The 72,089-nt window shown below is 42.1% G+C and overlaps 1 protein-coding gene and 1 long non-coding RNA gene across 2 annotated transcripts; both read right to left on the reverse strand.

The window, feature by feature from the left end:
• Nucleotides 1–8,568: 8,568 nt before the first annotated feature.
• Nucleotides 8,569–12,199, reverse strand: LOC115367257 (uncharacterized). Its single transcript, XR_003928897.1, has 2 exons — nucleotides 9,997–12,199; nucleotides 8,569–9,864 (listed from the first exon to the last, which is right to left on the reverse strand). It is a non-coding gene; the product is annotated as an uncharacterized LOC115367257 (long non-coding RNA).
• Nucleotides 12,200–12,589: 390 nt separating this feature from the next.
• Nucleotides 12,590–46,110, reverse strand: cacng7a (calcium channel, voltage-dependent, gamma subunit 7a). The gene is made up of 6 exons (XM_030064004.1): nucleotides 46,053–46,110; nucleotides 32,530–32,725; nucleotides 29,683–29,769; nucleotides 25,671–25,811; nucleotides 16,960–17,105; nucleotides 12,590–13,126 (listed from the first exon to the last, which is right to left on the reverse strand). The coding sequence occupies exons 2-6, from the start codon at nucleotides 32,723–32,725 to the stop codon at nucleotides 12,590–12,592; spliced, it is 1,107 nt and encodes a 368-aa protein (XP_029919864.1). The 5' UTR covers nucleotides 46,053–46,110.
• Nucleotides 46,111–72,089: the final 25,979 nt, after the last annotated feature.

Consider the following 72,089-nt stretch of genomic DNA (forward strand, 5'->3'; position numbering starts at 1 on the left):
ATCTGGATGTGATATGTCAGGCGTCAGTGTGTGTGTGTGTGTCAGACATCTCATGGACTAGGTGCAATTATTACTGCAGCTGGGGGTTTGCACGCGGGAGCTCAAAGCATTTTTCTGTCAGGATTTCCACACCTATCTGCCTAATTCCTGTTGAAATCCCCCACAGGAAGGTGGGGTCACCGTGTACCTGTGACTAAACACTGTGGAGGACACACACTGACTGTGAACCATTTCCACTGAGCTACACAACTTTGGCTGAAAACTTGAATCATTTGTTTCATGGCCTAAAGGGGCACTACGTAAGATTTTTTTACTGCCCCGTATAATACAGAATGACCCTAACTGACTGAGTGGACAAAACATTAGGTTGACCTGCTTTTTCCATGAAAGCAGGTCAGCCCAGCAGGTCAAGCCAGGTGAGAGCTGTGAGTCATTATTGAACTCGCTGATTAAACCCACTTCACTGAACAAAGGAGGGGGGGGTGGAGGTGAGAAGACGGGTTAAAGTTGGTATTGAGTCCTCTTGGCAATCAAGGTATGGATTGTGCACAACGGGGAACTGCGCGAAAGTAGGAAGGCGTTGCGAGTGTTTTGTACACTGAGTGTGTGGCTGTGGGGGGCTGATAGGGTTGTTGATCAATCCCAGTGACTCGGTGATTAATTTTCCAGGTGCTCAAGTTTCTGGCTTTAAAAACTCACTTATTTTTATTAAAAAAAACAAACAAAAAAAAAGCTTTCAAACTGGGATTTCAGCTCTTTCCCAAGCCAAAAGAGCAAATGACCCAGCAAGCCGTATGGCTCTTCCAGTATTTAGGCTTCCTGCTTGACATCAGGTGCTGTCGAATAATGTAACAAAGTGATAAATATGACTGGGAAAGTCTGATTAATTTATTTATTTGTCAGATTTTAGAAGTCCCAGATTGCTGAGATGTGATGTTCATGATTCGGAGAGCATGAAATGAATATCTGATGTAATTTATAACCATAAGATCCTATTTGGCATGCCATGTAAACAGCCCAACAAGACCATTTGTTGTGGATGGAAATGAGGGGCATATTTCCCTGTCACAAGACTCTTGTTGGATTACTTGGATTATTTTGTCTCTGACCTCCAATCTGAAGATTTAGTGAAGCTGCAGACTTTCAGCTACAAGGTAAGCTGCTTTTATTGAACTCTCTCTGTCACCTTAACAGAGGCACTCAGAGGATACGTGTATCTGCAGAATGTGTTTCAAAGACGCTTTGGATGTAGTTTTTGTGTTGAGTAGGTGAAGTGGAAGGCAGAGGACGAGCTTATTCAGGACAATACAGAAATATCAAAAACTCAAACCTATATAACAGCAGGCTGGCTGTAAATTGTACCAAAGAAAGAAGATCAACAGTGTTGACTCTCATAGGTAAATTGCTCATTTTACTGCAGCAAAATGCATCTGACATTGCTTATTGTAGCTTTAACTTTTAATTGTCACACATATGTTTTAATAAACAAATTAAAACATCAGTTGTATGGCTAATATACATTTTATCTTTATCCTGCCACCACAGAAAAAGTAGCACTGTGCCGACTGAGTTCAGCTGCAGTTTGGCTGCTTTTGTTTCGGGCTCCATTTTTATCACTATGTCCAACCAAAAGCACCTGAATACACATCAGCTCCACTCCTCGCCTAGTGTTTCCACACCAGCCAAAAACAACAACTGCAGAGGATGGGACAGAGTATGTAACATAATGAACATCACTGAAACAATGAGAGGGGGAAAAAAAAGGGTTTTCTGCACCACAAACTATGCCACAAAACACCAGGCGATAAAACTGTAAAATTATCTCGCGTGACATATCCGATATCGCAGGTCAGATTCAGACAAAACTTGGAAGAACATCTTTGCACTGAGTTCCAACACATTACAAATTGGCTGACAGAGGGTGGTACAGTTAAAATTAGACAGACAGACAGACAGATAGTGAGTGAGCGAGTAAAAGACCAGTTGGATGCAAAAGTACTTCATCATATCATCACTCCCGGTGCGGCCCTGGTCGTCCTCCTGCAGGTTTATCAGCTGGCTGGAGACAGAATGTGACTGTGGTCATTAGTCACTCTGCAGACAGAGCAATGATTAGCACTTCTTTTTTCAGCCTTCACACATCATGTTCTCTCTGTTATGAACCCCTGATTCATTTCGTGAGCATAAATGAAAAAACAGTGTACTCATTGATACACACCAAAAGTGCTTATTGCACTCCAAGTGTGAAAAGAGTAAAGAGTTGCAATACAGGCCAAGTCCACAGCAGTTAGAGTGGATTTAAGGTGTTTTCATGGCTCCTAGCAGCCGTCACGGATCCAGATCAGCTCGAGGAGGACGGACAAATCTGCTGCCGGCACTTTGCTGGAAAATCAACACAACTGGGAAAGTACTGAATGATGTTGATGAAGTAAAACTGAAAATTAGTCATGCTACCAAATACTGATTGGAATCAGTCTAAAAATGTCTTCTTCTTTTTTATTTGTCTTCTACTTTTTCTTTTTTACCTTCTTCTCCTTGTTCTTGTTCTTCATCGCCTTCTTCTTTTCCCTCTTTTTCTACATCTTCTACCTCTTCTCCTTCTTTTACTAAGCCTTCTTTCCCTTCTTCGTTTTCTTCATCTTTTTTACTGCTTTTTCCTCTTCTCAGCCTTCCTCTTCTTCTCCTTCTTCTTGTTCTTGCTCTCTTTCTCCTTCATCATCTTCTTCTCTCCTTCTCCTTCTTGTCCTTGCTCCTTCTTCTCCTTCTTCTTCTTTTTCTTCTTCTTCTTCATAGTATTGATTAAATACTGAAGAGTTACTAATTTATGCATCTTAATTTGTAAACAATGTAGGAAATTGAGCAATCAATTAGATGTTATTTAACCATTATTAACTATTATAGATAATTATCAAATGAAGATTGACTCACCATTTGTAATGACTATTAAATGTTTTAATAAGAAGAAAACATTCCTCAACCCCCTTCCTTTTAGGTATTTATCAATGATAACAACATTTATACATGCTAACACACTATAAAATAATACTTAACACATATAAGGAAAACTTCACATTTTTGAAAGCACTCTTTGGTATCCAAAATTGTGAATTCACTTCAAAACATGTTTAATAAATACTAATAATACCCCTACCACTATATGTTATAGTGTGTCAGAAAGCATAACTGTTCATATGCTGTTATAAATACTTTCTTTATAGAATCACAATATAGCAAAGAGGTTAGTAAAGTGTTTTATATGTAAAAGAATCAGGACTCTGTGTTGAACGTTGCGGTGCTCTTCATCTGTCTCCCTGCAGTGAAGAAGACAGCAGGAGAAGAAGAAAGGGAGTAGTGAAGAACGAGTGCGGAAAGGAGAACAGACAGGTAGAACAAGACCGCCTTTACAGGTTTAATAAGGAACGGTGAGGGAGCCAAACTAAGACGGATAGTCAATATGGATCAGAGGACTGCCAAGGGAAAGGGAGAGCAGGGGTGTGTGCTTAAGAGAGACAGTGTGTATAGGCGCGTGTGTGTGTGTGTGTGTGTGTGCGGTAGGGGATGAAGAGGGGGAAAGCAATAAAGACAGACAGAGGAGAAATCGATGGCCGGGCCAGACAGACAAACATGCTGAAATGAAGTGCAGTCCCCCTTTGTGGTGACAATAAAAGCCAGTCGGCCTGAACTTCCACTGATGTTGGCAGTGCCGTCGCACGGCGGCCAGCCGGCTCCGTCCTGCAGGAAATTAGAGCAGCAGAGGAAGAGGCCGCCTGTCAGGATGTGGGAGAAACCCCACGTATGGCTCTGCTCTTCCTGACGATCTGCTTCACTGCTGCTTTTGTTGGCAGAACAACAGTTTTAAATTGTCCAGCTTGCTCTCGCTGTGACAGAAAAATCTCTCTTTTTCACCAATTTGCTGTGGTTCAAGTCACACCGCACTATCTGGAATATCAGAGAGTCAGAAAACAAAACACAATCACACTTTATTTGAGCTGTGTGACGGTGATATTTGTCTCAGCAGCCACTTTGTCTCGGCAGAGTTTCACAGTGAAGCTGAAAACTTCATATCAACTTTTCCAATGTAACAACTGACTTTTAACTTTCTATCAACTTTGTATCAGCTGTATTACCAGTTGAATTTCAACACTGGGAAATCAAAAATCAAAATCAGCTATTACGAAACAACATAAAAAAAAAAATTAATAGGACTTACCCTCTTTTCCTACACACTTTAGTCTTTGCTCAAAGGCCTTGTCATAATTTTATTTGTATTTTTATTTTATTTTTTTTTTTTTAAAGAAAAGTATAGTAAAATATAGTTGGAAAATTAAAATACATTGTAATCATATATTAATATTATGCTGAATTTCTCCTCTATTATCCTCTGTTCCCTGAACATTTTAAGCACTTTAATTATCCTGTTTTTAAAAATGAGATACTTGGTTATTATTACAGTAGTGGTGGAAATAATTGCACTGAAATGCCAGTTCTCTTTCTGCTGCAGTCTCTCTCTCTCTCTCTCTCTCTCTCTCTCTCCCCCTCACACACACACACACACACACACATACTTCTTCCAGGTACCAGTGGCGCTTGAACAGTGGAGATAAAAGTCCCAATATCAGTCAGTTAATCACAAAATAGGGTATAAGTAATTTATGACTGATTGAAAAAGACTCTTATGGCATTAAACATCACCCACTCATACACAAGATGAGGACCTCCTTAAAATGTCTGCCGGACTTATATTCTAATATCCTCTAATATCCTAATATAGCCTCCCGTTTGATGGAACTGCTTGACCTGACAGGAAGGAAAACACACAACAAAACAACAAAGAGAAGAGGGTGATCGGGTCGGAGATGAAGGTGGAGAGGAGGGCGGTAAAGCCGGCCGACGGGTCTCTCAGAGACGCCGGTGCCAGGGAGACGAGGAATTTGTTCTGCATGACTTGAAGCTTGAGCCGGACGGCCCCAGTAATAAAGATGGAGACAGAGCACCTCTTTAATTAAGGATAACACTGAAGCCAATTTGGTTCATTTTGACCGACCGTTATGCATTTCTGCGAGTCCTTGAGCCATGCGGTTGGGCTAAATTATGCAATGAATCCCGGTAATTAATCATAATTAATTAAAGGGAAATTGATTGAGGTGGATGGTACTTCACAGCCTCCACCATTCATTTTGTTAAACATGCACAAACTGTCACTGTCTGCACCTCCTCTGTCTGGCTGGCTCTGGTTATAGCTCCGTGTTGAACCCCCGTGCACCCCCCACCTCCCCAACAGGAGCCAGCTCTGCCTCACACTGAAGCACTCGCCTCATATAAAGTGTTATATATGTCACACAAATGGATATTTCAGCTGACTTTTAAACAATACTCCAGCGCAGGATCCGTATTGAGTGAGTCTAAACCTCATGCTGGCTGCACTGTAGCCACTTATAATAAGAATTTATGACGTTTGACAGCCACCTTCATCAAAAAGGCCCTACACTCTCAGCATTGCTGGACCCGTGAGAATTAAACCCTGACAGTGTTACTGCCAGTGTGGACCCGCCGAGCTACACGACCAATTACTGCTCCTGTCATGTGGGAACCGAGTGGCTGGCTCAAAGCTCCCACTGGCCTCTGACTGCACTAAACACATGCAGAAACCTCCTGAGGGTGTGATCTGACGGGTCGCTTCCTCCGCCTGTTCAGATGAAGCGTCACAGGGAAACGTTGCAGGAGCGAAGGGAAGTGAGGATTTTATGGACTTTACAGAGGACAAACTTTACGCGTGTGTCCCCGTAACAATTAACAATAATCATATTCTTTTGAGCTACTTCACTGTCTGTTCTACTTCCATTCAGTTTCTATGGTTGCATCATTCTAGTGGCTATGTAAATGCAAAGATGCTATGGGTTTGTCTAATGTGCAAGGAAGTTTTCTTGTTTGGCAGCATTTTAAATATGGCTGAAATATGGCTGTTATAAGGAGCGTCTCATTTAGTCACATTCTGGTATCGTTTCATGATTTGGCAAAATGTTAAGGAAACATCAAGTGGTTCCCTCACTGTGTGGGATGTGTCGTCAGACTGTGTGGCGAGCCAAAAACTTGTCATTTTAGTCAAATGCATTTTTAAAATAATTTTTAAAATGAAATGAACACACCTTTTCATCAAGCGCAACATGAACATCTGACAGTCCACTAATAGCATTGCTGTCCCGTCTCATCTCATCAACAAAACCTACATTAGGTATGATCTATTCAAGTTTTTCTCGTCTCGTCTTAGTCAGGAAAAAAAAAGTCTTTGTCAAACATTTTTCCTCGTCATCAAATTAACACTGACTTGTTCTCAGAATTTTGTCTATGCTGTCTAAATTCATGTAAATATTTCAACCAAATATTAGATAAGGAACATTCCTAATTAGACAGCAAGGTGATAGGAAGCTTCCTTGCACATAACGCTAATTTGATCTCACATAATATTGTTCAAAGTGAAACTGCGGTTGCAGAGGAGATCGAAGAGCCCGTTGTGAAGCAGAGGACGCTGGTCCACGGGTCCGGCCAGGCAGAACGGAGCACCAGCAGGTTTATCATCTCAGCCAGAAGCTCCACCCTGACAGATCCCATCTGAAGTCTTGTTTTTCGTCCTGATGTAACGCGTGGCCCGGCTGAAGATGAGACACCCGGGGCAGCACCCAAAATGCACCACGTCTGAGATGCTAGTTTCAAAGTGTCATGCCTACTGACACCAAATCACTGAAACTACTAGAAAAAGCTGCAGGCACAATAAAAGGATTGTTAAGTATTGTTTTGATTTAGAAATATATTCCATAACTATGTTTACTAATGCACTTGTAATACTTTCATTTGCACTGGATTATATACATTGCATTCATATATATTGATTTTTCAAAATATTTTTTCAATATAACAGGAACAATCCCGACTGTTGTTCATTCATAATATGATGTTAACATTTAGCTGCATACGTCCAGAGGAACAGGTTTCATTTGAAAATGTTTTATGATGATTTTGGAATGATTTTGGTGCCTCTCCTCGAAAACAACCCCATTTAGTGAGCATAGACTTCAGGCTGACTCATAACTTTAATGCCATAATCATTATGCGCTTCATTTTCATGCCTGCAATTGTTCCATCAAAGCAGGTATAAATTTTTCCAATGGCGCATATTCTCTGGAAGCAATTTAATTTGATGAGGCGTTTTGCAACTTATTTTGTACATTTGCTCTTACATGCAGAAGACATTTAATTCCCCTGGTGCTCAAGCTAAACCACCGGTAATGCATTGTAAAATGTTGGAGGTAAACTGTTTTTTCCCAGCTCCTGGTCATGTAACTTACTGCATTAGTCTTTGGTCTGCATACAAGCGGAGGATTTTGAGTAATTAGTGGGTCATTAATTCAAATTCAAACATGGTTTCATGAAGATGGAGACAGAACACCTCTTTAATGAATAACACTGAAGCTAAATTGGCTCATTTCAACCCTCATGCGTTTTTATAAGTCCTTGAGCCATGGGGTTGATGCAAATTATGAAATGAATCCCTCGGTTTAATCATAGTTAATTGAAGGAAAATTAATTCAGGAGGTAAGCAGACCTACCTTCCATCTTCCACGACCCGTTATATCAAACAGGCTGAGAACCCAGCAGGTTAACACTGCAACACTTCTGTCAGATTATCTTCAAATGACGTTTCCAAAACAAAATACACACCCTTTGAAAAATGCAAGTTATTTTCATAAAATGTTCAATATCTCAACATGAAAGAAATTATGGTAGTTTTTCAAAAGAAATTGTAGATAAAAGCTTTCTTGAGGCTGGAGATAAGGAATAAAGAATTTCTTTCTTTCTTTCTTTCTTTCTTTCTTTCTCAACTAAATGGATATACACTATATGGACAATGGTATTGGGCCACACCTCTTCATCACTGAGTTCAGGTGTTTCATTCAGTCCCGTTGCCACAGGTGTATAAACTCCAGCAGCTAGCCATGCAGTCTGCCTTTTACAAACATGTGTGAAAGAACGTCTGGTTCTAAAGAGCTCACTGAGTTCCAGGTGCTGCTGGAACAGTGATGGAACAGGAAGCCACTGCTGCAACAAGTCAGCTGCTGAAGCTTCTTCCCTCCTAGATATTCCACCATCAGCTGGAAGTGGGATTATTGCAAAGTGGAAGTGTTAAGGACAGAGCGGTGTAAAGCGAGTTCTGTGGAGCGACCAATCAGGCTTCTCTATGTGGCGGTAAAGCCTTCCCAGAAGAGTGGAAGCTGTTCCATCTGCAAAGGGGGACCAACTCCATTTTAATGCCTCTGGATTTAGAATGGGAGGTCAGAGAAGCTCCTGCAGGTGTGATGTGAAGGTGGCCCAATACTTCGGTCCATATAGTGTATGTATTCAATTGTATTCATTGCTGTCTTTTCAAAGAATCCCGATCCAAAAAGCCTTCAAGCGAAAATGAGGAAGCACTGCTAGTTTTCCGATTTTGTACAAACTTGCTCCTTAACCATTCCTTGAAGTTCACAAGTGTGTTAAATGAGCAAATATGAACAAAAAACGAAAATGAGCAAATTAGTGGGTCTGGAACCAGACAAGCTTTATTGGGTTTAAATCGTACACACACTCCTGCAAAAAGGTGTTTTTGTTTTCAGGAATGAGGAAAATTCTCTATTTGATGCCCATGTATTTGTGTAACTATATTTGCTTTCTTTTCTTTTTTTTCTTTTTTTTTAACAAGTTTCAAGAGCCCAGGGGTCGTCAGACTCATTCAGGACATAAATGACCATGTAAACTTTCAGAGATTTTCTACCTTTATAATGTAAACATGTCTTGGGTACACTGCATACGGCTGGTACAGCATGGATATTTACACCCCAATCACAGTTAGAGGAAATGTCAGCATTGAGAAAAGAAAGTAAACATTTCAAAATCACTGTTTTGCTGCATCCAAGCGCTCTGCTGCTCTGTTGTGCTGTGATTGAAAAAGACTTTGGGCTCCGATTCCTGTTTATTTTGATCGGAAAACAAACTCAGTAGTAGGCTACACAAGTATATCGCTGTACGCAGCAGTGGACGTCGGTGTGTGTAGGTTTGTCTGCATGGTTGTGTATGTGCACTACGCAGCATGGACGCTGAAGCTAATTGGCAATTAAAGGAAGTCGAAAACATCTCAAAACATCAGCAAAAGCTCTCATACTCAGCTGCTAAATAAGTTCCTGTTTTCATTGTCCACATTGCAAATATTCATAAAAGATGCTAACCAACAATGCAGAGACATCGCAGTTCATTTGCTACATTGGTTTTTCTTCAACAGTGTCATGGGCTGTACTGTAAGCATAACATTGAGTTTCTTTTTTTCACAGGTTTAAAAATGGCTACTAACAACGCCCTAAGCCGGGCATGATTGTTAAAATGCTACTGAAGATTTAAAACAAACAAACAAACAAAAAAAGAATCTCTAAGGAGTAAAGGACTAAATTTCCAGCCCATTCTCATTCTCAGGTTGTGAAACACCACAGCTTGGTCACGCCCCTCTGCGTCTTGTGAAGACATTAAGGGCACCCTTTGGCATCTGATAACGACACAAAGGACACCCATTAGAAGCCAAAGGTGCCCCCTGGTGTCAGTATGAGACACGGGGGATGGAGATGTGGCATAAAGAGCAAGACAGTCCACAAAGGAAGGTGGTTGGTGGGGATGGCAGGCTTGGAGGCCACAGGACCTTTAATGACTGCCGTTTCCAGCAAGACCATAAATATGTGACCGAGACCAAGTTTCAACCCTAACCCCAAGTTTTGTTGCTGAAAAGTGACCTTTCCCTAACCTTAACCACATAGTTTTGTTGCCTAAACCTGACCTTTCCCTAACCTTGACCAAGAATTTTTGTTGCCTAAACCTGACCTTTCCCTAACCTTGACCAAGAATTTTTGTTGCCTAAACCTGACCTTTCCCTAACCTTAACCAAGAATTTTTGTTGCCTAAACCTGACCTTTCCCTAACCTTAACCACATAGTTTTGTTACCTAAACCTGACCTTTCCCTAACCTTAACCACATAGTTTTGTTACCTAAACCTGACATTTCCCTAACCTTAACCACATAGTTTTGTTACCTAAACCTGACATTTCCCTAACCTTAACCACATAGTTTTGTTACCTAAACCTGACATTTCCCTAACCTTAACCAAGAATTTTTGTTGCCTAAACCTGACCTTTCCCTAACCTTAACCACATAGTTTTGTTGCCTAAACCTGACCTTTCCCTAACCTTGACCACATAGTTTTGTTACCTAAACCTGACCTTTCCCTAACCTTAACCACATAGTTTTGTTACCTAAACCTGACCTTTCCCTTACCTGAACCAAGTGGAGTTTTTATGTTTAAACCTATTCTCTCCCTAACCTTAACCAAGTTGTTTTGTTACTTAATTAACCCTAACCTCATGACACTGACACGTGACAAAACCAAAGAATCTTAATGCATCTCATCCTGATGCTGAAGGCTACCTTTGATGTCGGTAACGAAAAGGGCGTGGCCAAGCTGTGGTATTTAACAGCCTGGGAATGAAAATGTGTTGAAAAGTCACAGCACAACACAAGAACATGAATGGGTGTCAAACTAAAAAAAAAAAAAAAAAGAAAAAATAAAGAAAGAAATCATCATGTTAGCATAGATTTTCAGGAAGTGAGGAATACTTGAAGTTTTGCTGACACCCAGTGCCAAAGCCACACGTCTGTCACACTCTTCTGTTCTCGGCTGCTGTGTAGTGTGGCTGGCCTGGCCAATGCCTCAGTGTGGGAAGCTAGCAAGGCTAAAACCTATTTCAAAATACACTGTGCAAAATGTAAATATGGCAACTTACAGTATTCATATCAATGAGGGTTGTTCATTGTCACAAAAGTGTCCTATCTTTTGGTGAGCGAGTACATGTAAGAGTATTTACAATAAGTTAAATAAATAAATAAATATAAATATGGGGTGGGGACAGTGGGGCAGGAGGTAATTAGGAATTGGGTTGCCAACCGTTATGCTACACTGTAGGTTTTTTCTCTGTTTGGCTCCCATGTAAAGTCATGTGCCTCGCAGTGACATTTACGCCCTTTACTTCTTCAGATTCCTTGTGGAAAACCAGGAAGATTCAAATTCCATTTCAAATCTGTCAATTCAGGAAGCTTATTGTTTGTAAATTATTGTAAATAAATGAGAATAAATAATTTAAATGAATCTCCACATTCTCATGAAACACGCCACTGATTTATGTCCCGTCTAGACAAAAATATGATCGTCACATGTTCTCATTCCCAATTAAATATCATTATATATAAGTCAGGCTGTGCTGTATTTTCTGATTTTTGTTTCCTGAATTGAATGGATTCAAAAGGAAGGCGGTCTGAACCTGGCTTCAAGAGGTCTGGTATCTGGTATCTGTATGTCACATTATGTACATGCCAAAAAAAAAAAAAAAAATTAAAGTCTCACTTCCATGGCAACCAGTGTCAGACCTCCATGGCGGCCATTTTTTGAACGTTCGCCACGGTAACAGGAAGCGCCTGTCCTGTCATCGCTATGGTTACATGCTCAGTCGACGGAAACCTTCGCAAGCTCCTACAAAAAAAAAACTCTCCAAGCGCGCGCGCCGTAAAAAGTCTCTTCGATTGCATTCCCCCCGGTTGGTGGACATTCATCCCCGAAGCTTCCCTCTCGAAATACAAACAGCTTAGAAAATTCGATAGCTAAAACATTTAAAACATACGGTAATATTTACACCTCGGCATGAAAGACGTACGTGGTTAAGGTTTCGTCACATCTGCTTTCGGCAAAGAAACTTGGAAGAGGGGGAAGGGGAAGAATTTCTATACAGTTTAAGTATAAATCTCTATGCATATACAGTTTACTTCTGGGTTTGTGTATAATATTTCTTATCTTGTGTTTGCAGGGCATGGCGCAAGGGCAAAGGCTGTACGCAACAACGATGGGCAATTTTTCTGCCAATATTCACCTTAAATAAGTCATATTTTAACACAAAATGGATGTAGAGCCGATTTGGATTTTGGTTTCGGGTGAGGGCGGCGTTGCCCGTCTTTGTTGCTTCAGCTTATTGCCTGTGTGCCACGGCCCGGATGATGAATGTACCTGTCAGCGACATTCCTCTCACCCATACCCCCTTCCTCTCGCCACCCTGCCCGCCTGCTGCTGCTGCTACTCATCAGATCCCTCATTCATCCCCTCCCATGTTCCCTCCCTGCGTGTTAAAAGTTTGTTAAAGTGTCTGTCTTCATCTCAGGCACAGCATCAGTGGTGAGTCATCCTCCACCCACCTGCCTCTCCTCTCCCCTCCCCTCCTTTCCTCTCCTCTCCTCTTCTTGCTGCTTTCCTCGTCTTCTCCTAAACCTCCCTCCTTCTCCCTCCTGTGCTGCTCCTCTCTCTCCTCCCACACGCTTCAGGGGTACAGGATTTTGTGTCTGTGAATGCGAGTGTGTGTGTGTGTGTGTGTGTGACCTCATGGTGTGTTATAGCAGTAACGGAGCCAAACTAATCCCCCTAGCTGTGTTTTCTCCCCTTCCTCCCTCCCCTCCCCTCCCCCTCGTGGATGTAGCCTAGCATGGCGAGGCGCTCATTCGCATGTGTGTGTGGTAGCGTGGCGGGGGCACGGCGGAGGGCGGCGCCGCCATGGGCAGGGACTGGGGCGGGGGCCCGCTTGGGTGAGGGTGGGGCTGGGGGTAGGGCTGGGCGATGTGGGAGTGCGAGGACCTGGATAGGGTGGAGGTGGCGGTGGCGGCGGGGTGGAGAGGGTGTGGGTAGGAGGAGGAGGTGGAGGAGGAGGACGCCGGCTGCAGCTGGTAGCTGGCCGCCGACGAGGGCCCCGAGGACGAGGGCGTCGGCTGGGAGCTGCCCCCCGATTTGGGCGGCGGCTGCGGCGGAGGCGTCTGGTTGAGCTGGATGGAGATGTCGGAGGAGACGTCGGAGGCGCTGCGGCCGCGCTGCGGGGGCGGCCAGGAGTCGGGGTGCAGGAACTGGCCGCTGTAGTCGCTGCACTCGGACAGGCGGGGGCGGTAGAGGGCAGGGTGGGGCCGGTACAGCTCCTCCTCAGCATAACGCTTCATGAAGAGGTAGACAGACATCACTCCTGCACCCTGGGATGGACAGATGGACACACACACACACACACACACACACACTGGTTACTGCAATGTCAGATACACTTATATGGGCTTTTGGATGGTTTGTGCAAATGCATTTACCATGGCCAGCACTTGAATCTGATTGGCTTTAGGGCGTGTTGGACCTCAGTAGTTCCTGTTTAATTCACTGTTTTATTACATTCGGGGTTAGGTTTATAAAACTTACTTCAGCTAATTATGACAACAATAAAAGGCTACAATAGCAACTTGTGTTATGTCAGCAGTTAACCCTGACATAATGTTCACAAAAGCCATTTTTGTCTCGATATGTGCCATATTTGATCAATTTTGTTGCTAGGCCGTTCCTGATGTTATATTGTGGTTATACACACAGTTATAGGCTAAAGCAAATGCTAAATCAAACACTAGCCTGTTGTCTGAATGAACTGAATACATGTGCACAAAAGAAGTTTACATAGACTGTCTCTGGACCCTAAAACAAGTATTACTTTAAATACTTCCACACTGAACTGCATGCTTCTCCCATGTTGATGACGTTGTGTGGCAAAGTGGGAGAAATCGTGCAGAAGTTGCAAATGCAGAGTCTCCACATACTTTCAGCACATCTATCCTTGAATGAATTACCTCTCCCTATTTTTAAATTGTTGGCAAGGGGCCTTGGTATAAGTGTGAGGTGTGAAACTTTCACTTTACTTCACTGCAGGGGGTCCCAGTCCACTGAATAACACGACCTCCACCTTGACTGTTAATTCTGTGTATCAGGACACCTCACCATGCATTATCACTGAAATGTTCTACATTTAGAGCCATTTTTTATGTGACTGGTTCTAAATGTTAGTATGTAAAATTGCACAGCACAAGGTTTCACATGAAATATTTTGTAGTTGTATCGGTGCTTGTACTTGTTGTCTATCACAGCCTTCATATTGTGCATGTTTTCATCCCAGCTCATCTGCACAGAATGCTTGACTGTATAACTGCTCATTATACATTCATTATAAGTATGTATCAGGAGTGCATGATGAACTGCATAATGCATAATTGTTTTGTTTGTGTTTGAAAACCGACATATGGTAAACTGCTCTAACAATATGGCTTATGATGATGATGAACAGATGTTAATGAAATCACTGAGTCGATAAGAAGATGGAGACCTACAGGCAAGCACAGATACATAAAAAAAAAAAAACAGAGGCAGAGATGACATCCCTGTTGAGAGGAATCCATGAAAACACAGCAGCTGTATTACTACGGGGAATAAAGACTGAACTCGAGAGAACCAGCAAAATCCCGTGCGCAAAAAAGCCTTTATGAAACATCAGCATCAGCACCGTCCTCCTCCCTGAGCTGCAAAGCACCGTCATCAGAAAAGAAAAAAAAAAAATTTGGATTTTTTTTTTTTTTTTGCAGAGAGTTGACAAAAAGGCCCGCTGCTCCTCGGCGGAATGAGCCATTATCAAAAATGTATTCATGTTTTCACCCGGGCATCCGCAGAACATTCACAGCTCATTCACTATTCATCCACAACATCAGCGCGACAACCGGCCTGAAACTTGAGAATGCTGATGAACGTGTTTGTGTGTGTGTGTTTGCATGTGCATGTGTGTTTTCCAAGTGTGTGTGTGTGTGTGTGTGTGAAGGAGATAGAGATAGGACATGTGTATGTGTGTGTTTGTAAAGAATCATGTTTTTGTAAGTCCCGTGGAGAGAAGATGAGGACAGGGAGGGAGAGAGAGGAAGATATGAGAAAATACGAGAGAGGAGAAGAGAGGCGAGGAGAGAAGATAAGAGGAGAGGAGATACCAGCGGAGGAGAGGAGAGGAAAAAGACAGGAGTGAATGGAGCGAATAAAGGAACAGGAGAGGAGGGACAGATGAGAAGAAAAGAGAAAAAGGGCAGGAGACAGAAGAAAAAAGAAGAGTAAGAATGGGAGATAAGAGAGAGAACAGAGAAACAGAAAAAGGAGGAGAAAGGACAAAGGATAAAAATGAAGGAAAGGAAAGGAAAGGAATGGAAAGAAAACAAGAAAAAGAAAAGCAAGCAAGGAAAGGAAACAAGGAAAGAAAACAAGAAAAAGAAAAGCAAGCAAGGAAAGGAAACAAGGAAAGGAAAGGAAAGAAAACATCAAAAAGAAAGGACTGGAAAAGAAAGAGAGATAAGGAAAGGAAAGGAAAGGGAAGGAAAGGAAAGGAAGGAAAGGAAAGGAAAGGGAAGGGAAGGAAAGGAAAGGAAGGAAAGGGAAGGAAAGGGAAGGGAAGGGAAGGAAAGGCAGTTAAAGGGAAGGAAAGGAAACAAGGAAAGGAAAGGAAAGGGAAGGAAAGGAAAGGAAAGGAAGAAAAGGGAAGGCAAATAAAGGGAAGGAAAGGAAACAAGGAAAGGAAAGGAAAAGAAAAGAAAGGAAAGGAAAGGAAAGGCAATTAAAGGGAAGGAAAGGAACAAGGAAAGAAAGGAAAGGAAAGGAAAGGAAAGGAAACAAGGAAAAGAAAGGAAAGGAAAGGAAGGGAGAAAGAGAAGATGAGAGAGGAAGATGAAAAACAAAAAGAATGAGGGAAAGAAATGAACAGCAAAGAAATGAAGAAAGGAAATGAGAACGGAAGGAGAGAGCAGCAAAGAGCAGAGACTAAGAGAAGAAAGGAGAGGAGAAGGAGGAGTGTGGAGGAGAGGAGAAGGAGGAGAGGAGAAGGAGGAGTGTGGAGGAGAGGGGATGGGGGAAAGGAGAAGGAGGAGAGGAGAAGGAGCAGTGTGGAGGAGAGGAGAAGGAGGAGAGGAGAAGGAGGAGAGGAGAAGGAGGAGTGTGGAGGAGAGGGGATGGGGGAAAGGAGAATGAGGAGAGGAGAAGGAGCAGTGTGGAGGAGAGGAGAAGGAGGAGAGGAGAAGGAGGAGAGGGAGGAGAGGAGGAGGAGGAGAGGAGAAGGAGCAGTGTGGAGGAGAGAAGGAGGAGAGGAGTGTGGAGGAGAGGGAGGAGAAGGAGGAGAGGAGTGTGGAGGAGAGGAGAGGAGAAGGAGGAGAGCAGTGTGGAGGAGAGGAGATGGAGGAGAGGAGTGTGGAGGAGAGGGAGGAGAGGAGGAGAGGAGAGGAGCGGGGGAGCAGCTCGGCCCCAGCAGGAGCTCTGTGACGCTGCGCTGCGACGGAGCCGTCGCCCTCAAGTATTCAAGCTATTAACATTTATGAATATTGATACAGGCGGCTGATGGGATCCTACGCTAGCACTTTGGAGTGTGTGTGTGTGTGCGTGTGTGTGTGTGCGTGTGTGTGCATGTGCGTGTGTGTGTGTGTGTGCGTGCGTGTGTGTGTGTGTGTGTGTGTGCTTTGCTGAATAATGGTGAGTCGGTGTTTCAGCAGACTACAAGCAATTTGTGTGTGTGAATATGTATGTGTGTGTGTGTGTGTGTGTGCGTTTGTGCTGATGCTTCAGTGTGTTTAGCTAAATGGTAGTTGGTCGACGTCCCAGCAGACTCTGAGCAATCTGTGTGTGTGTGTGTGTGTGTGTGTGTGTGTGTATGTGTGCACGTCTGTACACATTACTGTAATTCTTTTAGTCAGTAATGTAGCATCAGTAAATGTTAAACATCAGTAGCTATTAATGTCAGAGCGGACTCGGTGTGTTTATGTGTTTACATGCAAACACCTTCAGTGTGTGTGTGTGTGTGTGTGTGTGTGTGTGTGTGTGTGCTCTCCTGTGTTAATAATGTACTTGCACACAAATTCATGCCCATGTTCATGCATTTGTAAACATCTCTGTGTACACGCAGCGCATCCACACATGTTTATACTTGCTTGTCTGTGCTAATGTGTGTGTGTGTGTGTGTGTGTGTGCGTCTCACCTCTTTGAGCAGGAAGGAGGAGGCGGCGAAGGCGAAGGACCAGCCGTAGTGGTAGTGGAAGAACTGCTCGGGCTCTCTGGGTCTGTTCATCACCTCGTCGTTGATGCTGGAGATGTAGAGGACCAGCCCGACCACCAGGCTGAGACCTGAGGACACAAACGTCACGTCACCGGGAGACAGAGGCCAAAACAAAACAAAAATAATAATACAAGCATCATCAAATCATAATAAACACAAGTTCGAAACAGGAGTGGCAAGAAGTATGCACTTTTTTAAAATTCCCACCCCTTCCATACCCATTATAATTTATATATCTTTTTTTTTTATATTTTTATTGCAGGATTGCACAAAAAGTTGATTCATATTCCATTACAACATTACACATGTACAAAACATTTCACGTTTTTTTTTTTTTTTTTAGACACTAGTGCGGTCCCACAAAGTTTACATATTTTGTGGTGAGAAACAACAGGAAAAAAAAAGATGGTAAATCAAAAATAAACAAAAGAAAGCGATAAAAGGAAACTGAAAAAAAAAAGAAAAAGCAAATACAGTAAAATAGGGAAAAAAAATAATAATAACATAGAATAAACAAATACGTGTATGCATACAAAACATATCGGTCTACACATACATACTTAAATGCATACACACATATACACCATTCATTCTCTTCAGAGTTCTGTCATTTCTTCAGGGGATTGATCTTCTTCTTTTTTTTTTTTTTTTGTTTGTTCTCCATATATTCAAACCACCTATGACATCTTTTCAGATATTCTAGTTCTTGATTTCTAATTCTATATGTGATTCTTTCCATTTCTAAAATATTGTTTACTGTTAATTTCCAGTTATTTCCAGTCACTTCCAGTTTATATATCTATTACATCTTTATCCATATCAGTCTATATATACTACATATTTATCCATATCACTGTATATATGCTACATAGATATCCATATCAATAAACATGTTTACCACAGCCATTAAATTATATAATCATTGGTCTATGATCTTCAGGTGTCTGATGTGTAGTTCAAGCTCTGCTGGGAAAAATGACACAACCCTGTCTCTAAAAATTCCATTCTCATCTAAATAAACTGCATTCTCAATTACATTTCAAGGGAAACATACTTTTTGTCGCAAATTACATTTATTTTTAATCAACTTGTCTTGTATATCATGTTGGGTGTCATTTTAGCCTGTTTTATTCCCTTTGGCCACCAAAACTTCTTGGTTAAGGTTTGCTAAAATGAATGCAACTTAACGTAACGTAACACAACATAACTAAGCGTAATATGAGCTAAAAATGCAGACCACTCTGACTTAACAAATTATTGGCAAGGCAAGGCAAGTTTATTTGTATAGCACATTTCAGCAACAAGGCAATTCAAAGTGCTTTACATAGAGCATAAAGACATTAAAACAATATAAAAGTGACACAGGAAAACATACATAAAAACAATTAATAAAAAAGAAGCTAAAAGGAGAATACGATGATAAAGCAGGACATTGAAAGTTACAGTGCGGTGTAAAATATTAACCCTTAATGTGGTTTAATGGAAGGCAGCGGCAAACAGAAAAGTCTTAGCTGTGATTTAAAAGAACAGAAAGATCTACAGTTTTCTGGGAGTTTGTTCCAGATATGTGGAGCATAAAAACTAAACGCTGCTTCTCCATGTTTAGTTTTCACTCTGGGGACTATCCGCCACACCACCTTCCTCCTAATGTGGACTCTTTATAATCCATGACAAAATTACATTTGTCTCGAAACGCACCTGAGAATGCAGTTTAGTTATATGAAAATGTTATTTTTTGAAGACCGTCCTGAGATACATGACTGTAACAGTATTTGCTTGCATATAACCAAAAATAGTAATACTAGAAAATACTGAAATGGTACTTATTCTGACTCAGTAATGCAGGTAGATTACAAATGTCACCCAAGACCCTTGAAGGCGACTGCACACACCAACGTCTGCATATTCTGGAAATGAGTTTTTACCATTTATCATTTTCACCTGAGGAAATCTATTTCAGTCACATGTTTATGGTGATGTGGTGAAAACGTATTCTTGAGAAGCCGAGCATGATCAGAGAGAGCAAACACAGCAGCACAACATCAGTTCAACAACTAAACTCCCACTTATTGTTTTAATATTTAACATCATCTTTGTGTTTTATGGAATCCCTGGACAATTCATCCCCCCACTCTTGTTTTCAGTCCGCATGTGATTTTGCCAAAATATGTGTTTTCTGTGCTTTAATTTTTGTTTTTTCCAGCCCTCATGAATGTGTGACCAAAGTACGAGCCTCAGTCTGTAATTTGACATTGACTAAAAACCAACAAGTTAAACAAGGAGAAACACGGCTGTGATATTTTGCCCTTTGGTACCCTGAAATTCTAATCCTGTCAGAGAGGGGCTTTAGTCTGCTCTGTGTGTGTGTGTGTGTGTGTGTGTGTGTGTGTGTCTGCTTGTGTATGTACATGTTCAGAAACTGGCATAATGATAATGTGTCCTCATTCTAGTGTAAATAGGCTAGAGAAAACCCCGACAACTGGTCGGGCTGTGTCGAGGAGATAAACAAGGACACAGACAGAAAGATAGACACACACACACACACACACACACACTCATGCACACACACATGCACTCATGCACACACAAGAGAATGCAGGTCCGCCTACACGCACGCACACACACTGCACCATGCACTTCTGCTGCTCGCGGTCAAAGACACACAAAGTACACACATACGCATACACACACTACCCTAATCACTGACACACACACACACACTCACACTCACACACAGTGAACCCTCATTAGGAGTGTGTCAGTGCGTTCTCCCCTGTCGACAGACCGGACACTGCAGCTGACCCCTAAAATCCTCCAGCAGTGAAACTCTGCTGGTCTGACACACTAAACAGAACAGGAATAGAAACTCTGCTTCCCCTCAAAAATCACCCCGCAGCTCTCCAATCACTTCACATCATTGATGCCTGCACATGTAACTGCATGTTAAACAGGAAAAAGAGACGGCGTGAAGTTGCGGCTCACAAATCCGACACTCGTGTAAAGTGGCACTCGCTGTTCTAAAACTCTGGATCCTCCAAAAGAAACACAACGGCCCCTGGTCTGTTTTAAAAAGACGTTAGGTAACTCGTGTCTCTTGCTTGCTCTTGTAAAGGTTTTCTTGCAGAATGGATATACATATATATATATATAATGCTTTGGATAAGAACTCTTAATATGCACACACACAGATGTTCACCAGCGTTAAAGACAAATAATTGCTGCCAGAAAAAAAAGGGGGAACCGTCTTTTGGAAACAGATTATCAGGGAAGCCATCTGGTCCTGACGGGCGACACGCGCTGAATATTGTTTGCTGCTGCAGTTAGAATGGTTAACATGGGTTTAATCAAAGCTGGAAAATATTCTTTAAAAAATAAATAAAAAAAAAACTCAGACAACAGCTTCGATGTAGCTGATGGAACAACAATGTTAAAAAAAAAAAAAAAAAGGTTGGCTGAGATGCCAGATGAAGAATGAAGGGAGCCCTCAGACTCTTACAGGCTGCAGTTAAAGTAATAATCTGTGATATTTTCATATACACACATTTCCGTTTTACCACTCTGCTCTCTTTCCTGCTGGACCGGATGTGATGCATTTTACTGGTTTCTGGTTCATTCGGAATAAACCAAAGAAAAACGAACCCTAACCCTAAAAACTGGGTTGTTCGAACGGCGATGGCCACAATGACTCAACAGACAAAGACAAGAGTGCCAACTACAGAAACTCAAACTTCATCAAGAGAAAATCCAAGTCCTGCCCACACCACTTCATTTGATTGACAGGTGATCTCTGGGAAATTCAGTGCAGAATCTCCACAAATGAGAGCGCTTAGTGAACAAAGAAAAAAAAAAAAAGGTGAAACGCATGGAATCACACGTTAACTGCCAATGTTTGTTATCGCCTCTCAGCATTTTGCAGTCTGATGACAGTGGAGACCTTTCAGCGAGATAAGAAAACAGAGGAAAAAGGAGATGAAGAGCCAGAGAAAGTTGGCAGAGAGGAAGAAAACACAGAAGAGAGAGAAGAGAAATAAAAGAAATGAGAGAAAGACCTGTCATGCTCAGTGGTGGCCAGCAGATGGCAGCATTGTGGCTGACTGCCGCTGTCAGCAGCAGCCTCTACATCACACTGCGTGGGCACAGCATGTGTGTGTACACGCACACAAACACACACACACACATGCACATAGACTTATGGAAGAGAGGATAGAGAGCAAGAGAGACAGAGAGAGAGAAAAGGAGATGTTTTATGGAGGAAAGGGAGAAAACAGCTCTTGCACAGCCACCATATTGTCACCTCGGGGTGCGAGTCGACTGATGGGCAGTTTCCATGACACACACACAAAAAAAAGCGCAAGTTGGCCGAGAAAACAAAAACAACTGCACAGCAATTCGGTTTAAAGCACTCCACGTCTGCACGAGGTCATCGTGGCAGAATCCAAGTATAAATCAGTTTATAAACCCGGTGACTCCTCTCTTCACCTCTGAAACTAACAGCATCACGTGAGAGAGAGGCCGCTGAGTTATTTCTTTGTGTTGTTTTACCAGAGACAGGAGGTGTGTTTTTCATCAAAGGAAGCCATGCATTATTTCACGCACAGCAGGGGGGCCCAGAAAATATGGAACGCTCCTGGAGTCACATGGTCGCAAAAAATAAATCCGTGTGCGAACCCCTCAGTTTGCAAACCCATACTGCATCCTCAAATTCAAATCTACACCCTTGGATTAGTAAAGCTTGCCCTCAGATTAGCAATCCACGCGCTCGTGTGACCTTTTTCTGCAGAGAGAACGGACCATGTGATTCAGCTCAAAGTCAAAGTGTGACTCCATTTAAGGATTTATTCAATTCTAATGTTATTCAGTGTTAATTGGTGCTTTGTATAGGCTACCTCAGTGCCTGTATTGTATAGTGTACTATTTTTAATTGTGAGGGTGTGGATTCATAAATTTCATGATACAGTGTATGAATTAAGGATTAAGGATCAAAGATCAAGGATATCTTTATTATCATAGAGGGTCAACACAATCATCAGACAAACAAAAAATTATACAACATAAAAAATACACACTGAGATATTTCAAAAGGTAATTAGTGCACCTAAGAAGGCCAACAGTGGCCGGGACAAAAGAGTCCTGTGCGATCTGCATTTGGATTTATTATTTTTTTTTTTTCTACCATGTGACTCCAAGGGTGTTCCATATTTGCTTCACCCCCTGCTGTGTATCAAATAATGCATGGCTCCCTTTGATGAAAAACACCTCCGCTCTATGGTAAACAACCCAGAGAAATAACTGTAGCGCCGCAGTTAAAACGCCGTTTGTTACAGAGGAGAATCGATTTCCTGGCCCCGGTCTGTCTTTGTGTCGCTGAATATCAGACAGACTTTTAACAACTGGCAATATTTTATTTGTTTTTGTTTTTTGTTTTTTTTTCAGAGAGTTGAAACAACCTTTTAAATAAGTGCATATAAAGTATAACAGTGTCAGAACATCTTTTCAACAGCGTCTGGTCGATTACTTTGCACATCAGTGTACAATAGCTTTATTCTCTTTCCTCTTTTTCTTCTTCTTTATCTTTTTTTTTTTTTGTACTTCACTTTTGCTTCGAATGCAAGCGTAATGTGCTCAAGTCCCTGTTGAATGCTATGGTGTGTGTGTGTGTGTGTGTGTCGGTGCGCACACTGAACCGTGAAATCCCCTGTCATCCACTTTGATAAGCTGCTAAAATTGGCAATTAAAAAAATGTTGAATGCTGTTGCCATTCAGAAATACATGTGTGCAATGCATTAAAATGGCTTCTACCACTTTTTAATTTTCCATTATTTAAATTCATAATTCATGTCAGCTTTAATTCATGTTTAATTCATGTCTGGTTATACTGTATGTGTGCATGTGCATTTGTGTTGATGTGTGTGTCTGTGCATGTACACTGATGAGATTATGTGTGTGTGTATATATATATTTCTGTGCAGGCATGTGTGTGGTTTTGTCTGTGAATGTGAATGTGTGTGTGTGTGTGTGTGTGTGTGTATCTCCGTCTGGGCTCGTGACCGTTATAATGAGACGGTGGCTGTCATGGCTATTAAAATGTCCAGTCAGCAGTCCACCATGCTAAGCTAGCATCTGTGGCAGAAATGTCCACCGTATAAAAACAGAAAATAACCCAAACAGGAAGGTGATGTCATCCCGTCTGCTGAGAGAGACAGAATCGAGAGTAGCCAGATCCAAAAAAAAAAAAAAAAAAAAAAAAAAAAAAAAATACCAAGTCCCCACTTCATCAGCTGGACACTCGACCTCGTACTCGAGGTAACCGAGCGGAAACGCCTGCAGGTGACGTCACCCTTTTGGCTGCGGCGACTCTCCCTGTCAGCAGGACTCTGGTACCGAGGAGACGGAGAGCTGCGTGAAACATTTCACAGCCTCACAGTCTCAGCGATGTGACGGGGGGGCTTTTATTCTGTTAAACGCTGACCTTATTTAAACGGGCAAGTTGACTTCAGGTGTGAACGCACTTACAGTCTGTTGTCTCTGCTCTGCGCTGCGATGGGAAAGCTGACTTTTTCATATTTTTGTAGGTGTTTTACACTGAGGTCGATGCTGCCCAGTGAAAAACAAACCAGGATTTCAAATCAAAAGTCAAGAGGACTCACAAAAGAGCTTCAATCGCAGGAATGTACAGTATACTATATAATAATTTTCAATACTTTTATGATGACATTGAAAATTCCCCTTTTTCTGATGACTCTTTTCTGGCAGTGAATGTGGAATGTGTCGTTCTACATGGCTAATCTGGTAGTCCAAGTGGATTACAACAAACACTAAAAACATAATCTGCCCCAGATCTGACCTGGATCTCATATGGAAAGATCTGAAATGCCATATTCTGCCTCCCTTACTCCCAAACACCCTTACTGGGACAACTGGGACAATATGAAAAAATGTGAGTCTACTTCATCCACTAACATTTTACTGAAAGAATGCCTCAGTTCAAGAATTTTGTCCCATTATCATTTTGAAATTGGCTTGGTACCTCTCTTACATGTGGTGGTCGCCATTTGACTCATGTTTTATGCACAGGCTTTTCCCACATTATATTTCTCAGTGCCAAAAGGGCATAAGTGCTCTCATGCCATTTTGATACCAACTGCTTTGTGTGTTCAGTGTTAAGTCCTTTGGTTTTTGATAAATGACTCTAAATTGGTTAAGAGATCGTTTGCGTCCTATTGGTCGGAAAAAGAGTGCATTCGATGTACCGTTTGACATATATATAATCACCATTTCACCCAAAATGTCACTGGTCCTCTGGTTCTCACTCCTCGGTATGCTTTTGAAGAAAACCAACCTCATTATTGACTTACCGGCTGAAATGCCAAACTACATCAAAGCAGCTTTCCAGACTGTTTGGTTCAAGTCATTTTTTTTTTCCTGAAAGCCCACAGCAAAACATCAAATCACTACTGCCCTGTAGTTTCCTTGGTGGAGAGCAATTACATTGAATTAATTCCCTTTCACTTTTGGCCTGCGGGAAGAACAAGGTAAGGTCTGACAACCTGTCATTTGTGAAGAGCAGAGAATATCTGCTTCTGCACGGAGAGTCTTCCATCCAGTGGGCTTTATTTTCATGATTAACCATGCAGAAACTTCACTTTTAACTTGCTTGCTCCACTGAGTTCTGCACTGCTGCATTTTTAAAATCTTATTTAAGCAGTGAGGCGACTGATAATGTAATTAAGAGTCGGATGATGTAATGACTTGAAAATAGTCATGTCAAAATGAAACAAAATGTCCCTCAAATTCTATTAATGCATGGAAGTAAATTGTTGGATGTAACTGTCTTTGCCATCAACATGTCAGCCTGTTATTTACAGTGAGTTAAGACAATAGTGGCCTATAAGACGAGCTGAGAAGATAAAGTTCACAGTCTGGTTAAATCACTCTGTCGTAAACCTCTGAGTGCCGCTGAACGAAGTCGGTCCAACGGGGAGAGATCTTTGGACGAGACAAGAAAACGCTCCTCAAAAGGATGTGCATATATTACATTAATTGGATACAGAAGGATAGTGCTTGCTTGATTTGCTTGTGCAGTGATGCAACTTGTGTGTGCCTTAACATTGGGCAAGCTGCAATTTGTGCGGATAACAAATGTGTTTGATTTACTTTTGCAATAATGCAACCTATGCGTGGCATTACAGCAGCGAGCAGCGCATTTATTTTCTGCAGACCCTCTCTGCAGACCCACACCTTCTAAAATAGTACTATACCAATGTCTGTCTCCCAGGCTGGTTTGCAATTACTAGAAGACACAGGAGAATAATTGGAAAATATGGAAGCAAACCGTGACACAAGATGCCTAGAGACTTGAGTTGTTGCACAAGAGTATAAAAGTGTTTGTTTTAATTGTAAACTCTGTCTGCAATCCTCTTTCCCCTCAGAGAACAAGAAAGTTTCAACTGAATTTCAGAAAATTTAGTATGAGCAAGACTTACTATGCAGGTGTCTTTCATTTAAACGGCTCACTTCATTTAAAGTGTGCACCTTGGGTAAGTTCACAGTCGATGTACAATTTTCTTTGTCAAACATTCAAGTTGCTTCCAATAAGCTTAGTCACTCAGCATGTGTTTGTACGTGCACATTACCTGACAGTATGAAGAATATTCCAGAAACAAAGGCGAGGATGGTGCGCTGCGGCCGGATGTGTCCGATGTTGCTGATGACGAAGGCGGTGAACACGAAGAGCAGGGAGACCATGGGGAATGGAGTGGCGGTTCGTACCATTTCTGGAAGCGGAGGAGGAAGAGGGTATAAGGAAAAGGTTTATACATACATGCTAAACTACATACAAGACTGCAAACAAGCGTGAAAAAAAAAATGCTTGTAAAAGAAAGATGTTTCTCAGTGACATACTGTAGGAGACCCAAATGCATAGATGAGGAAGAAGGCAGATATACAAAAATAGTAAACCAGTACAGGTGTCTAGCTGCCACCTTTCCTTGTAATGGCGCCAGGCATTCTCCCAGGACAGCTCGACTGGTGAAGACTGAACTCCCTGATAAGCTCTGGATCCAGATTGTCTCTGACAGGATCCTTAAGACTGTACCTCTCCCCGTCCAGCAGGCACTGAAGCCTCCCACAGACCCAACAGAAGTTAAGAAAAACAGCAGAGCAAGCAGACTGACTGACCATCCACCAAGGAGGCAGTCTGGTGGCGGTTTTTGCGATGGCTTGGAGGAAAGCTGATGGTTTTCGTGTGGTAAACCGACAGACACACAACGCTCTGCAGCTTCCCATTCAGCGCGACAGAGCAAGTGATTAAATGAGAGGTTCGCACTGGCAGTCAGTGACCTCTTCAACTTCAAGTCAAGCTGGTCAGCGAGCTAGCAGCAATGGAAGGTCAAGTGGCCAAATCGGAGGCTGTGGAGAGCAACCCTTGGCCCTGCTTAGTTCCACTTTTTGAAATGAGTTGAAAAAAGACAAACAGTTACATTATGTCTGTTCTTGCCCAAAACCACCACAATTTTGAGTTCAAAAACTTATCATCCAGCCTACAATTCAAGGTATATTTTTTTTAACATTTCAAACATGAGATCTAATGATACTGTCATTCAAAATCAAACCAGCATGTTGGACAAAATTCGGTTATATATCACTGCAGGTTGGAAGGCAATGAATATTGTATCTATTAAATAAAAATGCTCCTGAATTGCTCATTTTTGAATGAGTAACTGCTCTTACTCAAGTACAATTATTCTCCACTCTACCGACGCCTGGCTGGATCCTAATGGTTGATCCTGTTGAGGATCATCAAGCATGTCAGTGAAGCTTTTAGGACTCCACATGTGGAGGAAGATCCTAAGCGGGACTGAAGAGAGGCGAAGACCTACACCACCTGTTGGCCTGGATTTGCTGTTGTCTGGACACAGGCTGGGAAAGAAGCAAGGCACCACAGCCATCTCAAGATCCTGGCTGACCCACCATGTGGTGTGACCTTGTGACCGAGCTGGGGTTAGGGTTAGGGTTAGGGTTAGTGCTGAGGTCTGTTCCCTTGATCTAAGTCACACACCCTGCAATCAGTGGCATCCAAAACAGGTGAACAGGTGCAACGAAGGGAGCTTGGGGTGGTGAGTTCATGAGTTTTGTCTTGTTTAAGTGTGCTTCAAACTGTCTCAAGAGGGTGTCTGTAAGGCTTCTGGCTCTTGGACTCTTGGATTAGAGAAGGAGAGGATGAACTTAGCATCCTGGATGTATGTCAGATTCCAGTCCATACCACAAATCAATGTCTAGTCAGTATCAGCCACAAAGAATGGCAGTAAAGGGTCAAGAAAAAAACAACAGACCCAGCACTGGAGCAGGAGTAAAGAGTTTCTTAAAGGTTCAGAAAGCCTTTCTAGCTGCAGGGGACCAGCAGAGATAGGTAGGAGATCCCCTGGTGAGAGCAGTCAGAGGCGCAGCAATGGATCTGACGTTCCTATTCAACCGTCAGGAGAAGTTGAACCCAGGAAACGCTGAACTTGCTTGGCAGAAGTAGGTTGTGTCCACACTCTGATGGCCTTGGGAGATGACATAACCCAGTAAGGATTTGTCTGGAGACATGGAATTCACATTTTTCTAGCTTCACATAGAGTTAGTAGTTGTGAACCCCTTGATGGTCCAAATAGACACGACTGAACTGAACAGCAGGGGTGTTGACGATAGTTTTCCATTCATCTCTCTCCTCATGTGGATACGGTTGTGGGCAATACGGAAATACAGCTTGGTTGACATTAAAGGAAGATAATACAAATTCTTAACCATGATGATGTTAACATCATAAATGTCAGTGCACAGGGATAGGTCACCGTCTTTCCTTCCAACAAAGAAGAAACTAGGGCTGGGCGATGCATTGATATCTTATTGATATCGTGATATGAAATTCAATATCGTCTGGGATCTCGAATATTGTAATATCATGATAAGACATAAGTGATGTCTTTTCCTGGTTTGAAAGGCTGCAATATGGTGAATAAATGCAATTTGCTGAACTTTTTAGGCTGTTATAGCTGTTTTATTTTTTGTCTATACCTACTTGGTAATCATATCCACATTACTAATGATTGTTGTAAAGCTCTTGAGTGTCTTTTGAAAGCAGCAACAGTCATCCCTGTAGCGTCACAATATCAATATGAAGGTATTCAGTCAAAGATATTGTGAAGTTTTGCCCATATCTCCCCGCCTGAGAAGAAACCAGCACCTGCAGGAGAAGTGGAAACATGGATAAAGTCAGAGGTAAGAGCTTCTTCGATGTACTTCTTCATGGCCTCTGGGGCGGACAGAGTGAAGATCCCCTGACGTGGAGGGAAGGTTGTAGACTTTTTAATCATTCATTCTGGAATGTGTTTTGAAAACTCAATTGAAAAGAGTTATTTTCCCATGAAAGTGTCTGCACCAGTTTGAAAATCAACTTGAAACCCTGAGACACTGAAATGGATTCCTCTGAATCATCAATGAAGAAAAGGTTAGAGTTATTTCTACATTCAGCAAATAATTATTCAAATTGTCAAATGCAAACACATGGACGAGCTCAATATATATATATGTATATGTATATATAAATATAGCTGGAGAGTGCCAGTGAGTTCATTATGCTTCTTGTTTATCAATACACAAAGAAAGTCTCTGTGTCAATTTATAGAAACAAAATTGGAAACGCTTTTCTCTGCTGGAAATATTGCAAACGTTTTCTTAGAAACTCTGGAACTGTGTCTCATTGAAAACCAATTGCTTTAGTTTGCTGTTTGAGTTTACCTTCCAGTGCAATCACAGCATCCGTAATTACGTTTCATTACTATTCTTCTGAGCAACAAAGAAAGATAGGAAATAAGAATGAAATGAATCGTTAGCATAACGGCACACTCTCCTGAACGTGTTCAGAAACATCCAGGTGGCTGGGACTCACTCTGCGTTGTATTAAGCACAGAAATGCATGTTTTATTCAGTGAAGTTTCCCGCTGTGACGCTACAACGCTATGGTCCGGCGTCCACCTGCGGAAATTTATCTCGCAGCGAACGGGGCAGATGTCTCCCCTGTAGTGTGTCCCAAACAAGCGTGTGAGTTTTACTTTAAAGAGACAGAGCACACCGCCATGGGGGAGGCACTTGGAAGGCGGTTTTATGGAGTTCACAGTGTCAACATCTTAAATCATTAAAACAGCTGCGGGACAAAATAATTCCCTAGGGAACTTCTGGGGCTTTCGATGATCATCATCTGCTTAAGGAAAAAAACAAACAAACATATTCAGTTGACATAGCATTACTTGATCTCTGATTTCTTTAGTGAAAAAAGGATCTTCAGAAATACTTTGGCGAACTGATATTCTGGTTCCTTGGCTACCTAAACAGGCAAAATTGACAAAATCCAGGTTCACTATGAATTTCTGTAATGAGAGGGTAGACCTAAGACCTTAATTGTAATGTCACTGTGTCATTTTGTCAGAACAGACAGTGATTAAAATGGCATTAAAAAAAGCATAATTGATTTCAGCGCGGAAAACAGTCTTGGAAGCATTTGATTTATGAAGGGAGATGGGCAGTCAACCATTTTATATCTCTATTAGTTAGTGTCTGTGCGTGTGTGTGTGCATGTGTGTGTGTGTGTGTGTGTGGTCAACTCACTGAGTATGTTGGCCGTATTCTCTGTAGTAATCTCTATCTCAGGCTCGGTGAAATACTCTGACGCCACACATCTGCCCTTCTCAGGTCCTGAGAGACAGATTAAGAGAAAGAGAGAGAAACAAACTTATGAAAAATGTGGAGAAATGAGGAGAAAATGAAGGAAGGAAGAGAAAGAGGGGAAGATAAGCGGAGAAACAGAGAGAGAGAGAGAGAGAGAGAGAGAGAGAGATGTCTGGCTGTGTGATCGAGTCGGATTTATTTGGGTCTTCTTTGGGTCAGTGAAATATGGAAATATGCGCATGTGGGAATAAATCTGGAGACAAGACAAACCGAAAAACAGAGGTACAAAAAAAATGCGGCGGAGGGCAGAGGAACAGACGGAGTGACAGGAGAGGTGAGGATAGATTCGGAGAGGACGAATGAGAGGATAAACACTGAGAAAGACGAGGGTGAAGAGAGGGAGAGGGAGAGGAGAGAGGAATGAGATAAAAGTGCGAGAAAAAGTGGAGGAGAGGGAGGGACAGTTGGAGGTCAGGAGGTTTGAGAAAAACAAGGTTTTAGCTGCGCCGAGCGAGCGAGAGAGAGAGAGAGAGAGAGAGAGAGAGAGAGAGAGAGAGGACAGGAGCTGAATACAGAGACGCTGCCAACCTGGAACTGTAGGAGCAGCGAGGGGACGCAAACACACAGCAAACACCTCACAACATGCACATGAAATCATGTCGAGTGATGCACAAACACACACACGCTCTCTCCCTCTCTCTCTCTCTCTCTCTCTCTCCTCTTTGTCTCTTTGTCTGTGTCTCTCGCTCTCTGAAGGAAACAGCCATTGCAAATGCCACCAGCGTCCTCCTCCTTTGACCTTTTGTGCCGGGCGACAGACAACAGGGAAACAGAAACATGGCCGCCTCCCCAGAGCAACACCATCATGACCCGGCAAAGACAGCTACAGTAATAAATATGGATGTTTGCATGTGTGTGTGTGTGTGTGTGTGTGTGTGTGTGTGTGTGTGTGTGTGTTCCTCCAGAGCTAAATCCAGTCCAGACACGTCTCTCATATCTGCGCTATGAAAGTTCACTGTAGTTAAAAATCCTCGCAAACAAATCAGTTCTGCTCTTTGTTGCGTGATATACAATTAACAAAAAGTAAAAAAAAAAAAAAAAAAATCTAACTAACTGTAAACTTTAGCCGCGATTTTAATTTCCTATAATCCTCTTTGTGTGCAAATGAGTTTCAGCAGCAAAGCCTCGCTCTGCGTTGTTTATCTAATTAGCCCGCGTGGCCCTCTGCTTTATAATGATCCACATTACACACAGGCATCTTACATGGAGAGAAATATTTCCAGGATCAAAAGTCAACATATTGATTATTTCATAATAAAAGCACACTGTTATGTAAGTTTTGCTTCTATGTGCATGAGCCATGTTTGCTTGTGGTGCAGCTGCTAATGCTAACTAGCTCGCTGAATGGCTGGAAATAAATAACAGCAGAAGAGATAAAGGAAGCTGATCAAAAGGATTACATCAAAGTTTATTGAGTTTATTGATTATTAATTAGTCAGATTAGTCATTGTCACAAATGCATTAGGCTTAAGTTTTTTTTCCAGTCAGCAGGTGGTGGGTATTTGCTTCAAAGTTGCTGCAGTTTTAGTGTGTGTCTGTGTGCATGTATATGCCTGGATACTTAGTGTATCTTCCTTTTTGTTCTGTCAGTGTGTGTGTGTGTGTGTGTGTGTGTGTGTGTGCTTAGTGTGAGTTAATCTGAAGAGACACACAGGAAGGCACAGCATGGTGAATGCAGGTTCCCCAGTTGTCTCCTAAATGGCTCCTGACACCAGTTCCTAACACACTGCGAGCGAACAAAGGCACTTTGTTATATTATATTGCTCTGGAAAATGTCTTGACTCGATGAAAACTGTTTTTTTTTTTTTTTTTTTTTCATAGATATGTCTCACTATGTAAACCGCCAGTGAAGGAAATTTGCACTCTGAAGCTGTATATAAAACTTCACTCAGTGTTATATCACAGCCTAACATCCTAAACATGAATAAATCATAAGTTCTGACAGCTGTATTGATTTTGAATTTATCTGCAGTGTAAATTCTTTGCGGGCACAACACAGAAGTTTTCACCAGCAGCTTAGAAAGAGGCAAACTTGAAACGAAGAAAAAAAAAAGGTGATTTAATGAATTCCTCATGGTTGTGAACCTACCGGCTGTTTGCATTTTCCTGTCGTTCACTTGCAAAACTGCATGTTAGGAGGTGATAATGTGCTGCAAAATTATTCCCACCCCGGGCTGTTTGAATGAAAGCACACTGGCAGAACGTAAAGCACTATGGGGCATTAGTATGGTGCAATAAGCTGTAACAATAACTGGTGTGTGAGTAGGTCCAGGAAAATGGACACAGGACACACACATACACACACCTTGCAGCCCAAATGAACAGATACCAATATGAAACAGTCCTCCTACAGAGAAATACAATTGTATTTCTATTCTATACTATTATTTTTTAGTTTTATGTATTAATTTTATTGCTGTTGGAATAAATTTTCATATGCTGGCTTAATGTTTCTTCTGCAGCTGAATGCATGGGTGGGTCACGCTGCTTTAACAAGCTGCTAATCTTCCAAGCGTTTCATTAGTCTGGGTCTCACAAGGTTTCATTCATCTGCGTTTCAATATCAGGATTTTATTAGCCTGAAGAACAAACATATTGATTGAACCGAAGAACAAATGCAAACAACACACAAACACAGACAGGAAGCAGAAGAAAAGAAGAAGAGGAGGAAGAAGACAGGTACAACAAATAAGTGTAACTAAAATGAAAAAAAAAGTCGGGGCTGACCTGCGACGAAGCAAACCCTCCAGAGGCCGGAGTGCAGCGCCATCTTGACCTCGGTGGTCTGGTTCTGCTGCAGCACGATGCCCTCCTCCATCAGCAGCCAGTAGTCGGTCGACACGGCGACGCCCACCAGGAGCAAACCGCAGGCCCCGAACACGGAGGAGAGCAGCGTCAGGGCCCTCGTGCTGAACGAACTCATCTGAGGGACGAGGACAGGGGAAAGTGTTGATGTTACTGACCGGTTTTTCTCAGCTGTGTTCGTCAAACATGAGCTTTCACGTGATTCATCCGGCTCCGCTGGTATGATTTCAATGAAACTTGGAGAGATGCCCCATCTTGGCACGGTAAACTTTGCACTGATTGGCCTGATGGGGACCTCGATGAAAATAACGCCTCTGCACATACATTGATGCATATTTAGGATTGAAAAGGGTCTCTGCATGGGTGTCCGCCTGAGTAATCTCTATAAACAGACTAAATGTTGTAGAATCTGTAGGTATGGGACAAGATTTTGGTATGTAGTTTGTTCGACTGGTTGCTGTTTGTAGTCTGAATGATTTATGCAGGTAAACAGGCTGTGAGGAGAGAGAAAGAGGCGGAACGCAGGAACACAAACCCTAAAACACCTCCAAAAATGTGTGTGTACTGTAAATGTTCAAAATGTGTAATAAAGGACACAGAAACAGAAATGCACAACGTTTGCAGTCCGATTGGTTTTATAGAGGGAAACAGTCCATGTGGAGAGGCGGAACACATTGGCCGAAATGTAGTCTGGACTTAAAACACCCGCAGAAATGTCTGTGTATTGCATGGAGAAACGTTCAACTCTCATTTCGCATCTCTTGTAATAAAAGAAATGGAAACAGAAATGCATCGTGTTTGTAGTCTGAGTAGTTGCTGTTTACAGTCCAGTTGGTTTTATAGAGGTAAACAGTCCATGTGGGGAGTGAAAGAGGTGGAACGCATGGCTGAAATGTGATCTAAATCTAAAATACCTAACATGCAAAAAGTATAGGTGTTTATGTATTGTGTGGAGAAACGTTCAATTCGTATAATAACAGAAACGGAAACAGAAATGCACAACGGAAACGGAAGCAGAAGCAACACCAGAAGCCCCCAAAAACCGGCAGCTGACCCCTGAAGCTAAACAGCCGTCAGACGAAGGCCGGTGGCTTTTGGGATTTCTGCTCGAGGATCTCAACTTTATGTGAGGTCGCTGACTCTGATTGGTCGACCAGAGGGAGGATGTCAAACGTCAGCATTGAAGAATACCAGATTTAATGTAAGTGCTGCCACACTGTTTTTACATTTGCACTTTACTTTTTGAAGATAAAAATACACTTTAGTCCAACTGACCTGCTACATAAATCCAGCATACATGTTACACTGACTGGCCTGATGGGGGCGCTATGATTAAAGCTGAACATTTTTAACTCAAATGTGCTACATGTGACACCACGGGTCCATTTTTGACTAGACCTGGAGGGGTGTGACAATGTAGAAATATAAAACAACATTACCCTGGCTGGCCTGGTGGGGGCGCTGTCATTAAAAGTGAATATTTACAGTGTGTATTGTTTGTGTTTGTTTGGGGAGGAGATATAAATTCTGGTTTTATCAATTAATTGAAAAAAAAAATAATTGTATGCAAAATAAGCAAAAGTAGAGAAAAAAATGCAAGGAGAGGGGAAGTGAGTAGACAAGAAGAATAAAGGAAAAATACTGGCTTTATTCATTTAATTATTAACATTTTAGAGAAGAGGAAAAGATAAGAATGGGATGGGAGAGCAGAGAGAAATTGATTTCTTTGATTTATCAATTAGAAACGACGGTGGGGGAGAAGAGAGATGAGAGGAAAATACTAATTTTATTGATATTTGAATTTAAAAATGAATGAAACACAAGAGAGAGGAGATAAGAGGAGAAAACTCTGATGTGGTTGAATGTATGTCACATCAAAGAGGAAGAACAGAGAGGCAAAGAATTATTGATTCACCCATTTGTTAATTCACTGCATTGACACTGGTTACAATAATTTGAAATCATTTAATATCAAAGAGGAAGAGAAAGAAGAGGGGGATGATAGGAGAGAAAAAAATAAGTTATTGATCTTCACTTTTAAAATGTGAACTATCAGAGCAGACAGCAGCGGAGAGGAGAGAGGAGATTCTCTGATTTAATCTTTCTTGACTGTCATTGACTTCCTCTGTTAAATATGTATGTAATATCGGACAGGGGAGGAGATGAAAGGAGACGAGAGGAGCGGAGAGCAGAGGAGATCCACGGAGAGGAGAGCGCGGCGAAACAACCTCGGATGAACCGAACCCTCTGACTCTGACACGCTGTGTGTCGGAGAACACACTCCACGTCTCATCACGCCGCTGGTTCAAGTCCAGAAACACACCGAACACAACTTGACAAAAACACAGTAAAGCTGCTGTCCTGCTGGGGCGGGGCTCTTTATGAAGGCAGCAGTCCAGGGATCATAAGAATCACTGACACCCAGCCAAAATGTGGCAAAACCAGCAGTTCAGCTCAGTTTCATTCAATTCAGTTCAGTTCAATTCAAATAAATTCAACTCAGTTCAACTCAGTCCAGTTGAGTTCAATTAAATTAACCGACCACTCACTTCCAATATTAATTCATTCATTCTTTTGGGTTCTTTCAAATTCATTTAAATTCAGCTCAATTGAATTCATTTCTGTTGAAAAATTTCTAATCAGTTCAGTTCAATTCAGCTCAACTCAGTTCAGTTTAGTTCACTTAGTTCCACTTCCACTGTTAATTAATTAATTAACCCTATAAAGCCTGAACTATGAAAGAATTGGCAGAAAATTAAATTTTTTTGAAATTGAACCCTTTATTTAGTCCTATAACAAAATATATATAAAAAAAGAAAAATCAAAAAATATGTTATTACACGACCTTTCTGGTGTGTGATATATGATATGTACTTGAAGTGCCAATGGTATGGTCCAGGGTGAACAGGGGAAGTGTTCAAAGGTATACAACAGTATTTTGGTCAAGTATTGATTCAACTGAAAATGAAAAAAGGAATTGAAAATGTGTATCATATATGATACAAATGGTTTTATAGGGTTAATTAATTAATTAAATTAGGTTCTGTCAAATTCATCTCAGTTGAATTCATCTCTACTGAATCAGTTCTACTCAGTTCAGTTCAGTTGAATTCAGTTTAGTTCACTTTAGTTCTAATCAGTTTAGTTTTAACTGCATGAGTGGAAGAAATACAGCACTGGCAAAGCATTTCAATACAAATCCATCAGTACAGTGCTTTATACTCTCAGACTGATATAATGAATTAATGAATGAATCCTTCATGCGGATGCGGTGATGTGTCCCGGGGTTTCCACTGCCACTCATTAGGTGGGACGGCTCAGGCTGCTCAGCCACTTAGCAGAATTTCATTAGTATGGATTTCAATGGGGAATCTCAGCATCCTGTGACGGTCTAAACGCTGTTTCAGACAAGAGTGCAACTCTGTGGAAAACATGGAATACTTTTAATGTTTTGGTACTTAAATTTAAATGCTGGCTATTGGCTGCTTTGAAAAAAAAAAAAAAAAGAAATCTGTCTCGATACTGGGCTTCAAAAAACCCACACGAGGCCAACCAAAGACGTTGTAAGATTATTCTTTCATGTCGTGAGCAGGAGTATATCTCTTGGTGAGCTCGGTGATCAGAGGAGAGGAGAGGGAGTGGAGGGAGAGAGAAAAGAGAGAGTAAAAGAGGAGAAAAGAGCAATCCTGATAAGAGGAGCGGAGGGGAGCAGAATGAACTCAACAGACAAGATGAGAAGCAGAGCAGATAAGCGGCAGCAGCGGCGGCAGGAGGAGAAGAAGAAGAGGAAGAGAAGGGAAGAGAAGCCGCTGTCAGGCAGGAGAGGAGGGAGGAGTGACCTCATCGTTCATGCGAGACGCTGCAGAGCACATTCAGCGGTGTCAGAAAAGATTCGCTCACTCAGACGTGAGTCACCCGTTACAAATATTTGATATGGTAAAACACCCTGTGCCGCGGGCGAGCTCAGCCAATCAGAGAGGCCCCCGCGGAGACGACGGCGTGCACGCCAGGTACGCGCCGGCGTGTGAGCAAAAACACACTCACACACTGGAAAACACACACTTGTGCTAGTGCAGGTGCACAGAGATGCTCAGGCACAAGGAGAAGCACACATACAAACACAAAGACACACACACACACACACACACACACACACACACACACACGCACACACACACACACACACACACAGAGAGAAGGGTTTGAGGGGACTTGTGATCCATGAATTCGACTCTCTGAAGGTCATAAAAATAGTTGAGGCTCCTGGTCTGACCCAGACCAAAGACCATGTGAAAGCCTCAAATTCTTCAGCTTGTGGGCAAATCATACATTTTTAAAACTTTTAGGAAGGGTGTGTGTGTGTGTGTGTGTGTGTGTGTGTGTGGTTGCAGTAAGTGCTGCTAGTATCAGTTTTTTTTTTATTATTTTCTCAGGCAACATGCATTTTGAAGAAGGGTGTAAAACTCACTACACATCCCCTCCCAAAAAAACAAAAACAGAAAAAAAACAAAAACACCAAAACTGCGGCTGAACACACAGTAGGCCTGTTGTTTACCTGGGCCTGGTGCAGACAGAAAGTGAAAAACAAACAAACAAACAAACAAAGAGAGAGAGAGGGAGAGAGAGAGAGAACAGAGAGTGGCGTGACTTTCCAGAGAGCGAGACAGACGGCGGTTTGCTCATTTCCCCAAAGTCAAACAAAAAGACTTGAGTGAAGGACGTCAGACACTTTCTGGGACTGGGAAAGTCACCGCTGCTGAATAAAACAAAGGTGGTGTGTGTGTGTGTGTGTGTGCATGGATTGTGTAAATAAGCATCTGTCATAGCGTTGGAAATGTCAGGCTGAACATGAGAGGCTCTGAATTCATCCTCCGCCCAGGACGAAGACAGGAGGAGGAGGAGGCCTGAAACAAACCACGACCCCTCCAGCCCGTCAGACTCACATCACTCGGTGTCATTTCAAACTGACACCAGGGAGGCTCAAGTTACATTTATTTTTAAGAAGCCATTTTCCTAAAAATACATCTTATCTATTAATAATTTTGTCAAGAGGTTTGAGTTACAGAACCAATGTGAAAATGGTGATTTTTCTTGAATGAGTAAATTTGAGTAAAATGACCCCTGTAGTTTCAGAAAATGTCCAAAACACTACAACTTGCACACATCTGTAAAACTTGTAACTGATATTTGATGAAATGCTGATAGCAAAATTCATAGTGTATAATGCCGAGCACACTGTATTTACTTGTCATTGTACTGAACATATAAAATTTCATTCATACTGACGGAGGAAGAACATTTTTTTCCTCCTAACTCGTGGTACTTTACCAGATGTTATAAACATGTGCAGCATATTTTAGTGTGTATTTTCCTTAAGATCATATAAAATGAGGATTCCTTCTCATATCCTCAAGTGTCTCAGGAAGTGACTTTATCATTAATAGTCTTTGTTTTTCAAAATTTTACTCTGTATTTTTAACGGTTTGACTGGAATGACTGTCGAAAAACCTTCTACCAATCATCATTCTATTAAATATGTACTTCCTCAAAAATACCAAATACCAACTTTTTATGATGCCTGTACAATGGTCTGGCTTGGCTATGCAGTAAACAAGTCATTTCTGATTTTAGCTGTCAAACAGGGCAGAAATATTTATGTCCCTCAAAGGCAAAGAGACCTGTATTTTAAAAAAAAAATAAATAAATAAATAAATGAATAAAATGAGAAAATAAATCAAAGTCTAGTAAATGTAAAGGTTAATGTACCTGAACTTCGTCTGATCTATCTCTGTAACTCAGAAACGGAGGCTTGAGGAGAATTTGGGTTTGGAAGACGAGCCTCATTCTCAGGGATCAGCATGTTAATATTTTCCAGTTAAAGGAGCACACACACACACACACACACACACAGGGACGAACATGTACACTTGCACGCACATGCACAGATAAAGAGAGATGCACATTCACATTCACATGGGGCTTCCAAACCCCTACACACACACACAACACACACACACACACACACACACACACACACACACACAATGGAAGCAGGCCTGTATTTGCTAAGATAGCTGACAACAAATAGGATGGGATGAGGTTCTCTTTGTAGTTTAAGCCTTGAGAATAGAACCACAATTCCCAGGTCGCACCAGCAGCTCGCCAACTCCCTGTGTGTGCCGGGAGAGCCCAGAAGCAATGTAATGAATTACAGATGAGTGTTAAGGGAGGGAGTAATGAGAGAGGGGGAGGGAAGGAGGGGTGGAGGGAAGAAAAAGAGGAAAGGAGGGAGGGGAGATGGGCAGGCAGAGTTTTTAAGGATGGTGGAGAGCAAAAGGAATGAGTAAGGGTGCACAGTAGGAGAGAAGGGGAGATGAAGGAGAAGGAAGGAAGGAAGGAAAGAAGTGAGGAGAGAAAAAAGATGGAAGAATGGGACGGAGGAGATAAAGAGGGAGGAAGGGAGTGTGAAACAAAGGGAAGGATGTGGAAGGGAAGGACTTTAAAGTCACAGAATGATGTTTTCAACTGTCCAGCTCATATCCCATGCCAGAATATTCACCTACTTAAAGGTGGATTTGGATTTTGAATTTCTTTTACTTGCTGTTTGCCTCTAATGGCAACATCATGTTGAAACAGCAAAGACTCCAAGTTACACTAAAATCATCATATTTTATCATATTAAGTGCCTTTCTCTCCCTTATTGATCCCCTATTTATTCACGGTCATAAAAGATTCCCACTGAGTTACAGTTTTAAAAGACGGCTCTTTGCGTCGTGTCCTTCCCCAGCAACCTGTTTCAACGGGGAACACATCAAATTAATGCTCTCAAAGTGTCTTTTTGATCTCCAAGTGACTTTTAGGATGAAGGGAGGGAGTGAGGATGGGAGGCTGGAATGGAAGAAGGAGAGGAGAGGGAACCTATATATACGGAGAGAGGGAGGTAGTGAGGAAAGAGTGGAGGGTCATGTAAATGATTGAAGGAAAAAAGGGATATGGAAATATGGAAAGAAAATGAGTATGTGTATATTTCCTAAGGGGGGTGGAGAGAGAGAGAGAGAGAGAGAGAGAGAGAGAGAGAGAGAGAGAGATTATTTTGCCAGAGGAGAGGAGAATCAGGGCGGTGTGGCATTGTGAGGATTTCAGCACCACAGTGGTGGACAGCTCCTCAGTCTGCTGCTGCTCTCTCTCTCTCTCTCTCTCTCTCTCTCTCTCTCTCCCTCTCTCTCGCTCTCTCTCTCCCTCTCTCTCTCTCTCTCTCTCTCTCTCTCTCTCTCTCTCCCTCCCTCTCTCTCTCTCTCTCTCTCCCTCCCTCTCTCTGTCCTACTAGGCACAAATGTCTCCTCCCTTCCTTTAGCTGATGGGTTTTTTGACTTTAACAGTACCGGCAACAGGCTTACGGAGGCCGTGTGAACCTACACTGAATGATTTTAATGCACCCTGACTGAGGTGGTTAAAATCCAATGTACAGACTTGTCTCTTCATTACAGAGTGTCAGGCTCTGCTCTATGCTCTTCATCAAAGTTTAATTTTTCACTGACTTCATTATTAACACAAAGAGCGTGATGGTTTAGTTTGCATTGTGGTGTTTGGGTCAAAATTTCAGTTTCAGATTGATTTGTTTTTTACATCAGGGAAATCAGGGGAAAAGAAAACTCCTGTTTCCAGTCCAATATTCTCTGTATTTTGTCTTATTTGCAAAAATATCTTTTTTCAGTCAGAGATTTGGGATAACAATATGAAATGAATACTCTTTCAAAGGCAAAAGTCCACTAAGTCTATTTAAATCGATCATTAAAAAATACATTATGTAAATTCATTAATTCATCAGCTAAGTGTGTGGTAGTATGGCTCTCATATAGTAGATGTGTGTGTAACACTGCACTTTGGGGGTGTGTTGTGTACTGAATGGTTCTTTTTTAATGATTCAGTTGTACACCCCTAATTAATACTATTTACTTTCATTTTATTGGAAGCCTGGAAGCATCATCAGCTGAGCCCAACTTAATGAATGAGCTCTGAGTTACTAATTAAAACACTACAGCGGGGTTATCAAGGTGCTAGCAACTTGCTTTAATCACATGCTTTGCCACTAATGTAAATATGAATTAATTTCTGGAAATGGGCCACTTAATTAATAAGATGTTTTACCCCACGGTGCACTGGAGTTATTTATCCATTATCAAGATACTGCGCCTTATTATCCAGCTGTTGTGTGTCACTCATCGTAAACTGATTCAGATGAAATAGAAAAAAAGATAATGGAAATATTAAAGACACTGCAGCTGAATCAAACCCACCTGGCTGGTGCACCGAATATTTAAAGCTCAGTTGATGGCGAGTGAGTTTTTACAACTTCCTGCTGTGAAGAAGACACGTTTTAGTTTCGCTTTTTGTGTGTCCAGGGTTTATTTGGGTCGCTCTGGTTTAGCCAGTGATACAAGCATCTCAGAGGCTTTAGCATCTGCCCTGCAGCGCGATAAATACTGTGCGCCCACAAACTTCTTCCAGTCTTCTTGTAGTTTGACACTGAGGAAACTGTATAAGACATTTTTATCAGCACCCTGAGTGCACACAGTTTTAGCACGGGTCCAGCCTGTGGTACTGAAACCTCAGACTTGGTTAATATTACTGAGCTGCAAATTGTGCAAATACAATGTTATTACAGTGTAACAACAACAGTACAGCCGTGAATATGACTGTAATAACTAGATTTCAGTTGTTTTCTGTTGGTCTTTGGGGTGTCAGTGAGTTCCAAGACTGATTTTCTTCTGTGAAAAGGCCTATCTTGAACTTTACCGTTCCATATAAATGCATGTTACATATTACTACAAAACACCCCTAAGGATTGCTTTGAATTTTGCAGATTGTGAGACATACATTGGGGGAAATTACTTTATTACTTACCTTAAAAGTAACTACTTATGTCACAAAATTAGGCAGTATACTAGCACCTTGATTTCACTTAAAAACTTGCTGTAGAAATCTGTAGCAATTTTTTCTGTAGGAAGCTGTAGGATGTCCATTTTTTATTGTGCAGAAATGTGATATATCTGTTAAAATCCTCATTTTGTTTTTGTTTTAAGAGTATAACTTCTTCTTTTGTGTGACCTCTAGAAATCTTTGAAACTTCTGACAAGCAGATCAAAAACCTGGCATTCAAAATCAAAAAGCAGGGAAGAGAGGAAAAAAAAGAAGAAGAAGAATCAGATGAAAGAGATGGAAAGTGATGACGGGTCAATACGGAGCTGGGCGAGGCAACTGCTGAGCATCATGAAACTACGTGTCCCATGGTGCCGAGCGGGGCTCCACAGATGGCGTTCCCAGGTTAGGCGGCGAGCGTTGGGAGGCAATATGTCCCTCTGTCAGCAGCACGAGGCCTCTGCCAACTGGCAGGAGGAGAGATGGATATTTAAAGATGTGGGTGGGGGGTGAGGGGTACGAGAGGAGGAGTGTTTGAAACAGGGAGCGAGGAGAAGAGAGGGAAGGTGGGAGGGTACATGTGTCTAAAGAAGGGAGTGAAAAAAGGAAAGGAAAGAAGGAGAAGGATGCGAGGAAAGTTGGGTCAGAAAAAGACAAAAGTTTCCAGGAAAGAAGGAAGGAAGAAGCTGCAGAAGTGAGTGAAAAAAAGGAAAGAAGAGAGGAGAATGAAGGGAGTAAAATTGGGAAAAAGGACGGGAAAAGACAAAGGATGCAAGAAAGAGAGCAGGAAGGAAAGAGTGAAGACCTGGAGGGACAAAAAGAGAGGAATGAAGGATGGAAGGACCAAGGACAGAAGAAAGAAAGCAAAACATCACACCATCAAATATGAGAGAACCACTTAACTTGGTGGGTGGTTCTTCATTCAACCAGTCAGGTCCACTGAGAAATATTATGAAAATAAGTTCTTTGCAGAACCATTTGGAGATTCTTTGAAGAACTGATGGTTCTTTGAAGCACCTTTGTGGATTCTTTGAAGAAGAACCAGGGTCTCCTACAGCACCACTATGAAGAACTCTTTTCAGTTCCAGTTGGCACCTTTATTTTACCTTAAGACATGAGAACTGCTATTTTCATGTATCTTTTCTCCACCATAACATAATAGAACAAAGTACTCAAAAAAAAAAAAAAAAAAAAAAAAAGATTCTTCAAGAACCATTTTCAGCAGAAGAACCCATGGAAACGAATTCCACATTAAATGAATTTGCTCCACCAAACCTTTTTTTTTGTTCAAGTTGTTTGAAGAACATTGCTGGTTACTAAAAGAACTGACTTTTATGGCTGTCTGAGGCTCATTTTAAACAGTCCCTCAAAGATCTGAAAGGGTCACTGTGGAACCAGAGAAGGTTCTCCTAATGGAGTCACCCTGAGGAACCATTTTCTTCCTTTTCCATTTGGCACCTTTATTTTTCTGTGTGTACAGTAAGAAAACACACCCAAGAGCCATTTCCCTTGAAAAGTGCTTCTTTAAAGGAAACAAAACTTCTTAAGACGGGAAATTTTCCAAGAAAGACGTTTGCGTGGTTTTGTTGCGGAACCACATTCGAATCTCTGCGACCTGCAAGAAGACTCTCATTTTCTCAAAGCGGTACTTAAGACGATGAAAGCTCTGGGAAGAAAACCCTCGTCCCGTCGTCTGTAGAGCTTCTGCTGGACTGATAAAGATAATTAGCTTATGCACCGGGTTAAAAAAAAAAAAAAAAAAAAAAAAAACACACTCATACTGGAGAAAAAAAAGAGGGAGGGCCTGCGAGAGAGAGAGTGTGTGTGTGTTAATGTGCTGGAGTGTAAGAGAAGAGATAGAGAGAGACAGAGGGGGTGAAAAATGGGCGAGATAAACAGAGAATCAAGTGAGAAGAGGAAAAGAGGGAGGGAAGGGGCGTTCACTGGGAAAGACCTTGGCCCAAAAAACTGCGAGGGAAGTCGTTGTGCAACACCCACACACACGCACACACACACACACACACACACACACACGCTGAGGCAGGCGGTGTAAAGTGTGACACATCCCACATGCCTGTACATGTGCTGAGCCGCTGCTTCACCCCGACACACATGATCGGAGAGCACCATTCACAAAAGGCCAAAGCCCGGCGCCTCGCCTCCATTCACACACAGCGTGCAGGCCACGCTCTCCGTCTTCATTCACCTTCAGCGAAGTCACTTCAGCAGCAAAATCTGACTGCAAATCAACTTGAAATCTCATATCCAGCGTGTTTTTTCCAAATATGAGATCTCTAACATTATTTCAGCTTTAAATTTTACGTCTCAACCCAAACACGGAAACTGTGATGCCGTTTTCTCCAAAAATTCACGTTTCAGGAAAGCTACCGGAAAATGGTCGGATGCTGTAGCTTGACCAACATGCATTATTGTGATTTTCATGATTTTGGAAAAAAACTCATCGGCCTGAGGCTTGGACAGAGGAACATGAAATCCCTCAGCTGAACTTGTGCTGCATTCACTTCAACTGGGAATTTCCAACTTGAAAAATTTCCAGCTAAAGGGAAAATGTTTTCAAAGGGAAAACTCTACACACAGCACTGAAGCGATTTGTGAATTTTCCAATTTGTAATTTCAAGTTGGATGATCGTTCGGTTTGTTTTTTCATCAGTAAGAACTCAGTGAGCTGCGAGTTGAACAAAATGTCCAAATCGCCTAAATGTGAGGGTTTCACATGACAGCCGCACTTTGATTCCATATTCAGCGGACGCTTTCATCTAAAGCACCTTTCAGCGAGAGTCTTGATCAGAAAAACCTGGACACAAACTCATATTTGCCCGAATATGTGAAGCCTGAAATTGTCAGCCAGATCCTTTTTTTTTTTTTTCCCTCATGGCTGTGGTGTTTCTGCACTGCACCTCCCAGAGATCACCTGTCAATCAAACAGCGTGGGGGCGGGACTTTGGATTTCCCATTGATGGAGTTTCTCATGGTGGCTATCGCTGCTCATTCTCACCACCCAGTTCTTCGAGTGTTTAGAAGAGACAGTGGAAAAGATGTATGAGCTGGATCAATCTGTGATAACATAGCAGAAATTATTTTTACGTATTCACATGAATTACCAATAATCTTGAATTATTAGGTCTCCTTTAACATCTCTAAACTCTGTAATATCCCATTTGTCCCTTTATTTGTGGGGAGCTGTTGACTGTGTGTTGCATTTTTCAAGGGATTCATGGGATGTGTGTTTTTGGGACAAAACCGGTCTGTGAAACTGCACTCTCAGCACAGTCGCCTCACAGCCTCCAGCTCAGAAGAAGAGAAACATTAAATATCATGGAAACTGGTCAGAGCCCCCGTCTCCCTCTGTTCTGTCCTCGTCCCGCTTCCTCTGCTTTCCATAAAAGCTACAATCTGCACACATACTGTATATACACACACACACAGGGCAATTTGAAGAAACAGTGTGTGTGTATGTGTGTGTGTGTGTGTGTGTATGAGAGAGAGAGAGAGAGAGAGAGAGAGAGATGGACTCAATAAGAAGTGCTGCAGTCTGTTGGAACAATATCACAAGACGGGTTCCCCAAGAAGAAGCCAAGAGTTTTTAGAACACACACACACACACACACACACACACACACACACACACACACACACACACACACACACACACACATTTGCCTCACCCCTGGACCTCTTTTCTCAACCCTTTTCTATACTAAGTGCACAGCCTCACACACTTGTACCCTCTCTCTCTCTCTCTCTCTCTCTCTCTCTCTCTCTCTCACACACACACACACACACACACACACACACACACACACACACACACACACACGAAGCAGATTCTTCACTGTGCTGTATTCCAGTCTGTACAGTGTTACGGCAAAACGGGGGTTTGGTTTGTCGCTCCAACTGAATGCGACACACTAATTACTGTACAGTCCAACACTACCAGGCAATGAAATACACACACAGACACACATACACACACACGCACGCACACACGCACGCACACACACATGCACACAAGGCTGTCAACAACGCACATCGTCTTCTTGCGCCTCAAGAGAGAGGAGCTGGGCACATCGAGCGACCTGAGGCTCCTCTCTCATAAAACATCACACTGTCTTGGTTTTATTTTGGAGGGAGACACACACAGAGAGAGAGAGAGAGAGAGAGAAGGAGGGAGGGATGGAGGGAGGGAAGGGGGGTGTCAAACACTGCTGTACATACAGTTGCATGTCATGTCCATCATTTCAAGTCCTAACGTGCGCAGCGAAATGTCAAAGAGTCCACCAGGCTGCCGCTGACAGACGGACCTCGCCTCGCAGAGTGCCAGCACGGAGCGCAGAGAGCGGAATTATTTCCCCCAGAAAAAAAAAAAAAAAAGAATGTGCGCTGTGAGGTGAAATGATGAGGGGCAGAGCAGACTGGTGGGAAGGCTCGGCAACAGCTCGGCGCAGTAAAATGACACAGAAAAAAAAAAATAATAATAATATGAAGCAGCAGAAGGTTTTACTCACCCTGAGCTGGTCGGTCCGACGGTGCAGCCGCCGAGAGATCCGTGCGCACTGGGAAGGAGGGAAGGAAGCCTGGGCTAAAAAATTGCAGTTTCCCCCCCGTCTCTCTCTCTCTCTCTCTCTCTCTCTCTCTCTCTCTCTCTCTCTCTCTCTTTTTTCCCCGTATCTCCCCTCTTCTGCTTCTTCTTCTTCTGCTTCTTCTTCTCTCTCTTTTCTCTCCCCCCTCCTCCTCCTCCTCCTTTCCTTCACTCTGCTCTTTCAGCACTGCGGAGAATCGCTTGAATGGGGCGAAGACTGGAGACAGGGAGAGTTTGGGTAGGGGGTGGGAATGGTGTGTGTGTGCGTGTGTGTGTGTGTGTGTGTGTGAGAGAGAGAGAGAGAGAGAGAGAGAGAGAGAGAGAGGGAGTATAAGGGGAGGCAGGAGGCGGGGTGGTGGTGGGGTACAGTGATGTAGGCTAGAGGGTGAAACACACACACACACACACACACACACACACACACACACACACAGATACACACACTACAGCGTGGCATGAAAAGTGTGCAGCTGATATTGAGGACACACCATCAGCATGCAGCAACCTGACATCCACACTGAACCAAACACACAGCAACAGTGAGCATCACGCAGCCGATTCATGACAAAACACCCAAACACTGACCTGCAGTGGAGGAAATGTTAGGAGCTCTGAGAAAAAAAGATGAATTTTCAGCCACATAACTGATCAGCTGCAGGAAACTAAGACACTGAATGGTCTCCAAATGGTTTAATAGGGATTTTTCTTTCTCCATGTACCAGCTGACAATGTTAAAAAACTACTGGCTAAGGTAAATGTCCTAAAACATCCCTCTGAGTGAGTCAAGTGTCATGTGTCATGCAGCAAATGTAATGTAACTCTGTCTTATTACACCTTTATGCTGTTCTATACATCATCTATCCATATAGGGAATTAGGCTTTTACCTGCAAGTTGTTTTACAAAGATATAAGAGAGTTAGTGTTCCTGTAAGCTGCACCAACATCGACTAATAGATACCTGAGAAAATGCTGATGTTTCATATGAAAAAACAACATATATAACCTTGACCTAAACTTTAATATACAGTATATGTTCAATAATTTATAAAGGAGCCTACATTGGAAAAATACATAAGAATTCTCCATTTTTCATTTTCCAAAGTGTGTTGATTCCAACAGTGTAGCTGATAATTCAAGCGATAGCGGCCTACGAGAGATACACGAAGAAGAAATTTCAAAAATTTATAATATTGGAGAGAAGAATTGTTCGTCCTCCTGTCGCGATGTGTTCAATGACCTCACAGACCGCCGTCCTCCTGTCGCGATGTGTTCAATGACCTCACTGACCGCCTTCCTCCTGTAGCGATGTGTTCAATGACCTCACAGACCGCCGTCCTCCTGTCGCGATGTGTTCAATGACCTCACAGACCGCCGTCCTCCTGTCGCGATGTGTTCAATGACCTCACTGACCGCCTTCCTCCTGTAGCGATGTGTTCAATGACCTCACAGACCGCCGTCCTCCTGTCGCGATGTGTTCAATGACCTCACTGACCGCCTTCCTCCTGTAGCGATGTGTTCAATGACCTCACAGACCGCCGTCCTCCTGTCGCGATGTGTTCAATGACCACACAGACCGCCCTCCTCCTGTTGTGATGTGTTCAATGACCTCATAGACCGCCGTCCTCCTGTCACGATGTGTTCAATGACCTCACAGACCGCCATCCTCCTGTCGTGATGTGTTCAATGACCTCACAGACCGCCATCCTCCCATCGCGATGTGTTTAATGATCTAACAGACCGCCGCCCTCCTGTCACGATGTGTTCAATGACCTCACAGACCGCCATCCTCCTGTCGTGATGTGTTCAATGACCTCACACACCGCCATCCTCCTGTCGCGATGTGTTTAATGACCTCACAGACCACTGACCGCTGTCTGCAACACCGCCTCCTCCATTATTACGACCTCCTCTACTATCGCCATGCTGTTGTCAGAAACTTTTGACTCTGAGCTGCCCCCTAGTGGATTTACTGCTGAACATCCATGCCGACGTAAAGTACGCATTCGAGTATGTAGGCAGTTACGTCATTTGAAACAGACATATTTATTTTTGTACACATAAAGGCAGCATAAACGAGCATTTAATCGCTTCCCTAACTAAAAAACGACCTAAAGGGTCATTTTTTGTATCTATTTTTTCACTCTGAGTAAAAATAAGAGGAAGTTTGTGCCTTTTCTAATAGGTTTTACATGGCCCATACAGTTTCCAATATATCAATATATCAATTTTTGATGTATAAAGGACATTAATTGGCCGTTTTTACCCAAGTGATGATTTAATATTGGTTAATAATGCAGAATCCTGTAATAACGAAATCATAACTCATGTTATTACATTAGTAGTGGATATTATTATTATTACATCATCAGTTAAAGATGTGCACCTTATGAGAACTGGCAGTTATTGCTCTGTTATTGCATTACTTGGGAATTCATGACGCTATAAGGCTTTATGACATTTTCAACTCATTTGCAGAGACGTTTTTATTATATTTTTATATTTGATTGCATTATCAAATGCTCCACTGCGTCCTGCCTCGCGGAGGACAGCGGAGATTATGAGTGAGGAGAGAAGAAGACAGGAAATTGGAGGAAAGTGAAGGCAAGCCAATCATAAACCCACCACCACCACCGTTAGCAGACTGTAGGATCTATCAAATATTAAAAACCAGCTTCAGTCTGAAGGCCGTCTATTATTCATTTTTCATAATTTTGTTTTAAAATATACTAAGCCCCGGGATTAGTGTTGTTCACTGTGGTCTTCAATATAAAAGCTGAATTGCATTGAAGTGCATGAGTTTGAAGACTGAGTCATCACAATAGCAGCTCCTCTGCTTCAAATGACTGAAGGCTTTCCAGTTCAAATTGCCTTGGGTTCAGTCATTCTTTTACTGAGCCAAGTTCAGCTCCGGCGCATTTTGTAGAGTTAGTCTGGAGTGGTGAGAATGAAATGCCAAATTTGACCGTCCAAAAGGAAATTAATTTTTAACCGTGTTTTCATGAAGCGTCTTTGATCGTAAACAGCGAGAACAGAAACGCACGAGAACAGTTGAATTTAAGATGCAGCCTCCCATGTGGCCGCTCGGCTCACACCAGACCGCTCCAAAACATCTATGACTCGGGTGTATAGAGCTTCTGGCCACCTGCACCCATCACACACACACACACACACACACACACACACACCGAATAGAGAGAAAGAAAAGGATGGGACAGACATATACACATTTGCACCGTACAAAAAGATGTGTATTTGTTTGTGTGTGAGTGTGTGTGAGTGTGTGTGTGTGTGTGTGTGTGTGTGTGTGTGTGTGTGTGTGTGTGTGTGTGTGTGTGAGTGTGTGTGTGTGTGTGTGTGTGTGTGTGTGTGTGTGTGTGTGTATGTTATGCCTCCGTGCCCCCTTTCATGGTTGAGTGGCCTCATCAGCCCCTGGCGGCCCACAGACTGATACAGTAGACTGCGTTGGCCTCTGACTCACTCTGTGTGTGTGTGTGTGTGTGTGTGTGTGTGTGTGTGTGTGTGTGTGTGGATATGCTGTACATGCGTGGGTGGCATGGGAATTCATCCCACCTGCCAACCAAAGCACACGCAAATACACACACACACACATGCACACACATATGCACATGCATGCAAAATTCAAATCATTTATATTTTGTCTCTTTTTTGCCAATTCGAGGCGTCAGAAAAGACAGAAATCAGACAGAAATCAAAAAAAAAAAAATCAATCTTCCTGTTCCTCGATTCAGAAAACACCCAATAATGTCACAAATTATGGAAAATTCTGGATGCATTGTGGTCTGTATGTTGCTTTTGGGTTGTTGTTGACGTCACATGGTGAAAATTTGAATATGAAATATGAAAAGTACACCACCATCCAGCACAATGGACTGAGGAAGGCAAGAAGCATGGGCATAGCTGTTTTTTAGCGGTTTTGCAGTGTTTCATGATGGATCTTTCCACTTCATTTTTGTGTTTTTAATTCTTCTGACGACACCCTGCGGTGCCAGTGCTGGTCTGTTTGCAGCTCCCGCCATGGCAACCGCTTGAATCGCGGCACGTGACGATGTTGGGGCAAATAACACGATAAGAAGATCTGTATCTGCTCAAGTTGTGCATGCACAGGGTCATCCTTTCAAAACCGCTCGAGAGCCTGATGTGATTTGACATTTGCGTTTCGGTCTCCACGGGGCGTCAGTCGTAATCGCAGCCTACACGGTGACGCTTACAAGCCGGTGGCCTACATTCCCGGGCCACATTTCCATAGGGTCTGGCTTCAGCAAAACGATGAGTTGAGCCTCAAAATGGGTCGCTCCCACTTCAGGTGGGTCCTCATCTGCCACATGTTACAGGACCGGCAATCTGTTTCCATAAGACGGCTTCCCTGGGGGAAACGCTAAACTTCTTATTTTGGTCTACAGCTGACAAAGTGTGCATGTTGGAGGGAAACTGTCACAGGGAACTGCATACACTTACAGTTTTGTGGCCTATAAAAGACCCAAAAAGGAAATATGATTTTTTTTCCCCACATGAATAGAACATTTTACATTACTGTAGAAAAATGAACAATCAAGAAACATGCAATGCAGTTCCAAAGATGTTGCATCAATGAGGAAGTTGCTGCTCGCACACAGGCTCATTTAACCTTTTCTCATCAGATGGTAACAAAGCAGCCTGCATTTGTAACCCACATGAGTTTATTTTATGTTTTAGTGGAGATTCGAGGGTTTCCAAAGATACAAAATATGGCAGCTAAATGTGTGTAAAATGATGCAAAAGACAACAAGATATTTTCAATCTGATGTAATGCTGCAGCCATAAAGCGGCAATTTGGGTGTGTATATTTCACTCAATAAAAAAAGTGCAGATACAGAATATGGTTGTGACGTTGTTGTATAATATGGGGAAGAAATGTTTTCTTATTTATAGCAACTCAAGGGGAAATTTAAGGGAATATTAGAGATCCAAGTGTTGTTGATATACTGGACTGGTCCATTTAAAACCTTGCAGGGGTGATGGCATCCCAAAAGTTAGAGAAGCTAGCTGCTGATCCCAAGCTTTCCAGTTCATTTCCCAGACTGGGAGAATCTATGCCAGGGGAAAGTGAAAGCGTTACCCTCCACAAATACTGGAAATGTGAAATTCCACCATGTAAAGCAAGAAAAAGTCTCATGTTTTCTCACCTTTTGTCTGATGTGCTGGCTGTAGTGAAACGTAACTAACCTAAAAACTGTTTCAACTTCAACACCCAGAAATCCTGTAATCCAGCCCAGGCTGTCTGCAGTGCTTTAGTCCAAAAGGAAAACAAAGAGACTAGAGAGGAAAAGGAATCTGTGTTGGCGAGTCCGGCTTTCTCTGTGAGGAATTGCTCCCTGCTGTGTAGGAGAAAGTTTGGATTTCACTCGTATAGGTTTTGATTCATCACTGGTGTGCGTACCCAGCGCTAGAATTTCATTTGGGCAAATAGGACAAATCTACAGGGTCTCAATCAGTGGGGATGGCACGTTCTCCTCTGCTGCAGCCCCAGTTTGTGATTAAGGCTGATAAGACGGGTGTATTTTTACATAAAAGTCTTGGTGTGTAGTGTAGCTCTAAGTTTAGTTTTCAGCTAATTTCTTATACTCGCAATTCTCCAAGACGTCTCAGGCTTCCATGACCATTCTTGGGCCGTTCTGTTGCACTGTGACTCTCTCATTTGCGCTCATCTCTGCTGGCTGTTTCCAATGTTGGTGACCGAGAAAATCAAGCTTAATCTGCTGCTGCAGCTATTATAGGTCACATCCTATAACAGCATCAGTTAAATGTGCTGTAAAAGTGCTGTAAAACACTCAGTGGGGAATACGCTCTTCAAAACAATTTATTTCGCTCTCGTTTCACACACTCAAACATTCAAACTTATTCAAACATGGCTGGATATCAAGTGAAACTCTTCTTCCCGGTGAAAATCCCTCTAATGAGGCCCAGAACAGCAGAGGGTTAAGGAACTCCTGCCATTTATGGAGTAATGTGTGACTCATAATCACAAACATAGTAATAGCGAGGGAGCCCGTGTCCTATTTAACTGGTTATTCCCGAGTCAGGCAAACTGGTCCTGACTCAAACAGCCTCCTGCCGCTGCACAGGCCTGGGAAAAAATAACTACAGTGATGCAGCCGTGGCGGAAGCTCCAGACTTCACTAAAATCTTCCTGCTGCAGCTGCTGCTGCACTGCTGCTTCCCCCATTTCTGCTTTTATTTCAGGTTCCTGCAGTAGAAGGTACAAGAGGCCAAGCGTTTAAAGCTGCAAAAAGAGTAGCTGTGCATGTTAGTAGCCCCAAATGGCAGTGAAGGAGAGCTGTTTGAATGCTAAGAAGGTAAATACACAGAAATCACGTGACATGACATCAAGTATGATGTTCACTGTGGCTGATGACTGGCAGTGAACACCTGCAGCTACTGCTGCTGTTGTTGAATTTTATTTCTTAATTTTATTTTCTCAGCACCTGGTCAGGATATTGAAGATGCATGCATCATCTACTGTAAAGAAAGAAAAAAATCTTCATCCATGCTTCTGTCCTGTGTCAGTCCTGCAGCAGCCACTTAATTCTTACAGTGGAATAAAATCAATGTGCTGTCACAGCTATTGCTACTTAAAGCTGCATTTGGACAAGAATTTTATGTAAAAATATAAAAATAAATGACAAAGTGCAGTTGTAAAACAGAAGAATACTCTATCAACGAGATCATAAATTCACCCTATTTGTCCAAATTACGATTATTATAGTAGCAGTGTGACATTGAAATAGATATCATAACATGAGACCAGATATATAATAATAATCTATCAAATATAGCAAATAAATAAATATATTCATTTGTGTAACATTGTAAAATACCTTAAATGTGACCTCGTCCTGGTCTCAAAGGTTACATTAGAGTCAAAAAAAAAAAAAAAAAAAAAGCAATTTTCTGATTACTAATGATCATGAATGTTTGAAAAATTCACACTGATCACATCATCAATATCAAAAATATTGTGCCATTTGAATTTGTCATTATTGTCCAGCTCTAGGTATTCATGGGCAAATTTGAGCAAAAAATGAGCAAAATACAAACGTTGGGGTCTGTGCTTTCCAAAAATGATGAATGAAGTCACATATTGACAATAGAGGCAATGTGCTGGCTAATTAGAGCAACTTTCCAAAAAATACAATGTAAAGAAGAGAAGAATTATATCCCTCTGCTGAATGCTGGAATAATAATACTGCTTTGTCATTTGCTTTTTTGGCCCGAGAACGAGGCTTTTCCACCGCCGCTGAAGTGTCCTCCGCCATTAATCAGCTGAAAATGCCAGAACTTATTGGCCCTTTGAAATCCTCCACTGGAAAAAGGCAACAGTAAAAAAGAAGAAAAGAAACCTACATTATTCCTTTGCTCAGGGTTTTTATTGTATGGTTCAACACTTGAACCATGCCGAGGGCTTCAGTAAATACCATGGAATCAATACCAATATCCCTTTGGAAAGAAGCAAGTCTATTTATGAAAGAGACAGCAATAATCAATAATTTGACAAAAGGGCAGAATTCAAAAGAGGATACTAAGTTGGCTCAAGGTGAGCCTTAAAATGGCAATGATCAATACGTCCATCGATTCGTTCCTAATCAAATGGGATTTGTTTTACATTCTGTTGTGCACGGGGAACTGAATGAGATATGTAGCGTGTGAAAAACAGTCAGCTTTACTCTGTCAGGGGGATCGTGTGGGAGTGGAAGCCATCTTCTGGAAACACATGTTTTATTGTGGAATGCAGGGTTTTCATCTGGTTTTTCTTTTTTTCCACTTTTTTGTCCACTTCTGCAAAATGGTTTGAGAAAGTTGTGTCCTAAATTGGAAAAAACACCCAAAGTCAATACTGGTGGTGCATCTTACACTCCTGAGTCCATTTTGTTGTTCAGTGGCATATTTTTCTTATTCTCTCAGGTAAGTGGCCAAACAGATTTTGACATCGGGACATCGCATCCTGATATTTCCACCAAAGCTACAAGTTTGACAGCGGAAAATTTTTCAGTAATCTAAAACCCAAATGGTAAACGTCAAGGTTTAATGAAGAGCACTAGCTTCTTTGGAGAGCTGCACTGATGTTCAACAATCACACAAAACAAATCTCTCCACTGACAGCATCCATACACAATAGACCATAATGCACTGCAGCCACAAAACAAGCAGCTTTACGGGTAAAGGGTACGACACATCCTACAGTTCACAAACTGCAGGTCGCTAGCTGGTCACCCAAACGTCCACCTTTGATTCAAAGCAACACCTTTTCAAACTTTGATGAAGGGCATTCTGGGAAATGCAGGAAATTGCAAACTTCAATGTAAGCAGGTGAGGCAGGCTGATGGAAAGTGGACACTCCAAAAACATAAATCACAGCACCTGATCAGAAAATAGACATCATAGACACCACAGACTGATACCTAACAAGGCAGGATTTCACCTTTAATCCCTCTGTGATCTCAGCCCCCACTTAAGAAAACAGCAGCTCTTTAGCTAACATCTCAAAAGCAGAGAGAACGTGATGACCGCCGGCTCACCCAGATCCTGGTTGGAGATACAGCCGGCAGGACTCGGCTGTTCGCCCACCTCTGGGAACCCCCCACCCCCCTTCACATCACAGCAGCAGTGAAACCACCAGCGCTTCCCACAAGCATCTGCTGAGCTCTGCACCTAAAACCCTCCCAGTGGACACAGGAGCCTACTACTTTTGCCTGAGGCACCCTTTAAGATAATCTCAGCACTATTGTAAAGTAATAGAAGTAAAACTCCCCATTGGTGCTGAGAGGATAAGTGGGCACTGATCCACAAACTACAGACTGTCTTTTTTTATCCAGGGTTTAACAGCCCCGTCAAACACCATTATCTATTTTTTTTTTTTTAAAGATGATTGTTTTGGTATTTATGCTTTGTTTGATAGTGACAGTAGAAAGAGAGAAAGAGAGAAAGAGGAATGACATGCAGGAAAGGGTTTGAATTGAGCCGAGGCCGCTGAGGTAAGGACGCAGCTTCAACACGTTTTAGGCCAACACCTTCATCTTTAAATATTTATTCATTTACAGATGAAAACTGACAGAGAGGAAAGAAAAATAGCAGATTGTAAAGGTGAGCTGAAAAAGATAAGGGCGCTGCATGAATAACTTTTTCATCTCGAGGCAGAGGAAATAAAGCGGGAATTGGTAGGAAAACGAGCGGTCTATACGATCCTCCTCCTCCTCCACCCCTCTGCGTATTTTTTATTCCTTTGGGCTCCCTCGCACCCCCTCTTTCCTCTCCCCTCCGTCTATTTTTAGCTCTCTGCCAGGGAAACCCAATACATTAGCAATGCTATATATAGCCCACTGTACATTGATCTCCACATGTGAGGAAAAACATGGAAATGAGGGATTTCTACATCAATGGGCTGCAGCCGCTGCTGACGTGGTAATGAGGGATAATCAGTCCTGCGGCTGATTGGTACGGCACAGTATGTGGTGGAGGGCTTTTATTTTAAAAATGCCCCGTTCCCCTGGTGAAACACTGCTGTCTGATTTATTTGGTTTCATTCAGGTGGTGGCACAAGCTGAAAATCTAAAGGAGCATTACCAAAGGAAAGATTAAAAGCGAAATTATCCAAATGTCAGTGTCATATTGATCCGTATTCTAAGAAAAAAAAAGAAAAGAAAAAAAAAAAAAACAGGTTCTTACACTTAATCAGATGTCACTATTTAGAAACAACCAAATTTGGACTGCTAATAAACATATCACTGTCCAGTAGATGTCCCATTTTTTTCAGTTAGTGGACAGGAATCTAATCTGCATGATTTTGCTTTGATTTGTTCAGCAATTACTGCACATTTGAATATAACAATTAAATTAAACACTAAGTGACAGACAAAATACCTCGACATATAACACAAACACATAACATAAAAACAATCAAAACATTGTGTGTGTGTGTGTGTGTGTGTGTATGGCACATGCTAGATTGTGATATAATGACTCCAGAAATAAGCACTTATTTGGCCAGTTATCCTCAGGAATGAATTAAAGTGTTTTTTGGAGGGGACTGCCCCTTTAACCTCAAGTGCAAAAGGTGGTATATGAGTATGTCTCTGCATTAGCAGTGTGTGTGTGTGTGTGTGCGTACGTGTGTGTGTTAGTGATGTGTTGTGGCCTCGATGGAAATCCCCCGTACTTGTGCCAACAGAGCTTTTCTTGAATATACTTTCAATGTCATTATCTGGTTGCTGTGACAACAGTGACTTCAGAGAAATTCCACCAGGAAAATAAAAAAAGAAAAGAAAAGCAAAAAAAAAAAAAAAAAAAAAAAGGGGCGGGGGAGGTGAAAGATGGCAGGGAAGAGGGAGGGATGGAGGGATTTAAAAAAATGTATTCAGCAAATCAGCAGAGGTCTGACAGTGAGCGAGCGAGCGAGGTGTTGATGTGATTAAGAGAAGGGGGTGAGGAAAGGAGGGAGAGAAAGGAAGTGAGGAAGGAGAGAGGAGAGGAGGGAGGTGGAAGGAGGGAGGTGGAAGAGGAGGAGAGGCAGAGGGGGGTTAGAGTGGAGGCTGATGAGGAGCAGGGAGAAGCAGAGGGGAGGGAGAGAAAACAAGTACAACAAAACACTGAGAGGAAAACATGAGGCGAATACAAACAGAGCAATTAACTGATTTTATTACACGAGAGTCAGGCAGCGAGAGGGGAGAGGCAGCAAGACGGAGAGACTGAGACAGACGAAGACACAGAGGGGAAGATATGGAGCGTAAGAGACAAAATAAAGGAAAAAAGAGAGAGACAGAGAGGAAAAGATGTAGAGAAAGGAGAGAGAGAAGCTGAAGCTCTGGGTGAAGGCTGGCTTGCAGTCATAATGTACAGCGGTCAGTTATTATTGAACAAAATTTGATTTTATCAGGCTAGTAGATGAGGTGCTCGACGGCAGCTTTGAACATATGAATGGATGAATTAATGCAAAGTTATAAAAAAATAATAATAATAATAATTTGAGTGATAGAAGTAGCCCATCCCATTTTACACATGTGATTAAAGTTACAGCTGCATCTAAATGACTTGTGGTGATTTTTACATGAGGACTGTATAGACTCAACTGAGAAATGCATCAAGCCATCAGCGCTCTGTGTCACGCTGTCCGAGACACAACATGACAAAGGCCTGTCCTCCCCAAGTCCCAAGCAGCCACAAATACCAAAATATGCTCAAGATAAAGAACGTAAATTGAAGAGATAATACAGTTGGGTGATGTAGCTTCAGGGTGGAGCAAGCATCAATTTATCCTAACAAAACCAAAAGAAACCGAACGACAACAACTCACCTCCCAAACTAATAAACACATGACCAACTCCAGGACAAATTAACCAAAAACTACAAACTCAGTATCAGGTCAGGGACAGTTTGGGAGAGGAGGAACATGGGAAACGCCCCCAGCGCCACGGCAACGTCATCCGTGCCCTTTATGAAGCAGCCGAGCCTTTGAAGCAGCTAATCACCTCCTTGTCCCCACACATGCTTATTTACATAGGAGCAGGCAAGCAGACACACCTATACCTGACATACACAACCAATATGTAGAGAAAAAACACCATAAACAATAATTACTGCCACTTTCCTGTATCTTTTTCTGTTTTAATTCCTCAGTGAAAACTAAAAAAAAACGCAGTGCTAAGTCATAATGCAAGAGCTGATTCCCAGAATTGGTCTCTTCCAAATATTTTGAACTCAGTGAACCGAGTCAGCGTGAGGGGTGGGGTCGCGAGGGTTCGCTCGGTGCCGCCCTCAGTTGTTTATGCCCCATTTGGGCCACCTGAGTCACGACAGTCTGGACGGGCCACTGCTGTAATCTGCTTTATGAATTGGCAAATGAAGTCCACTAGATTAAGCTAAAAGGAGAGAAGGAGGGGTGATGGAGATGATCGAGGCGAGGGAGAGGTGGAGGTGGGAGGGATGGAGGAGGCACATTGACTGACAGAGAAAAGAAAGGGGGATTTTGCTGTTTCGACACTCTCAAACAGGAATGTCAGCATCTTCAAAGGAGAGGGAGGGAGGAAAGAAAGAAGAGGGGAGGAGGGTGGGGAGCGATAAGAGGAGAAAGATGTACGGCAGAGTGCTGCAGTGGGAGGAAATCGGCTGACTCTGTGTCACCGCCATGCAAACAAAACATGTGATTGTAATGTGATTAAGACAGCATGCGCAAGTAAGGCAGGACTCGTAAACAGCATGTCTGATTATGTCGATTATGCTTTATTAATCTGAGTTAAAATGTAATCGCAGTATGAGGACTGTTCCAATTTTACTGGAATTAATTCAGACCCACATTTCTTTAAGTGTGTCAAGTTGTTGGTGTGCACTTGGTGAAGTAGCTCAACTTGTTCTGTCAATTTTGTGTCACTTGTGTTTGAAGAGCCTGTAAACAGTTTCATCAGCCTGCTGCCTTGATCGGAGCTCTGGAAGCAGCCGCATTATTCATCGCATGTAAATGCAGCCACTGTGTGAGGCTGGGTTGCCTTGTACCATATGCGTCAGTATGGATGATGAAACTTTCTAACATACACACTCATACTTTTGGTGAGGAGTTCTTCTTTTTAACTCTTTGATAGCCTGAGCAATTTCATTTCATTTCTTTCAAAAACATTATATATTCAAAATTTAAGTACAAGAAAATGACCATCAAATTAAAAAAAAAAAAAAAAGTTTAAAAAAAAAAAAAAGATTGACATAAAAATACCATAAAATATGCCAAAAATTACAAGAAAACTATATTCATAATTATTATTATATATTTAAAATTAAAATACAAGAACATTGCCACAAAATTACAACAAAATTACTGAAAATAAATTACAAGAAAATTACACACATATACACATATCTCCATGAAATTAAAAAGAAGAAAAGTTGAATTTTGTTTTGAGATATAAAACCTTTCACAATAAAAGCCTGCCCATGGACTCTTGGGTTTCAGAATGTTAAAGAGGCATTAATCAATCTGTAGTCTTTATGGATGTCGACTGGGGACAAGTAGTACTGGAATAATAAAATATTGTTTTGTGATTTGTTTTCAGGTTTTTTGGGGTTGAGAGCGAGGCTTCGTGACTTTGACAGCTGACATGTCACGTGATGCCAGTCACTCACTCGTAGCACCATCCTCCTCATCAGCAAGCAGCTGAATCTGTCAATAACTAGGGGGAACTGGGAGTGTCTTAGTGGTGGAAATGGACGATGACAAGCTTGGCCCCAGCCTCTAGGGGCCAAACCACAGAAGCTAATACTGGTTTCCTGACATATTGGAATTGCTGCAGCTAACAACAATACAGAATTAAAGGCTAACAGCAAATGCTAAAGCTGCTGCATGAATGAACTGAGTAAATGTATATAAGAGTGCAGAGAGGCTTATATAGATGCTTATATGTAAATGAACTTATTTTCCTTGAGGTTATTGCTTTTTCTTATCTTTGTCTGCTGTAGTGTCTCTGTAATTTCCCCCTCAGGGATTAATAATAAAGTACCTACTTAAACTGTTTAGGGAGCTAGAAGGAGTGTTATTACTGGAAACACTTCCAAATGAATCCATGCTTGACTGACTGTGAGTCTTCCGTGTTGATGATGATGTGTGGCAAAGTAGAAAAAATCATGTGGAAGCTGCAAATTCAGAGTTTCCAAGTAATAAATACAACTTGAAAGGAGACGGGAATGTTTTCTTCCTCCAAATAAGAAGCATGAGGTTGCGAGTATAACAATATGGCATAAGCTATCCAACAATTTAATTAGCGAATACAACATCTAATGACAATAGTGCGAGGCAAACTTTCAGCACCAAGGACAGCTCTCAGGGCCTATTCAACATTACACCGGGTCATTAAATGGGCTAAATCATGAAATGACTTCGCCAGCAGGTTTTTTCAAACATTAACCTGATGGAGTGGTAAAAAAAAAAAACAAGGACACAAGACTAATGGAAACAGCTAAATATATTTTGACATCATTCAGCACAGATGCCAGATACAACTTTAGAAAACACACTGACAAAACATTGTCTTTGCTCGCCGAGAAGGGCATCAGATGAGCTTCGCAATCAGCGAACGATTTGTGCCTGCTGTGGAACTTGTGAAAAAAAAAAAAAAAAAAAAAGAAAGCGATGAAAACCAAAAACAAAACAAGGTGATGGGGTCTGTTATCACCCATGGGCTCAGGTGCAGGGGAGTGCAGTCTGGAAAGTGAATTTTCAGCCACTAATGATAGCATTATAGGTATTGATGATCAACCTCATGAACCTCCCTCATGGTCATTGTGAGCTACAAGGCAGTAAAAGTCCCTTTTATGTTCCCTTTATTGAATGTCACATTTATATGTATACAGTGTCCTTGGAAAATGTGTGTCAGCATGTGATGTGTTACTGTGTGAGCTGTCAATACCACACGTCTCTGCAGCGGCTATGACTGTCATTGTAACGAGACAAAAGATTGGAGAGGAGGGAGGATGAAGGAGAGGTTAAAGAGGGACGGGAGGACAGAGAGAACAATAAGAACAGACATTGCTTTTGCTGCCAAGAGAGAAAGACAAAGAGAGAGAGAGAGGGAAAAAAAAGGAAAATGGGAAAGAGATAGACAGAACGATGTGATCGGGGTAAACCCACCGTAACTCACTTTTCCCAGATTTGTGGAATTGAGTTTACCACCTATTCATTTTCATTTCTATGACATATAATGAAGAGTCCACAATACCAAGTGTTGTCAAAATGATGTAAAATATAAGAGAACATGGTCCGTCAAAGGAGAAAAGGCCATTCTTTTGTGAAAATGACTCCGCACGATGATCAAAACCAGTGTCACCGAGACAAATTTCTCTATATTCACTGAGCGGCAGCCGTTCCCTGTGGTTTAATGGCAGGAATTTCCTGGTTAGATCAGCTTAGTCACAGGAACACAAACGCATCGTATACATGATGTCAACACTATTTAACATCTACATTAAGAGAGACGCAGCGAGGCAGAGAGGGAGGGAGAGACAGACAGACCGTGGGAGAGAGAAAGAGAGAGAGAGAGAGAGAGACAGGGGGGAGACAGATACAGAGAGAAAAGTGGATTTAAGTAGAAAAGGAAATTAGCAGACTGCGGAGGGGGTGAGATAGTTGCCAATAATTCCAAGGAGGCGTTCTGTCATTATGTCCTGGCTCAAGCTTTTGTCCTTCTCTTAATCCTTCCACTGCCATGTAGCCCACTGCATCACAGCGGGGGGGAAGTTCAATGCAGAAACAACGGGGACGATCCTCTTGATTTAGTCCCGCTGTGTCATCGGCGCCTCTTGCCATATAATTTTTGCGAGTGGAAACTTTACAGCCCTGCTAATAAAGCAAGTAAAGGATGCAGTGCAGAAGCTGGTTTGTGAGCAGGAGGGCAGGAGGAGGTGCAGGTCTGCTGGTCTCTTGCACTTCCTAAAGCCGGGACGAGGCATTTAAGTCCCAATGGTCACCAGCAGAGGGTTAAGAAAATACTCTATGCCCTCCATCCTGAGTGAGATTTTGTAAAAAGGCATTGCCTAGCAGCTCAAAGTAACATAAAACAAGCCTGAAGGTCATTTATACCCCAGTAGTTCCGATATATTCATATGCATACTGCTGTCAAAGCACTGCTGCCTACATCAGCCAAGGTACGTACAGCTATCTTTCATTTGATTACATTTTTTTATGTGTGCTTGATATGCTTTTTGTTTTTCTTTCTCTTTCCATGTCTGCATGTTTGCAGCCCATCCTGACTGCATGAATTTTTCATGTTGAAGTGGATTACAGCGTGTTCACCTGCTTTGACTGTTATCACACCAGTAAATGGGCTTTATCAATTATGATTGCCCCTGCAGAGCATGGATTGGTAGGTCCCTGCTGGAAATATGCAAAACAACAGACAACCTGCACAGACTGAAGGTTAGATTTCACATATTTGTTTGTTTGCTTCAGTAGCTGCAATGGATTAAAATAGCATTTTTTTTGATCATTTGATTTAATGCGCTTACTCTGTAACGCAGCCTACAAGACAAACGTATTGATAATGCTCATTATGTTGGTCAGTGTTTTCTGAAGTTTCTTATGTTTTCTTTCTGACACAGAGCATGGCCTTTTCCACTCTGTGCCTCAGTTGTTGCCCTCACTCGCCGCGTGGATTTGGCCTGTGTGAATTTTAAACAGTAACAGAAGAATCCATAGCAACAAACTTTCAGAGAGGAGAAGAAAAGGGCTGAAAACAGTAACATGGTCAGTCCGGGCGAGCTCGCATTAGTTAACATCATGACACCTCAAAGCCTTACATGTTAGTTTAAGGATTTTTAGCGTGGGTTTAAACTTATTCGGTTCCCGAGGAGCCTTTAAACCTCTCAAGGACTCCTGATGGGCTCTGGAAACCCTCCGACCTGAAAAAAAATTCACAGATGAGCCAATCTCCCCGAACCTCAGTGTGTTCCTTTAAAAGTGGGGGGAAAAAAAAGGTAAGTCAGAGTGTTTTTGTTTACACTGAAGTAAGTGTTTGCATAAAAAAGCAGGCTGATAAACAGCATCTTCCTCTCCCTCTCTGCTTCCTGTGAGAGAAACGCCGGGAGCCATGTTGAGTCGGCAGACGCTGCCAAAGCCTGAAGGGACCTGGCGCTCTGAACCGACTCCTCTCCTCCACACTGACTATATTTATCCTTCACACACACACACACACACACACACACACTGACACTCAAATACAGAAAACATACAAGCAGAAATGTACACACACACGTACACACACACACACACATGATTCCTCTCAGCTGACTGTGTTCATCTGTCACACGTTTACAAACATAAAAACTAGGGCTGTGAAAGTTTACATGTTAACACATGTGATTCATTTGAAGACCTAACATAAAACAGAGCATATAAAAAAAAATAATGCAACTTAACATAATGTTGAACTTTGACCCTTTTTTGACCCTTAACACCATGTAACCTCACACATATGGGTGCAATTTGCCATTAAACTAGACAAAGAAGAGGAAGAAGAAGAAGTCATATATGATAATGGAAAGGGTGCTATTTGCCATTAAACAAGAGGAAGAGGAAGAAGATAAAGAAGAAGATCACCATGTGGTCCGTTGGATGGACAGTTTTCCTTCAAAAAACTTCCCGGTAGATCTCTGGACGGAGCTAAAAGTCATACGGTCACACTGAAACATGGAATACAGCATCAATATTATATCAAATCATATCAATGCCGTCTATATGACAAACGTGCTTTTCCCAGCTAAGTGCTTCCAAAAGCTGCTAAACAGATTTCCATGAACTGTCGGCCGGTCGGCGCTGATGAAGACAACGGGCTGAAAAACATCAGACTACATCACAGTCCTTCATATAAACCCCCTTAAAGAGCAGCAAGGTTTTTTTTTGTTTGTTTGTTTTGTTTTGTTTTGTTTTGCAAAATGCACAAAACAACAGCAACAGTGTAAGCAAGCAAGTAAACAACTGTATGCATTTTCAATATGTGAGTAATCATGAAAAATCCATAACTACCTTGTGGGGGGAAAAAATCACTTGACAGCCCTAATAAACACACACACACACACACACACACACACACACACACACACACACACACACATGGAGACACATTTACACACACGAAGACATGAAGTCATGTTTGAAATACTCACAAAGCTAATTCTAACACAGTTCTAACAGTCATAATTAAGCCCGTCAGTCAGTTACCTTCAGTAATGAAATGTCAAAATTAATGATAAAGAAAAGAGCTCTACACTATAATTTTTCCAAAGATGCTTCCTCACAGACATTATAAAATATGACCTATGAATGTTAAAAATTGTCTGTTTTCAGCGTGTGTGTGTGTGTGTGTGTGTGTGTGTGTGTGTGTGTTTTCAGGTCTGCGATGCCTGTGACCCATTTAGGGCCTCGTGCTCGGCCAGATGAGAGAGAGTTTGGGAGGCTGTGTGTTTTGTAGCCTTTGGCCACTAAGCTCAGGCACATCTGTGACAGACTGCGGGGTGTGTGTGTGTGTGTGTGTGTGTGTGTGAGAGAGAGAGAGAGAGAGTGTGTGTGTGTGTGTGTGTGTGTGTGTGTGTGTGTGAGAGAGAGAGAGAGAGAGAGAGAGAGAGAGAGAGAGAGAGAGAGAGAGAGAGTTGATTTGAACTTGAACTCAGATGATCCGGTGAATGTTTTTGGGAATGGATGCTCATGTGTTTTTGAACTGCAAGGACGGATTTCAAGCCTTCATACTGTTTGTCCTACCATTATGCCTTTACTTGTGTGTGTCTGTGTGTGCGTGTGTGTGTGTGCGCGTGTGTGTGTGTGAATGGAATATAATATTGAGGGCGAGGTGAGGAGCAGACTCATTCAGAATCACCAAAGAAATACAGAAAAATGTTAAATGAAAACACCGATGTAGTGGCGGCATGTTGCCACCAGGTGGCAGCAAACTACTGTACTTCTAGTGTGCTGATATTCACATGTGCAGTTCCTTCCCATTCATATCGGGACAGACCACAAAGGCAGGACAAAAAGAGACGTACTCTAGAGAGACTGATGAACTAGAAGGCATTATTATTATTAATAATAATAAATAGTCAGTAACTGGTTACTTGGCAAAATGTGGGACATTAAAAAGTATAGATTAATCATAAAACTTTGAGACTCTGAATCTGTCTCGGTGTATCTCTTCATTCTTTTGTTAATCTGTCATGACCAGTATCTCAGACACCTCATCAGATTTTGACACCATGGGGGGAAATTAGGACTCCCACCTCTCGGTCTGGGCATTTTCAAAATGCCACAGTTTGGAGTCGCTGCAGTCGCAGGTCAAAACAAGGTGAAATATTTGCTGCTGACTGAGGGGGACTGCATCACTTGTGGGGGATGAATTGTTTACTGCTGCCTTGTCCTGCCTTATCTGTGTTAAAATGATGAAAAAAAAAACTGCAAGGCATGTGTAAACTAAAAACTCCACCAGCACTGAACCATTCTCCGTGCACACAGAAAAAAAAATATAATGGCTCTGAAATGGTTCTTTAAAGACTGTGACGTTCTATGAACCCAGTGGACCAAGTCTGGTTTTTGAAGTAAGTTTGAGGATTCTTTGAAAAATCATTTAAAGAAATGGTTCCAGTTGACACCTTTATTTTTCTTTTATAAGATGAAAAATTGCTATTGCCATGCAACTTTGTTCCACCAAACATGACATTTACAGTCACGTTAAATACTCCAAGAGCTGTTTTCTACTCGATTGATAAGGTGGCCAGATTTGTGGAAACAAATCTAGAGACAACTGTCATTTTCTGACAAAAGCTAAACAAAGTGGAGATATTCCAGAATCTGACAGAAATTATACGTCAAGAAATCTGACGAGGATCCAGCATCACTGAGCTAACATTTTTTAATTTTTGCAACATTTTTGGTGATATGTTGCTTTTTCTTCTTCTTCTTCTTCTTCTTCTTCTTTTGCTCATTTTTTTTAATGATCCTCTGAGGCACCATTAAGTCATTTAAAGCCCCACCCTGGTACTGAAGTAGCTCTCAGAGGGCAGCGTGGAGTCTTGCAGCAACACCAGTGTGAGTTTTTTTGTGGCTACATCTGCATGGGTATATTTTTCCATAAAAACAACTGCACTGCAAGAGCATCACCATCTTCCTGTTTTGTATCATAAACTCGGTGTATTGCTTTATAGCACAAAACATCACCGTTTCCCTGTTATGGTGAACAATATAAAATGTGGTGTAGCTGCTGTCAGAGGTTGATGATATTTACAGCCATGGTTATAATAATAATAATAATAACCTTTGACAATAAAGACCAGCAGTTTATTAATGTGAAATGAACAAATGATGAATGTGAACTTTAAAATCTCTCTTTACACACATACTTGCACATACACACTGACTCACGACCCACACTTGGGCCGCAGTATAAATAACATCTCTACACACACTGATGGACATTCATTATTGATATACATTCACTCACAAACACACACACACACACACACACTCTCTCTCTCTCTCTCTCTCTCTCTCTCTCTCTTTCTTTGTTCTCGTTGCTGCTCATCTTCTGTTCTCCTCCTGGTACATCAGGGCTCAGCGGGCGGCGCTGGATCTCCCGCTGCCTGTCATCAGCCAAGGCTTCACACACACACACACGCACGCACACACACACACACACACACACACACACACACACACACACACACACACACACACACACACACAGAGTGTCTCTCTCTCCCCTGCAGATGCCAGTATTAGCCAGCGAGCTCTGACTTCATTAGCGCCACATTCACTTGATATGTGATTAGGTTAGGAGAAGTTTATTGTCCTTCCCCCTTCAAAGTCGTTAAAGTCCTGCTATGAATTTGACTTTGCTGTCTGAGCAGTCTGAGCTCATGCATAATTCACAGGTTCAAAATTGAATGGGGCTCAAATCTGATGCGGGCCTGGTATTAAGCCAGTGATAGAGCGTGTGTCTGGAAGGTCAGATCTCTTTACTCTTAACAAGGAAGCGAACTTGCTTGCAGCCACACCCCATGAGTCTTATTGCATTTTAAATTCATGGCCATTTATGGGAATTGGATCTGCTCCTCTCTGTTAAAACTGAGCCAGTCCAGTGAGCTTAATTGGATTGTCCTTGTGGGTGGGATAAAGCCGTTTTTGCAGTGTGTGAAAAGGTTGGAAAGCAACACGACTTGCCACTGGTGGAGATGTAGAGGCTAGACGTTACCTGCAAAGTGACTGGAACAGTTCTCTTTCTTTGGTCTGAAAACAGCCCACATGCTTTGTAGTGTCTGTTCTTAGCTAATGAGGTGTTATTAATGGTGTTTTGTTGCTTCATTTATTGGGGTTGGGGAGGGAATTGAACCAGCCACCACACCTCTGCAGATGTATTTGGGGTCTATGTTGATGATGCCCTCATGCCATCCGGTCCCCTCGGCACTGAGGCTGTTCTCTGGCTGTCCGGTTTCAAAACACACTTGGTATTAAAGAGTAGAAACAGGATTTGAACACAAAACCCTCAATTCTCTCAGGTAGCAGCTGAGTAAAGCCACTGAGATTTCTTTTAGTTTTTCTTCAGTGGTGAGTGGATGTGTGTTCTCAAAGCAGAGTAGAGAAGAAATGGGGCTGCTTGTGGTTTTAATTTCATTGTCTTCAATTTGCTGTGAGCTGCGGTAAGCCACTGGGTCTCGGCAAGTGGGACTATTTTCTCTGAGAGGTTTTCAGTCTTTACTGTGAATGCTGGTGCTGTTGTTAAAAAACAAAAGCAGGTTTCAAAACTGTGTGTGATTTGAATGAGCTGATGTTTGCAAATGTAAATGTTAATGCTCTGAGTTTATTGTCTCAGACCATTTAAAGTGACAATTAACCCTAAAAGCAACATTTAACCCAATGAGTGCAAATCACACAGGAAACTATGCAATCCATGTAGTCTCATTCTCCAACATTTACTCTTGTACTTCCTGCACCTCCCATCTCACTGTTCAGCCTTCAGCAAGGTGGAGGGTGGAGATGTGTAAGTGTTACCAACCCAAGGTAGAAATGGGTGATCTGCTATTACAGATACACACCCGAATTCACTCTCACTCTCCATCTCAATTTTTCACAGTTTTCAAAATTGTGTGCTGGGCAGAAAATGGCTGAGAAGAGTGTCCTCAAATACTCTTTAAGTGACATTCTTAGACAAACAATAATCCCAGTTTGCTCACACTGCAGCTCTTCAAATCAAGACACGGAGGAGGGTTAGGATTAGTGTGAAGCCAGAAGTCTTCATAGTTTGAACATAAGCCAGGCACAATCTGCATACAGGCAGTGAAAAGACAAGGCTAGGAAAAAGTAATGCAGCGAGATTTGAATCAATACAGCCAGAGGAGATGCATAGCAGCCACTTTTATCTTTAGAATCAGATCTCAAAAGCGTCATTGAAATGTGAAGCTTTTGAATTGGAAATCTCCCTCTCAGAGAGGCCACAGCGGGTCTGCTGGAAGAAATCTGGGTTCAAACAGAGCCTGTTTGCACTGAGTGGCAGCTCTCCAGACATCAGCCTACAGATGAATGACCTTTCTCCAAACCCGCCTCGTCCCCGCTCCTCCCGTTCTCCCTCTGCTGTCTGTTTGTCTGTGTAGCTTCCTCTCTCTGTGGATGCATCAGATGAAACTATAATGAAACTGGGTCGTTCTGGCAACAAAAGCACTCAGATACAACAAGAGAAACTGAATATAAACAGTCTCAAACCCCCGCAAACAAGATATGGTAATTTTGTGCTGTGGGACAGTGAAAATCTTACATAATGCTCCTGTACTTTTGTCATTTGTCGTCTCACTTAGGTCATTTAAAACACGGATTTCCTAATATTAAATATGTACAATGTATAAAAATACTGATACTGCAGGTCTGTGAAACAGTTGTCATCTCTGTGCTTGGAGGGGGAGGCTGTGGTAGCTCTGGTTTGGGAAGTGGCAATTCTCATCCATCTCAGTTCACACCAGTTCACTCCATTGGATTTCTGTCCGTTCCACTTCACCACCAGGGCTCAGTGTGTAAGACACCCAAGTATCTTTAGTGCAGTTCTTCCCGCTGGCCACCAGATGGCAACAAGCCTGGCTGCAAAACAGTGTCTGAATGTAAGGGAATCAGTGGAAACAAACACTCTTCTCGCTCTACTTACCACCCTATTCCCTTTATTTATGACTACAATAAACATTTTCCCCTTGAGGTTATGGTCTCAATCACTTGTTTCAGGTCTAATCTTTCAGGTTGTTTCAGGTTAAATGCTCCTTGTTGCTTATATAGAAAATAATAATTTAGTATAGGGTGAAACGGATATCGTTTTCAGGCAAGATTACCTTTTGACTGACCACCGCAGGCATGTGTGGCTATAGCAATATGCACATTTACATGACTGGTGAACTTTTTTCGGTGCTGTCCAGTCTTTTCTCAGGAGCTGGGGTTTTGGTTAAAAACTACAAAATAAACAAAGCAACAAAGTTTTCCGAACACCTTTTAGTTCATAACTCTCAGCCTGTCAATAGTATAAAGTCACATAATACATCCCAGTGCTAATTAAGAATGCATCTTGCACATTTGCACCTGGACAGCCACCTGTGCCCACACACTCGCTCATCCTCAGCTCCACAGTGTCGTCCAGTTTTTTGGGTTTTCCAGCTGTTTTCCAGTTCCAATATATTTTAAGATGATGATGACCATAAGAGGAAACTCATAGCTTGAAATAAGTTCAGAGACCAGTGGGTGGCATCAGCTACAGCCATTCATTTTAAAAAGTCTGTGGTTCCACTCTGCTGCAGCCCGGTCCCGTCCACACAGTCCAGCAGGGCAGAAATTACACCGTCTTCCCCAGTAATGTGATTTATTATGTTGGGCTGATGCAGTAGTAAGTCACTCAGGCAACCAGCAGAGCAGGAAGGGATGCCCCCCTCCCTCCAGGGAAATCCAGGAAATCTAACTGTATCTAACCCCCTCTAGTGGAGGAGCCCAGAACTGCACTCATCCACTGCTATAAAACAGGGCAAAAACAGAGTCCAGAATGAGCAATTAAAACAGTAGAAGCAAAAGAAAACACTGCAATCACAACAATAAAGCAATAAAAAGAATAGTAGTTATTGTTGGTTTCACAAACACATGCTGCTGGCATTTTCAATTTCAAACCACAACTAAATTATTCTTGTCACATCCAGTCATAATTAGGATTGCAACACACTCGCAGTGAGATTGTTCAGTGTATCAGGTTTGATTTGTGTGTGTGTTCAAGCCTTCTCTGATACAGTGATGAAGCAGACTGAAGGACTAAATGATAACTGCTCCAGATTGTGCAGATGAACAGGCGGATACAGTAAGGGGTGGAGGGGAGATGCTTTTATTTATTCTGTGGAGCCTGAAGTCTGACTCACTGCGTCTCTGCTTATCTTTCTCTTTCTGCCTCCTCTCTGTCTCTCTGTGTGACCCCTCACCTCGTCTTTGGCTTTCATTTCCACCCATCTCTCTCTCTCTCGCTCTCTCTTGTCTTTTTTCCCCTTTATTTTCCCCTCTTTGCCAGTTTCTCATTTCTTGTGTCTTCATGCGCTGGTGATTTTGAACTTTGTTTTAAAATAATACTGTTTATCACACTTTGATGATGATTAAACTTTTACTTGGTTCATGAAAATGTATGTTTACTATCTGTCCTCCATAATGTATCTGACACTGTCGGAAATTAATTAAGTCCAGGGCAAAAACACTTCTGAATCTTCACAGAGCACCAGCGAAATCTCAAATATAAAGGCAAAAAAGCACCTCTGTAATTAAAATTTACATTTAGACCAATTCCCGTTTTTTTTCCAATTATGTTGCGAAATAATCACAGACAAATATGACTGCAACTTTCTCCCATGGGCCACTTTGGGTGATTTGTGAGACTGATGACCAGGCATCCAGGCTTTCTATTGTGGTCTTGCTTTATAAGACAATATATCTCACATGTTGCGTGTTTGATTGGTGGAATCTATTAGGACAAACTCTCCTCTCTCATTTTTGGTGATAACGGGCAGAAAATGATCATTAGCCAGTCTCCAAATGCTGGTGATCAATGGAAGATTAGCCAAGCCGGTGTGCTTCCTGTTCGTCCAGACGCTCTGGCAGACAACCAGCCGTCATTTGGAGGTTCCTTTTCCCTCTTTGCAAAATCAGTTTGGCAGGTTGGATAGCGAAAGAGGCCAGGAAATTTTGGAATACGCCAACTTCTGTGGCAACTGTTAGTTTCCTGCTCCAGTCTGCTGATCCAGATTGAGTTGCACTGGAGTAATAGAATACATTCTTGAATACAGAAATTCACTGGCATTGGCCTTTTAATGAGGAATTGTTGTTTTCTTTCATATTTGGCAGGAAAAGATCTTAAAATTGCAAACTTAAGTTTCTTTCTCCTCAAAATGAGTTGCATACGTTGCCAGTCAGGAAATATTTTGCAGGGGCAGCTGTTGCATTTAGAACAAACCCTTTCAAAAGATGTAATTTACCTGTGATTGGTGTTGTCTTGTGCTTTGGCATTGGATCCCGTGTTACAGAAACCATTTAAAACAGTAAATGCTGCCCGATGCTTTTTATGGCACTGTCTAATGTTCAGCTCAGGTCTTGGTACGTCATTACCATTATTACATTTAAGGTATTAGCATCAGTATGTTGTTGGAGTAAAACTGCTCTACTATGTTGCTTTATGGTGCAAAACAGGAGGCATTTTCAGAGTATCTGGCAGAGTAACCTGGGTCCAGATTGAGACACATGGAGGCTGGTGTATGACATTAAAAACTGAAAGTATAGGAAATGGTGTTAGCAAACAAAGCAGGCATGGGTCAGGAAATTCAGATAAATAGACAGAACAGACTGATGATAAAAAAGACTGGTGGGGACCACAGTGGCCGGACTATACCCTGTTGAAGGTCATGAGAAGCAGCTGGTGCCGGGATGGATCAGGTCTGGTTTGACCGCAAACAGGAAAACAGGCATGTAAGTAGAAAGAAGTACAAGAAAGTACAGCTCAATCATCAGCCTTTTGCTGTTTTTCTCTTGTGTGGTTCCTTTCTCCCCACCTGTCTGTCTGTCTGTCTGTCTGTCTGTCAGCAGGCTCTCTCAACATATATCAAAAAATGTTTCCACTTTCTTTTATATTTTCTGGGTCTCAGCCCTTTTTTTTATATTGCTTTTATTTTCTCTTCAAACATTCTCAGGCGGTCCATCTCTCTCCCTCTCTGCTCCTTTTGTCAGCAATATTGACTCAAACCAGGGTGTTCTCTTTGTGTTTGGTTCTCTGCTATGGCAGCAATCTGTATCATAGCAAACAGTACTTAAATATTGTATATCTTAGCCTGGAATACACTAGTAGCCTAGCCTCTGCTGCTAAGTGCAGATAATAAGCCTCATTTGACCTGTGGAGGGCAGCAA

The sequence above is a fragment of the Myripristis murdjan genome, chromosome 11 (genome assembly GCF_902150065.1).
Source record: "Myripristis murdjan chromosome 11, fMyrMur1.1, whole genome shotgun sequence".
NCBI classification, from domain to species: Eukaryota; Metazoa; Chordata; class Actinopteri; order Holocentriformes; family Holocentridae; genus Myripristis; species Myripristis murdjan.

What these genes read in the sequence shown, in the direction of transcription:
- cacng7a (XM_030064004.1), bottom strand. Translation starts at nt 32,725, where the DNA reads ATGAGTTCGTTCAGCACGAGGGCCCTGACGCTGCTCTCCTCCGTGTTC. An exon ending in GAGGGTTTGCTTCGTCGCAG is followed by an intron (nt 29,770 to 32,529) that starts GTCAGCCCCGAC and finishes TCTGTCTCTCAG; the next exon opens with GACCTGAGAAGGGCAGATGT. An exon ending in CCTCCTTCCTGCTCAAAGAG is followed by an intron (nt 13,127 to 16,959) that starts GTGAGACGCACA and finishes TGTCCATCCCAG; the next exon opens with GGTGCAGGAGTGATGTCTGT.